Genomic DNA, 72,089 nt, shown 5'->3' with positions numbered 1-72,089 from the left:
GCAGGGTCAAACCTCTCCTTTTCATCTATTTTTCTGGTTTTAATACACTGGCCTGATAGCATTGGCTTTTGCTGCTTTTGATTATTCATAAAAGACACCGAATTTAAGGCAAAGAGAAAAGAGCCAGAAATCCCCGAGATGGCGGCAACTGTGGCAGTGTCTCCTCTGTGACCCTTGGAATTTCTTGAGTGTCTCCTATACATTTTGGTTAACCATATCCAGTATCAACTCTATAAAATTCTCATTGAGTACCTGTAGTATGTCTTCTTTTAAATTATTCTTGTGGGCTTCATTGGGTTCTTTGGCATAGTTTATCTTCATTTTGTTGGAGTCTGGATCTGAGTATCTATTTTCTTCATTTCCCTCTGGTTCCTTTACTAATTTTTTGCTGTGGGGAAACTTGTTTCCCTGTTTTTTCTGTCTTCCCATCATTGCCCTTAGTGTTGTTATTGTCCCTGTACTGTGTGCAATTAAGTATTTTCTGGCTTGTAATAATAGCACTAGTGACATTTAGAATGGAAGGGTGAGAGGGGATGGAAAGCAAAGAAGTTAAAGTAAAAGTGAAAAACAAATAATCCGGTAGAAAAAATAACAAAACAAAGAAACAAACAAAAAAAGTTTCAAAGATATAAACAGGGAGAGACAGTGTACTAATGAACCATAAGCTGAAAAGACATTAGAGAGACAGAGGGAGGATTGAAAATAAAAAATAAAAAGAGTAAAGATAAGAATAAACATAAAAAATAAGTAAATGAAAGAAAAATATATATATATATAAAATAAAACAAAATAAAAAATAAAAACCTCCAAGTTCAAATGCAATGAAATTTCAGTCTTAATAATTTTGGTGTTCATCCCTCAGGCTGCAATCCTAGAGATAGTGCCTCAGATGTTGTTCTGTAGTTGTCTCATCAAAGGGGATGCATAAAGTAGAACAAAACTGCACAAAAAGAAAAAAAAGCCCACAAACTGTCCCAAGGTCAAATGCAATACAGTTTCAGTAAGTTTTTCAGCATGCAGGTGAGTTCGGTTGTTTTCTCATCAAAGGGAGAGAGAGAGAAAAAAAAGGAGTCTGGAGACAGGTCTGTGAATGGCTATCTTGGCTGTGGCTTGCCTGCCTGCTGCTGTCAGCCTGCTGTTGCTGGCAGTGTTATTTATGCAGATCTCTGGGGTGAGCTTAACACTCCCCTGGCCCAGCAGGCTTTGTTTATTCAGAGTTCTCCTGTGCGCGAGCTGCTGCTACAAGCTTTCCCCTTTCCAAGCACACTGGAGGAGGTGACACTGTACCCACTTTCTCTGGCCTGCGTGTTTGTTTACAGCTCACGTGGGAAGTGGGTCTTCCCTCCTCTCCTGTGGAGTTTTCCTCCCTCCACAACTCTCACAAGATTTCCCACTCCTGGTTGCTGGGTGTGTGCCTCCGCTCCCCTGGAGCCTCTCCGGCCAGGCCCAGCTTGTTTATTTACAGTTGCAGGAGTGATTCCCTTCTCCCCCCTTCAGAGCTTAGGGTTCCCACCATCTTTCCTGCATGTCTTTTTTGTTCTTATTGCTTATTACTCAGTTTCTCTTTTTTCCCTGGGTGGGGGTCGGTCTGTCCAGGGGACTATGCTGATCTGGCCCAGGGTTGTCTGTGGAAGTACCATGTACCACTTAGCTCACCTTGTCCACGTCTTCCCAAGCTGTCTGGGCACAGGTGACTGGTGGCCCGGGGGCCCTCCTGGTTTCTCCCTGGCATATTCTTTCTAAGAAGCCAAATTTCAGACAAATAAATAAAATAATACAATTATGAATGAGGAAAATCTTAATACAACTGTGATTGATGAATACCTACTTGAGTGCCTCCCTTCTAAAATACATACCATTATCTTTAAATCACATATACTTTTAGGGTCCATACATGACAAAAACTATACTCAGAAATATTTGACATTTAAAAGGAGTCAGCCAAGATGGTAGACTGCTGACAGAGTTCAGATCAAGGAGCTCTCACAAACCTGAAAGATAACCCCTGTTTCATGACAGGAGAGGTAGGTGACCTGGTTACTTTCCTAAATAAGAGGTGACAGTATATAGACAGACCATATCTACAATGACCAAACTCTAAATAAGCCTTTTAGAGGACAGATCTTCCCAGGTGCTCAGGTTCCACCAGGAGCACACTGTGCCACTGGCATGTGTTCTTTCTTTCTGTTTGTGCCCCCCCCCAGACCAAAATAGTGTCCAGTCCATGAAGACCACCTGAAGTGTTAAAAATTTACACACAGAGCTACAAGCCTTCCAGGAGCCAGGGAAGTCCCAAACTGTTAAGTTATACCCCCAGGTCAGAAGACAGAAACCCCACAATAGCCTAGCCAATAGCCAGTCCTCAAAAAGCCAACAACCACACAAGAAAGGATCTGATGGATAGTAAAGGGGTGATACATCAGTCTCTGAGCTTAAAAAATGATAAGAATGATTAGGAGGTTAAAGAGGACATGAAAAAACAAGTCAATGAAATCTAAGAGATTATGGATAAACAGCTCAAGAAGATACAGAAACAACTAAATGAACTTGAAGAGAATACTAACAAACATCTCAATGAAATCAAGGAAGATACAAAAAAGAGATAAACTTCCACCTTACATCAAGTAAAAAAAAATACAGTTGAAAGCCACTCCAGTAGACTGGAACAAATGGAATACCAAATTTCAGGACTTGAAGATAAAGTAGATATAATGGAAAAAAACTAATGAATACATAGAAAAAAGAATGAAGAAATATGAAAGGAATATGCAGGAACTCTGTGACTCCATTAAAAGACTAAACCTATGAATCATTGGCATTAAAGAAGGAGAAGATGTGCAAGTCATAAGCATAGGAAACATAGTCAACAAAATAATAGCAGAAAACTTCCTAAACCTCAGGAAAGAGATTTCCATCCAGGTATAGGAGATATTGAGAAATGATCAAACAGAAATGATCAAAACAGAACCTCTCAATGGCATATTATAGTTAAAACATTAAGCACAGAGAACAAGGAAAGAATAATGATGACTGTAAGTAGAAATGTCAAATCACCCATTAAGGCAAACCCATCAGCATAACAGCAGATTTCTCAACAGAAACCTTAAAAGCAAAGAGGACATGGAATGAGTTATTTCAAGCATTGAAAGAAAACAACTTAAAACCTAGAATACTCTACCCAGCAAACCTATCATTCATAATCGAAGGAGAAATAAAAACCTTCCATGATAAACAGAAACTAAAACAATGTATGACCACTCCAGACCTTTGGAAGATACTCAAAGGAATCTTACAGATGATGAAGATAAATGTAGCTACAAAAGGATGGGAATAATTAAGTTCCAGGAGAAGAGCAGATAAGCAATTGTAGAGGAGCAAAGAATTAATTGTGCATACACACACACACACACACACACACACACACACACAAGCATGCCCCAAAAGCAACAAAATGGCAGAATTGTCACAAACTGCTCAATATTAACACTGAATATAATAGTCTCAATTACCCCATCAAAAGACATAAATTGGTGAGCTGGATTAAAAAGGAAGGCCCAGCAAGCTGTTGCTTACAAGAAACCCATCTTATCCACAGAAACAAAGATTGGCTTAGGGTGAAAGGGTAGAAAAAGATTTTCCAAGCAAATAGCTCCCCAAAACAGGAAGGATAGTTATATCTGATAACATAGACTTCAAACTTAAATTAGTCAGAAGAGACAAAGAAAGTCACTTCATACTAATAAAAGAAACAATATATCAAGAGGAAATAACAATTATTAACTTAAATGCACCCAATGTTGGCCCACCCAACTTCTTTAAACAAACACCACAGGACTTAAAAACACCCCTACACAACAACAGTAACTGTAAGGAAGAGTAATAGAGGGGGGATGGCTAATTGAAGTACAATACATTTACAGGTAAAACACCAAGGCAAAACCCCACTGAACAATAAACAGACACTAAAATAATGAAGGACAGGAATGTAAGACAAATCATATTAAGGAGAACATACCAGCAGGAGGGGGAAGGCAAATGGAGATGGTAAAGAAGTATAAATATAGTTGAGGTACTTTCTATTCATGTATGAACATAGAACATTAGAACCTGAAGAAGTCATTTTAAGAAGAGCTGTGGGGGAAGTGGGAGAACAATGAAGATGGTAAACCAAACCAGGATAAAATAAAAGCATGTGTGGAAATGATACAATGAAACTCCCTGTATAATTATCATATAGGAATAAATTGTTTAAAAAACAAAAAAATTGTGTGAAAGCATATTCCTAATTCATAGTATATAAGTAAATATATTCCTTTGAAGAAAAGAGGTTATTATTTATTGATCAGAAAACCAGAAGTACAAAGTATCTAGCTTATCTTATCCCCTGAACATCATATAAAAGTTTATATCTTTGATGAATGCAAACAGAGAAAGCAAATGTTGAACAAAATTATTCATTTTTGCAAAATCCTATGGTCTGAGTGTTGAAGAATTTTTCCCTAGAAGTCTCTATTCCCATATTTTCTGTATGTTTACATAAAGCTTATAAAGCTTATCACATTTTACTTCATAATATTACTTACTTAATTACAGCCTATTTATTTTTTTACCCCTATTTTTTCTTTTTCTTCTTTGGTTTTGTTTTCTGTTCTTTTTGTTTTGAAAATGGTCTCCTAATGTAGAACGCAATGACCTTGGACTGGCCATCCTCTTGCCTTTGCCTCTGGGATGATGGGATTACAGACCTGTGCCTCAGGCCTGGTTCCAATTCTTTCTTAATGTCTGTTTTAGAGTGGTAATTGTCCATGCATTAAATTTGCATCACCACAAAGCTTTACTGTAAGTCCCTTGTAGTCAAACTTCTCCCATCTCTCCAAACCCTGGTTACTACTGATCTCATTTCTGTCACTACAGAGTGATTTTTTAAAATATTGTACTAATGAAATCATAGATTATGTGGCCTTTGGCATGTTTCACTTAGCATAATGCTTTTGAGACTGGCAGTGTTTATTGGGTAGATTGATAGTTTGTTCCTTTTTATAGCCTTTTTGTTGGATTCCATTGTATGGATTTTGACATTTGTTTATTCATTCACCAGTGAAGCTGCCATGAGCATTTCATACAAGTATTTGTGCACACTTGTCGCCTGAATAAATACCCAGGAAGAGCTCAGTATGTCATATGGTAAATGTATCCTGAACTTGATAAGAGACTACCAAAATATCCTGCAAGGTAGACTGTACCATTTTACTTTCCCAGCAGCAATTTATGAAGATTTCAGTTTTCCATATTCTTGCTGAACCTTGGGATTGCCTACTTTTTAATTTTTTCCATTTTAATGAATGTGTGGAAATGTTTTAATTTTATTTTAAATTTGCATTTACCTAGTAGACAATGATACTGAAAGTGTTTGTGCATGCTTTCTTTTTTTTTTTTGCCATACATAAATCTTTTATAAAAGTCTCTGTAAAATATCTTACCATCTTTAAGATGGGATTTGGGACTTCATATTAATGAGTTGTAGAAGTTGTTTATATATTATGAACAAATCCATTTTTAAAATATATGTTCTGCAAATGTCTTCTCCCATGCTGTAGTTTGGCTTGTAATTTTCTTTATCATGTTTAAAGTCTTCTCCTCTAGTATCTTTCTCATTAATTAATCTAATTTAATCAGCAAATGTGTGTTGGAAAACTATCATGTACTTCAGCACAATAAATTCTTTTCAAACTCCTCATATAAGAAAGAGGATGGGGGTCTGGGGAAGGGGAGGTAGCAGAAGGGTGAATATGATCAAGGTATATGATAAGAATATATGAAACTATCACAATGAAATCCATTACTTTGCATAATTAATACATGCTAACAAAAAAGCTAGAAAAAAGGATTTGAATGTTTCACCACAAAGAAATGACAAATGTCTGAGAGATAAATATACTTAGCCTGAAATAAATATTATACAATGTATGCACAGAGTGAAATACCACGTGGCACCACCATATGCATGGGATATGTACCACTTCAAAACTCTTTCTTCAGTTAAGGTGTTCAATATGCTATCCTTAATGAGAAGTTTTAAAAGTGATAATTGTTATTAATGATATTAATATTTTTTTGTTTCTATTTATCTAATGCTTAGACTAATTATATTTAAGTTGATTTGACTATTATAATAAAGTAGATTCTCAATAAAAATAACTCTTCTTCCTTTCCGTCAGAGAATGACCTTGGGCTAAGTTTCTAACACTGTTTCCCCAGAAATGTTAAATGTTGGCTTTGTTACTAGTCCACACTGCTAGATCTTTGGCTTCCCTGAGGTACTGATCTTTTAACAGGTATGTTCATTCATTTATTTATGACTTTTAGAAGATAGTCTCATAGGATGATTACAACAAATATTATGGGGCATGAACCTTCTAAGCAAAGGAGGAACCTGCAGCAACCAATGTTGCCTATTTCCTGCCTGAGTTGTCCTTTGAATAACCAGAGAAGAGGATACTGGACTTCCATGGGACTCCTGCTGACTGCAGCCTCACACTACCCTCCTGTCACCTCCTACCTGCCTCATGCTTCCTTCCTGTCATCTCCCATGAGTCCTAAGAAGCTCAATGTTGCCACAGAGCTCTATGAGTATAAATGTTTAGCTGAACTCAAGATCAGCTGGTCATACCAAGCAAGTGACACATGGCATGTAGAAAGGTGAGTGACCAAAACCAAGACCCTACCATGGATGCATTCTAACAGGAATGTACTCACATTCTAACAGGAAGACACAGACCATAGATTTGAAATCTTCTCAGGTAGCAGTGCTGTGTTGAAAATAAAGTGTCATGTGGGAACAGAGGACAGTGGGGAGACATTGAAATTTTGCATAGAGTGTTCAGGGAGATCTTTGTGACAAAGTGACATATGAGCAGAGATGTCAAAGTGAGGCAGCAATTCATGTAGCTATCCAAAGAGAACTTTCCAGGTAAAAGAAATAGAAAATGCAATGGCTTCTAACAGAAATGTGTTCAGCATGTCCAGCAAACAGAAAGGAAGCTGTATGGAGGAGCAAAACCCACCAGAAATAAAGCCATAAAAAGCAGGTCTTTTAGAGCCTTGCAAACCACTGAAATGAAGAGCAGACCTTGGAAGTTCTGAGCAGGGGTTCTGACCTGGGCTGCTGTGGATGCTACTTCAATAACCCTAATGGAAGATGTAGGAGACCACACCTAGAATACAGCACTGCAACAAGTGAGACATAGTCACATGTGGGATTTAATGTGAAGACTGGATTGTTGGAAACAGAATCAAGAGTGATGCTAAGTCCTACAGTTAACGTACAGATGGATAGGCTGCCAAGAATTGAAATGGTGAAAATTGGAAAGGGAATTTGGAGGGGGCAGTGTTATTTTTGCACAGAGCTACTTAATTTTTTTTCCTTTACTGTTGTTCTGGGTGGGGGTACATTGTAGCACTTACAAAGGTTCTTACAATGTATCAAATATATCATACTTGAATTCATCCCCTCATGCTCTCCTTCACTGCCCCCTCCCTAAGTCCTAAAAAAGTTTCAGCAGGTCTCATTTTTCCATTCACATAAATGTGTATACATTATTTACATCATATTCACCCTTCTACCCTTTCCCTGCCACCTCTTCCCTCCCATCAGGGCCACCTCCTCCCACCCTGGCAGAACCTGTTCTGCCTTCCTATTCTCTGGTTTTGTAGAAAAAAACAATAAAAGATAAAAAGAAAAACATGATGTTTTTGCTAGTTTGAGATAAAGATGGCTGCACAAGGAGTTCCCTTGTTTCCATACATGTTTCCATGCATGCATGTATGTGCTATAACCCAAATTGGTTCATCTCTTCTAGTCCTCATCACTCCTGCCTAGTCTCCTGCCCATGGTGGCCCTGGCCAGTTTAAGATTTCTATATTCATTCCTGTACAGTGAGTACATCAATCACATTCAAGTATTTAGTTTCCTTCCCTTGCCCTATCCATCTTGTGTGTAGCCTCCCCTTAGTGTGACCTGTGTCCCATAATATTGCTATATTTGTTTTAGATCTATAATTCACATATGAGAAAGAACATGGACTTTTGGCCTTTTGAACCTGGCTAAATTCACTTAAGATGATGTTCTCCAGTTTCATCTATTTTCCTGAGAATGACAAAATTTTACTCTTTGTTTGTGGCTGAGTAAAATTCCATTGTGTATAAATACCTCATTTTCTTAATCCATTTGTCAGTAGTGGGGTATCTTGGTTGTTTCCACAGCTTAGCTACTGTGAATAGTGTTGCAATAGCATGGATGTGCAGGTGCTTTTGTTGTAAGCTGACCCACAATTCTTCAGGTATCCCTATGAGTGGAATTGCTGGATCATATGGGAGGTCTATTTTTTGTTTTTTAAGGACCCGCCATACTGTTTTCCGTAATTGTTGTAGTAGCTTCTATTCCCACCTGCAGCGTATGAGGGTTCCTTTATCCCTGCATCCTTGAAAACATTTGTTGTCATTTGTGTTCCTGTTGGTAACTATTCTAACAGGGGTGAGGTGGAATCTTAGTGTGGTTTTGATTTGCATTTCCTTTATGGCCAGGGATGCTGAGCATTTTTTCATGTGTTTTTGGCCATTTGGATTTCTTCCTTTGAAAAGGCTTTCTTCAGTTCATGTGCCCATTTCTTCATTGGGTCACTGATTTTGGTGGAGTTTAGTTTTTTGAGCTCCCTGTATATTCTGGTTATCGTTCCCTTGTCTGATGTATAGCTGGCAAAGATTTTCTCACCTTCTGTGGGTGGTCTCTTCAATTTAGAGACAATTTGTTTTGCTGTGCAAAGTTTTTTAATCTCATGTAGTCCCATTTGTCCATCCTTTTTCTTACTTGCTGAACAGTTTGTGTTCTACTGAGGTAGTCCTTGCCTATACCTACAGCCTCCAGGGTATTCCCTGCTCTTTTCTGTACTAGCTCCAAGGTTTCAGGTCTGATATTAAGGTCCACTTTGAGTCGATACTTGTACAGGGTGACAATCACGGATCTAGTTTCAGTTTTCTGCAGGCAGATATCCAGTTTTCCCAGCAACATTTGTTGAAGAGGTAACTGTCAAAAACTAGGTGAGCATAGATGCATGGATTCATATGCAGGTCCTGTATTCTGTTCCACCAGTCTTCATATCTGTTTTTGTGCCAGTACCGTGCTGGGCTTTTTTTTTTGCCATAGCTCTGTAATATAGTTTGAAGTTAGTCATACCTCCAGAATTGCTCTTTTTGCTGAGTATTGCCTTGGCTATTCGCAGTCTCCTGTGTTTCTGAATGAACTTTAGGGTAGATTTTTCAATATCTGTGATGAATGCCATTGAGATTTTGATGGGAATTGCATTAAACATGTAGATTGCTTTTGGTAGTATAGCCATTTTTACTACATTGATCCTGCCAATCTATGAGCATGGGAGATCTTTCCACCTTCTGTAGTCTTCCATCTCTTTCTTCAATAGTTTATAGTTTTCCTTGTAGAGGTCATTCATATCCTTTGTTAAGTTTATTCATAGGTATTTGATTTTTTTTGAGGCCACTGTAAATGAATTGTTTTCCTATATTCTTTCTCAATCTGTTCATTGTTGGTATATAGAAAAGCTACTGAGTTTTGTAAATTGATTTTGTATCCTGCCACCTTGCTGAAGCTGTTTATGGTGTTTAAGAGTCTTTTGGTGGAGTTTTTTGGGTTGTTTAGGTATAAAATCATGTCGTCTCTCAATAGGGATAGTTCAACTTCTTCCTTACCTATTTGTGTTTCTTTTATTTCTTCTTCCTGCCTTATTGCTCTGGCTATGAATTCCAGGACTAGGTTGAATAAGAGTGGGGGGAGTGGGCACCCTTGCCTTGTTCCCGACTTTAGAGGAAGTAGTTTCAGTTTTTCCCCATTAAGTATGATGTTGGCTATAGGTTTGTCATATATAGCCTTTATTATGTTAAGTATATTCCTTCTATTCTTAGTTTTGTCTGTGCTTTCATCATGAAAGGATGTTGAATTTTATCGAAGAGTTTTCTGCTTCTATTGAGATGACCAAGTGGATTTTGTCTTTGCTTCTGTTAACATGCTGTATTACATTTAATGATTTGCATAGAACATGGCTACTTTAAAATGCCAATTACACACCTCACTAGAGATATTGTAAAGATTTTTGGATACAAGAGAATAAAAGTATAAACTTCAGAGCCATTCATTACAATATAGATGAATTTGAAGACAAGGAAGAGTCTAGGGAGTAAGCCCAGAAATTCAGTAGGTTCTACTTATTTGAGCATAAAAATTTCAATGGGTTTATAAATCTTTCAGATTTAAGTTATTCTTAATGAAGTTTATGGATTGGCAGAGTGACTCAAATGTTGGAGCACTTGCCTAGCAAGAAAGAGGCCTTGAGTTCAAACCTCAGTGCCACCAAAACTCAAAAAAGGAAAGGAAAAAGAAGTTCATATCTTGCCGGGAAAGTAGTAGCACATGAGGGGCTCAGAAAAAAGGCATGTGTAGAAGACATTCACTGAGTTTGCTTTGCTTCTGGCCTTCTTAAAAAAAAGGTAACCAAAAATACAGTGTTGGACAGGATGTTAGGAAATGCTTTTTCTCAATTTATTTCAAAGGAAAAAAATCCTTCATTCTTGAATGCTTACATTCAACAGCAGGTTACAGTCCACATAAAAACGGACTGTTATGCAACACAAAATATTCTACCCAACTTAATTTTTACTGTCTCCATCACCTAGAGTGAAACATAAAGTGTGTTTAAGTGTCAGGTGCACAGGGTCACCATGACCAAAGGATTTTATTTATATTCTTTGCAAAAACAATCCAAGGGAAAACTGCATATACCCTATATATTTTGAGTCAATTTCCTAGGGTATGTGAAGAAAGAGCCTCCTCCATTTGCCTGAGCAGCAGAGAAATGATGGGCTAGGAATATGAGTCTTACTTTTCAATGCACATCCTTTGTACCCAATTGTGCATACCTTTTCTTTTGAAGGTAAAGCTATTTGGTAAAATATAAAAAATGTTCAATTAAATCAAACTAAAATTAAGTTCTTAATGGGACTGGAAATATTCAGACATCAGGTACTAAAGAGCCAAGGATCCCAGTGGTTTCAACCAACAACATTAACTTCACCATTTGGGTCTGAACTGTTTCCCAAAGACTCATGTGTTGATGGCTTGGTCCACAATGCAGCAGTGTTCCAAGGTAAGGCTTTGAGGATGCGAATGGACCAGGAGGGCCCTGATCTCTTCACTGCATTAATCCATTGATGGATTCACAATTTCATGGCTATTCTGAGCAGATAGAACCTAGTTGAAATGAGTGGCCCTCAGGGTGATATATCTTGTCTCAGTCCCTTTTCCTCTCTGCTCCCTTGCTCTTTGTTTCCTGGCTGCCATGAGGTGAGCAGCCTCCTCTGTCACACATTCCTGTGGTGATGCACTGCCTCACTTCAGGTCCAAAACAACGGGGAGGCAGTCAACCATGAACTGTAACCTCTGGAACTTTCCTCCTTTAAGTTGTTTTTCTCAAGTATTTTGGCACATCAATAGAAAGACGGATAATACACTGTTTTAGTTTCTGTCAACCATGTAAAGTTTTTCTTGATCTATTGCCCCTTTAAGACAACTTTAACTTCACGGCTTTAGGTTCAATTCTTCTTTCCACTTCCTCCTTCTATTAGCCCCTGCAGGACAGACTTCTATCTGGAAGATTAAGAACAATGGAGATGCAAAAATCAGTAACTTTTATATTCTGATAATGAACAGGCTGAAAGAAATCAGAAAAACCATCCCATTCACATAACCTCAAAAAATGTAAACCTATAATGAATCTAACCAAGGATGTAAAAGGCCTCTATAATAGATTGAAGAAAGAAGTTGAAAAAGACACCATAAGGTGAAAGGACTTCCCGTATTGTGGTTTAGCAGAATTAATACTGTGAAAGTGGCTATATTTTAAAGTGATGTATAGATTCAATGCAACCTCCATAATAATCATGAAGACATTCTTTACAGAACTAGAAAATAAATAATCCTAAAATTCATGTGGAAGTATGACCAACTCCAAATAGCCCAAGCAATCTGAGTAAAAAGAACAATGTCAGAGATATCACAACACCTGATGGAATTTTATTCTGCCATGAGCAACAACAAAATTATGTCATTTGCAGGAAAATGGATGGAACTCGAGATCATCATGGTAAGTGAAATAAGATAAGCCAGACTCAGAAAGACAAATATTGCATGTTTCTCTTATATTTGGAATCTAGATTGTTTTTTAAAAAAATATAAAAGTAAAAAGGGGACTTTTGGAGAGGGGAAGAGGACCAGTAGGAGGGAGAAGGAAGGACAAGAGAGGGTCATAGAGGGAGTAAGTATAATTAATGTACATTGTATACACCTACGAAAAAGTTATGATGAAATCCATTAAAATGTACAAAAAAAGAACACTGGAGAACATAAACATTTAATAGATTATGATTTCATACCACTTGCAGTTCAAAATTAAAATGACACTAAGCAAAGATAGATACATATAATTTTAAAGTATATATTTCATATATATAATTTTTAAATGAAACAAAATGTACATGTATAGAGAAATTTACATACTTTCTTTCTAGATTACTAGACTACTATTTTGTCTAGTCAATAGGTTGACTACTATAATAGTCAACCTATTATACAAGGTAATGCTGTTGTAATAAATGCAGTATAGAGTTTTAATCTGAGTGCTATCAATTTCTGTCTCTTCTGCATCTTTTCCTTTTGCCACCTTTCTAATATTATGTATATACTTTTCATGCATCTCACCTTAGATGATTATTTTTCAGAGGGCTAAGGAATGGTTCTTATCTTCCCTCCAAAGTGCAATAGCTGTCTGCAAGTCAAAAAGTGTGGCATGGGGTGTTAAAAGTGAGGGAAAGCATGCTATAGCAACAATGTCACTTATCTTCACAGTGAAGTTAAATGATTGAGTTATGATATATTTGTCTTCATTTAAGAATCTGATATTAACCACTCATTTATTGAAGTCATGGGCAGGCTTGGTTCCTCTCCTCTTGAGTAGACTGCCAAGCATCTTCACATTAGATTTCCTTCTAATATTTGACCCAATTATTTTAATTTCCCCACTGATATCCTATGCCTGGTTGTCTACAGAAAACTTTTGCTCCATTACATTAAAACTGGACAAGGTGGGGTCTACAGAACTGAGATGCACATAGAACATGTCTGTGAAACTAACTTCTGCTTTCTTCTTTTTTGAGAAGTATCCCCTGTTCTTCTGTTCCCAGCTAAGACAATCACTCTCTCTCTCTGAATTGGACTAGATCCTGGCCAGACTCCCCACAGCATGAAGTTTTCATGAGAAAAATAAAATTTTAGTCTTCCCATTAAACAGTCTGCATATTACTTTAAGTTATTATGCAGCGTGCAAAGAGAGTCATAGCTACACATTGACGGGTTTTGGTTGCCATAATAGAAAATGTTTTTTTAAATTCCATTTGCCATATTTGGGTGTGTTGAATACCCAAAATAAAAGCACCACCCAGGCCCATTTGCTTCTCTGAAATCACTTGTTATTCTCCAAAAAAAGGAAGGTTTTTTTCTGGGCAAAAACCATACACAAAGGTAAAGTCTTTTGAAACTAAAACTTGATATTTTCTTAATTAGATTTCCAGAAATCTAATTAAGAATATCTACCTAATATTTATACAAAGTGAGGGGGGAGTCTTCTTTAATAGGTTTTTTATTATACACAATGTATAACTGTAATTTACCAATTATAATTTGGGAAACAATCTATTCATTCATATTAAAGACAATTCTACTATTGTTTCTTGCATGTGTGTGTGCGTGTGCATGTGTTTTGGTAGTGCTGGGTTTGAACTCAGGGCTTTCCATCTGAGCCAGGCCTGCAGCATGTTTTGCTTTTTTTTTTTTTTTGCTTCAGTTATTATTTTTGAAATAGACTACCGCCCTCCTATTTAACTGGAGACTGACATGTGCCACCGTGCCCAGTTTTTTTCTGTTGATTGGGTCTCGCAAATGTTTTTGCCCCTGCAGGCTTAGAACTACAGAAGCACAATCCTCCCTGGTATGAGCCTCCTACACAGCTGGGATGACAGGTGGTGCCACTGCACCCAGTTGTTGGTTGAGATAGGGATCGTGTCAACTTTTCACCCTGGGATTGGTCTGAAAATACAACCCTCCTGAACTCTTCCACCTGAGTAGCAAGAGTGACAGACTGAGCCACTGGCACCTGGCTGTTTCTTGGTTTTAAACTGGATAAATAAAGGATTTTACAGTGTACAGTTGGGTATTTTTTTAACATGTATAAAAATGCCAGAAATCATCACCATGATTAACATAAAGAATGCGTCCATTGGGGTTGGAGTTATAGCTCAGTCGTACAACACCTGCTTAGCTTACACACAGCCCTGGGTTCCATTCACCCAAGCACCAAAAAAAAAAAAAAGAGATTATGTCATGACTACCAAAAGTTTCCTAGTGTCCCATTGCTAAACCTTCCCTCTTATTTCATCCCAATGGCCTTTCCTCCATCCTCTGGCAAGCAACCATCTGCTTTTAGTGATAGATTAGTTTGTATCTATTTACTTGAAGTTTGCTTAAACAGGAATCATACAATGTATTTTTTGTCTGCATTCTTTTCACTTAGAGTCATGACTTGTGACTTACCCATTTGCTTCTTTTTATTGCTGAGTATTACTCTATTACATGGATTTGCCTCAATATTTCTAATACATTAAGATTGATGAAAATGGGGGCTACTCTAGATTTTTGCTACTACAAATAAAGCTTTTATGAATATTCATGTTCAGATATTTGTATGGACATATGCTTTCCTCACTCTTGAGAAAATACTTAGGAATGGAAAGTCTGGATTATAAAGTGGATATATGTTTAACTTTTAAGAAATTCATCCTCTACTCCCACCAAGAGTCTATGAGCTCTCCAGTTGTTGCACACTGTGCCACACTTGATATGCATTTGGCCTTTTTATTCTAGCAATCCCAGTGGCAGTACGGTGATTTCTCAGTGTGGCTTCAATTAACATGACATTGAGCATCTTCTGTCATGCTTACTTTCCATTGATTAATCTTTGATGAAATGACTGTTAAATAATTTGTCTATTTTTACAGGAATGCTTGTAGGTTTAGGTTTTATACGTAGGTTTGATTTTTATATTGTGCAAGGTAGAGATAAAAGTTCAGTCATTACCCATAAAAATCCAGTTGTTCCAGCACCATTTTTTGAAAAGATTTTGCTTTCTCCACTGGGATTTCCTCCATACATTTGTCAGTTAACCATATATGTGTGAGGCTAATGCAGGCGTCTTTTCTGTGTTTCACAGATACATTTGTACATGTTTCACACTATTACCATAGAGTCTTGATTGGTATAGATCGCAGTCAGGCAACATTTGTCTTTCACCTTTATTATCCTTTTCCAGCATGGTTTGAACTATTTTAGGTCTTCTGCGTTTCATTATGAATTTTAGAATCAGATCATCAACTTTTACAAAACTGTCTACTAGGATTTTTATTGAAACTGCCTTGGGTCTGTAGATTAATTTGGAGAAAAATTACATCTAAATAATATTTAGTTCTGACCCATAAATACAGTACATTTCTCCATTTATGCGGGCCCTTGTTAATTTCCTCAGAAATGTTTTATGCTCCCAATGTCAGTGCTTTGAACCAACAGTAATTCTGTTATCATTTGTGTAACTAAACTGATATAAAACCAGCATAAAATAAACATTTGATTTTTAATAAAAGCATACAATGTGCAATAACCCTACTAAAATTATTCCAATTATTAATGCATATATGTGTGCATTTTATACTACTTCACACTGATTAGAAAACATCCACCTGGATAATCTTGGTTAGTTCTCAAATCAATTTTCTTTACTTTTGGCATCATTTCTAAATAGATTCGTATTTTTAATTTCCTTTTGCTTTTATTCCATTTCCCATCTTAGCTTCTCTTTTTCTGGAGAAGCTGGTGTGGAGTTGGCATTCCATCATATAAATCTCATTGCTAATTCCACTTTGGTGTGTTCTGACAACCGATATTCACATTCTCACTCACACTGTTTCCCATATCCATCAAAGCTCCCACTTCATGAATAACTCAGTGACTGTTCATTATCAGAGACACCATTCGTTTGACTCATGAAGCCAAACTTCAGTCATTAAGCTACAGTATTGCTTTCTATGTGCAAAGAGGAACTCAGAAAGCTTTTATATTAAATTTGTAACTTAGTACAAAACTCATAAGTTGTAAATTTTGAATTGAAGACCAAATAGAACAAAAAGAAACTACAGAGTGGGAGTGGCTGTTTGCCTCTCGTTATGTGCTGATGGGAAGGATTAAAGGATAGAGAGAGATCCGAACAGCAGATTATCTAAAATATTTAATTTCGTGTGCACTATATATTATAACCAATTATATGCTATGGTATATATAACCAATAAAAGCTATAGTCTTTTTAGTCCAAGGTTTTATACTACAATGCTGAAATAGAAAAGAAGATATTAAACAAATACTCAAGGCTTTCAAGCCTACTAAATGAAAATAGACCTAATTTTATAAAGAGTTTTATTTGATCTGCCTGTTCTTTCAGTTTTAAAGACTTTAACCTTCATTGTAATTGTTTTCCTTCAACTGAATGGCTGCTCTTTTGAAATTGAATCTTGGGTCAACAAAGTGGACACCATTCTGCTTCAGAGGAATTCACTCCCAGATAAGACTGTTATCCAGAGATGGTGATAAAACACTGTGAGAGTAAGAAGAGATTGTCAACAAATCTGTTTAAAGCTATTTGAGAGTACATACAGTTGACCCTAAAATGATGTCACTGATTACAATTTAAAGTGGCATCTAATTTCATATGGCAAATATTTTTCATTCGCTTATCAGTATCTATGGGATTCTAAAACCACCTCAGGGTCAAGGCTTAGTTATTGGCCTAGCAGTAGTCAAAATAGGTCTTCATAAACTAATAAACCAATTCAGGAATGAATTGAAGGTCATTTAATATTTTACTTACTGAGTAAAAGAAAGTAAATTATAGAATTACATATAGAAAAAAACACTATTTCTCAGTGTGCTCCATGTGCACCTTCATCACAATTAATTAAGGAAACCTTAGAGCCTGCATTTTACTAAGCTCTCAAGTTATTGTCATGCACATTTCAACCTGAAGACCGTTGTTCTGAAGTTTTTTCTCAAACTATTAGCAAATAAGAAAAGTACAAGATACCTCCTGTAGAATATATACAACTCACAATCAACAAGACGGGGTTTAAAGGAAGAAACATTTGTGCAGTGAAAGGAAGGTGTCAGTGAAAATACAGACCTTAAACTGAAATTGAAGACAAAAATGTTTTTAGATATCAGAAATAGAATGATAAAAATAAAGGGAAGAAGGTATAAGCCTGATCTGGGAAAGCATGGCCAGAATCTTCTTTAGGATATAGGTTGAGTAACAGTGGTGGTTAATATTGGATCAGCAAGCTAAAGTCACATCAATCATGGACATAACAAAGAAGAATACTGGTCTCCCGCAATTTGATGGCAATGTGATAAGAAGCAGTTTAAGGAATTTAACCATCAATGATATAGATAACAAATTACATATAATTATAATATTTATACATACTATAATTAAAATAATATACTACATTATATGCAATGTATTAATTAATTATGTGATATTATATAGTTACAATAATGTAAATTTATGTATATAAATATATATGTAAATAGTAATAGGGAAAACAGAGATAGGAAATTTGACCAAGTAAAAGCTTCAGCAATGATGCAGTGTGGGAAGAGAAAGATGGGCTCCATGTGTTACCAGTTGCTTTAGCGCCCTGCTTTGGAGATGGAATAAATGTGAGTCAAAAATCTTTTAACCATCTCTACTGCTTATTTCTTACACCAAAGATGATAACCAAGAATGTACTTTCTCCACTTCTTCCCCCATTTAAATGGAAAGGAACATAAAAACGGGATGAAATCTAAATAGTTACTATGTGTTATTACCCTTAATAAATGACTCAAAATATTTAGAGTCAAATTGTTTCACAAGGATTACTTTTCTATGAAACAACATCAAACTCCAGAAGTCTTTGCTGCATTGAGGTAGGGCTGCTTTAAGATGATGAATACACCACCTTTCTATTCACTGCTACATTATACTCTTTCCATAGCAATGCACTTTTTCATTCATTAAGTTGGCATAGAACACATACAATAAACATTAAGTCAATCTTTAGCAATCCAGACATTAAAAATATACACATTCTGGAAGATTTCATTTTACTTACTACATGCATGCCTAAGAGAGCTGTTGGCTTCATAAAATGGACTTTGATGCCAATCTTTTCTATTAAAAATTATTTGCTATTTAATAAAAATATACTATTTAATAGAAATTATTTTCTATTAAAAATTCACTCTATTGTCTTTGCAGTAATAATTATTGCTACTTTGCATTTTTAGAGCCTATTATTACATGTAAAACCTGTTCTCCTGAAGAGGAAACCAAAACACTTGGAAAGTACTGAGAAATACCTTAGGAAACCATGATCAGTGCTCAAAGCAAAGATGGCAAAAGAACCAACTAGTCTAACAGAATATCTATAGCCAATCATGGTGGCTTTTATCTGTAATCCCACTTACTCAGGAGGCAGAAATCAGGAGTTCAAGGCCAGCCTGGAAAAAAAGTTAGCAAGATCCCCATCTTAACCAATAAATCAGGTGTTGTGGTATGTGCCTGTCATCCCAGCTACATAGGAGGCCATACTCAGGAGGATCACAGTCTGAGATGGGACTGGGCAAAAACATGAGACCCAATATGAAAAATAACTGAACACAAAAATGGATAGGGGTGTGGTTCAAGTGTAAGGGTCTGAGTTCAAACCCAGTACTGCCAAAAAAAAATCTTATGCAGGGAAAATGGATGAAATGATTTCTAGTAATGTGTATGTGAACAAACTGCACTTGTCACTCATGTTTTTTTATCTTAGTTTTTGGTGTTTTCGTTTTGGGTTTTTTTTTTTTAGTGGTATTGAAATTTTGAACTCAGGGCCTTGTGCTTGCAAGTTCTCTGCCACTTCAGCCATGCTTCCAGCGCTTTTTTCTTATATTTTTCAGATAGTATCTCAAAGTTTTTGCCCAGGGCCAATCCTCCATCCTACCCTTCACCATCCCCAGCTCACTAAGGTACAAGGTTTAATGTGGTTGGTTGTTTACTCAATATTAGCATAGCCCATGCAGCAGGTGATGTTGGTAACTCTGAAACCATCTGAGGTGACCTCAGCTGAAACACAAAGTACCCAGCAAGCTAACATCCCACCTCTTCAATGCTTGAAGGTTGTTTTCCATCCTGCAGAAACATGGAAGTACTGTAGTGCAGAAAAGCAAAAACCACAGTTGATGGATAAATGTCTCAAACACCTTTCCGTCCAGGAGACCAGGTCTAGAAGAACTCCATGTGGTTTCTCAAAGTTTTCCTCAGAGGACTGAGCTCCAGTTGCACACAAGAATAACCCACTACTACAGTTTGGATATTAAATGCCCCCAAATACTCATGTGTTAAAGGCGTAGCGCCCATCCTATAGTTCTCTTGGGAGGTGATAAAACCTTTAAGAAGTGAGACCTGGTGGTAGGTCTTTTGGTCAATGGAAGTGTGTCTGCACAGGGGACTCTGGGATTCCCTTCCCCCTCCCCTCTTCTCTCTTTTTTGCTTCCTGACAATGAGGTAAGCAGCTTTGATTTGCTACATGTTCCCACAACAGGCATCACAAGAGGCAAAAAAAAATGGGGACAAGCAATCATCAACTGAAACCTACAAAGTCATGACATAAATAAACCTTTTCTCTTTAGAAAGTGATTTATCTAAGTATTTGTTGCAATAATGGAAGGCTAACACATTTTATTTATTTATTTATTCATTTTTGGCTTTTCTTCCTTCACTTTCTCTTTCTCATTTCATTAGTTTGAATTCCCCCCCAAAGGTAATTTTTTTAAAGCAAGGTACTAATACAAAATGGAGGATATTTACAGAAAGTATATCCAAGAAATCTTTCCACTACAAAGAATTAAATCATCACTCCAAGGTATTTGACATGGAAGCCACATTTATGTCAGTAGTTACTTATCACTCATAGGATATATTATAAGCCCAGGAATTAAAATCATTATGCTTATTGCTCATCTCCAGAAATTCATTAGTGGCCTTCATGCATAGGTCTTGCAAGTGCTATAGTAGTCAGGCAGGCCTGGGTGCCAGACCCTAAGAAAAATGGTCTAGAATGTGTTGTGGGGAGAAAATACCATCTTTGACCGCTGCAATATCCATGAAGAGATATGTCAATAATAGCATATTTTGGATAAAATTTAAAATCTTTCTGGATGAGGAGTCAGCTGATAGAGCAAATATGATTGGGGATAATTAAGGCTTAGAATGGAACAGTTAGAAAGAGGAAAGAAAATATAAAAAGACTGTCTTATTCATTTCTATAAGATTCTTTCTCGCCAATACAAAAGAATTCTGGGGATTTTTTTCCTTTTCTTTTTTTATTTCCTGTTCATTTTTTGTCCCCTGGCCTATTCTTTAAGTCACTTAAAAAAATTCAAAACAGGTATTAGAACTAGAAAAATGAATGGTCAAGATAATAGTAAGGGCAAAAAGGCACCAGGATATTAGATAGCCGTTTATTCAAAGAATCCTCTTTCCCCACACACATTCCTACCCCAAAGCCTCCACCTGAAAGCAACTTCCCAACTTTTAAAACAGGAAGTTGGTTTGGTACTATGGCAGCAGCATCTTACACAAGCAACATTGCTGAACACTTGCTGTATTTCAGAACTGATCATTCAAGTATTGTGTTCCCATGTTGAGAATATGATGGAAAATGTCTACCTAAAATGAACAACCATAATGTATAACAAATGTGCATTCTTTGTTTTAATGACTCATGTTAATTTTGAAGTATTATTGCTCAGGATCTCCAAATATCTGCCTAGCATGAGTTAAGAGAAATCTTTCGTAGCATTTCATCACCCGTAACTTCATTCCAAAGCTACTGCTTGTTTTTCTGCAGTAAAAACATACTCCCACCTAAATAACATGATGTACTATGTGACCTAAAAATATTTTAAATCAAAATAACAATGGATGCTAAATAGATAGTATAGCAGTCACCACAGTCCCTCGAAGGAATTTTCAGTCCCCACAAACAATAAGTAATGCGGTACCCAGGACAGTGAGGGATGATGGGAAACATTTCTACCTAGCAGCTGAAGTAGCACTGCCATATGTCAACAGTGCAAACACAGTTTACAAGTCACTCAAGAGGCCAGCCTTGAAGCTATGCTTTATTTTGACTTTTTATATGCTACAGATAACACAAATTTCTTATGTTTCATAAAGAAATGTTTCATTACCATATTATGTGATTGTCAATTGACATGATTCAAATTCCCATAAGATATAGTGGACATAAGGCATTTAGATTAACTGTTCAGAAAAATTCTAAATCACAAAATGTATTTTAGTTTGCAACAGCTCATGCACTGTAGCCTGGTCCCAGTGCAATGTTCAGAGATGGGGCTTTGGGGAAGCGATTAGATCCTGACGGCTCTGATTTCATCAGTGGTTCAAACCACTGACAGATCCATAACTTGATGGCATTAGTGAGGGAGGGTGTAGAAACTAGGAGGTAGGGCCTGATTGGAGGATGGAGGTCACTGTGAGGCTTGTCCTTGAAGAATATGCTTTGTGTCTCTCTGCTTCCTGGCTGCCATGATGTGAGGAGTTTTCCTCTTCCGTGCCCTTCTGCCACAAAGTTCTGTCTCAGCTGAGACCCAGACTCTAGCTGGTCATGGACTGAAATCTTTGAAACATGAGCCAAAATAAATCTCTCCTCCCTTAAGTCATTTGTGTCAGGTATTGTATTGCCACAGTAATGAAAAGTGTACCACAGTGGTAAATAGAAAGTTTCTAGTAACAAAATGACCTATAGCTTGTAGAATTCTTCTGAAAAGAAAGCAGAAAGTCTGACTGATTGTATTAACATCCTAAGAACAAGTAAGAAGCAAAATAAATTAGTGACAAGTGTTTTAAAAGACTTTTGGATACTGTGGAGATAGGGAGGAGTTAGCACTCTGCTCCTGCTGGCTTTGTCCATCATTTAAGATATTGAAACTCACATTTTTTTAAAACTAATAAATTAGGAAGTACAACTGCGGTTAATCTACTTTGAGCATTCTGACAATAAGTGTAATGAAATATAAAAATATGAGCTTATTTTTCTATAATCTTAGGCTTAACTAAGTAACAAAAGCTTTACTTATACTAAAATTTCCTCTAGTCGAGAACATTTAGGTGTATTTTAGGTGCAAACCACAATATTTTAACCAGAAAATAAATTCATTTTCACATTTAAGCCTAATCTTAGGCTTAACTAAGTAACAAAAGCTTTACTTATACTAAAATTTCCTCTAGTCGAGAACATTTAGGTGTATTTTAGGTGCAAACCACAATATTTTAACCAGAAAATAAATTCATTTTCACATTTCTTAGCCCAGTATGGCCTTCGAAATTCTGAAAATTTGGCAAAGATAAAAGTAAATTTGGCTGACTTTGTAGTTGCTATTTATTTTCTGAACAAAAAAAATCATGCAGTTTTGACTATAAAGAGGACGTATTTCTCTGTAATTATAGTCTCATGCTTGGCTGAGCAAGTGTGGAAAAGAAACTGCTCTGCTTGTATGAAGATAAACTAAGTGCACAGACTGATCAGAACATTCAGTGGGGGTAATAGAAAGCTGGATATGATAAATGACTCTCCACTTAGTTAAATATACCATGAAGTTCTAAACTGCGTAAAAGCCAGGGGGGGCTGACTTTGCAAGTATCTCTAGCCTTCAGCAACTAAAAAGCATCTTTTCCAGTGAAATGAGTCAACACTGCAATCTTTGAACTTTGGAGATTAACATCCAAATAAGGAACTCACCTCAATAACAAGTAAGAAAATAACCTCTTTTAAAAACAGCCAAGGACCAAAATAGCCATTTCTCAGAAGAGGACTCACAGATGGTCAACAGCATATAATATTTGCACTACCAGGGAAACGCAAATCAAAACTACAGTGAGACACCACCTCACTCCTGTTGAAATTGCAATCATTCAAAAGACAAAAAGTAACAAGCTCTGACGAAGATTTGGAGAAAAGGGAACCCCTTCCCCCTATTGGTGGGAATGTAAATCAGCACAGTCATTACGGAAAGAAGTATGCAGGTTCTTCAAAACATCAGAAGTATAAGTGCCACATGACATAGCAATCCCACACTGCACATATATCTGAAGAAACTGAGCTCAGCATGGCAAAGCAACCTCTGTACTCCCCTGTCCACTGCAGCACTAGTCACAGTAGTCAACATGTGGAATCAACCCAAAAGTCCATCCATGAATGAATGGACATAGAAAATGTGGTATGTACATACTATTCAGCTGTAAAAGGAATGGAATTCTGTCATTTGTCACATGGCATGCACAGTGGCACAACTCTATTCACCAAGGCCCTCAGATGTTCTTGACACAGAAACAGCTACATAGGAAAGAAGAAGACAAAAAAGGAAGCAGCAGGAAAAACCCATTAACTGTATGGCTTAGAATATGATTTGTAGTGGGATCAGCAGCCATGCATTTTATAGTCTTTCATAATGTGTGCTCCATGGTTGCTGGTAGATATCACGAATGCACACACGGAAATGAGTTCTGGAGTCATTACATTTGAGAAAGGCTAGTTTCAGCACAGAGCAGTTTCCTTTGAGGTCCTTGTGTCTTCACATGTAGTTTGGGGTCTGATCATGTCACCAGCTAGTTTCCCTCAAAAGAAGTAGCTAGAGCATCCCAGAATGGTGTTTGTCACCTATTTCCTACCTAACTGTGTCACCATTGGGGCACTGTAATTCTCCTATCTCTGCACATTTGGCACTGAAGTGAGATGACACAGTGCTTCCAAAAGCATGTGGTCTCTTCATCCTAGGTATAGATTCATTTGGACCCCAAGCCCATCTCTGGCTATGTTGCACCTGAGAGGTGCTTTCTCAAACAGGAGAAATGGAGAGGTCAGATGCCAAATATTTGTGCTCTAGCTGACAAGAGCCATACTGTCCAATACAGTTGACTCTAGGTGAATTATAATGGGTACTTAGAAGTTGCTTTCATGAAAAGCAGTGACTCCTCACTTGGGCTTGAAAATTAACTGAAAGCAGAAGAAACACCTGGCATCACAGCCTCCATTTTATATCTGTCTTTGCTCTAAGCAGCCACCTTGAAATCTAGGAAGGACAGGCTAACCCATAATTTTAGAACAAGAGCTGAAACTACCCCCAAGGAAAGGATCAGCAGAGTCTTAAGAAGCAGAACACTCCTCAAAATGAGGACAACTACCTATAATGATGAGGCTGCACCCTGGAGCAGGAGTAATCATCTCATGACAACCAGACTGTTCCCCTTGAGTGATGACAGAACTAACAACTTCTTCAGAACCCCTTGCAGAACCAGAACTGAGATCAGAACTGAGATAATGACCAGTCAGGACACACTACGACAAGGTCTAATTACACACACCTTCACTCTTTACCCCAGCTCTTCCTCTATTTAAACCTAAAGTTCACTGTCTGCACAGGGAAAATGGGCTGAGGTACTCACTTTGCCTCTTCTTCCAGCAGGCGTATGCCATGAAATACACCTCCGTTCTCTGCCCTTCACCACTACTCATGTTTTTATTTGTCTCACTGGGAAAGTGGCCTGACCTGACATATGAAACCCAAGTGTTGGGATTATGTCCTAAAACTCCAGTTTCAACTTGTGGATATTTAAAATCTAGTTCTTTACTCACTAGTCACATTCCAGGTATTCACTAGCCACATGTGGCCAGTAGCTGCTCCAGTGGACAGTGCAAATAAGAAAAATTTCCACCATGACAGGAAGCTTTATTGAGAGCTTTGTTGGACTGGTGTCAACCTCCCTACGCACTCCCTCTCACACACATATGCACACATGAAACCTCTTTTCTCCAAATATAAGAGTTTAGAGAAAGGCACTGTGACCTGAGCAGTGCAGCCTGAGTCATACTGGACACATGCCAGGGAGAAGATCTTTGATAATATTTGACTGTTACTTCAAATTTACTTCACAAGAAACTGAGAGAGCTCTCTTCTCCCCTCCCCTCCCCTGCCTAGCTGAGTATTGACTACAGCCTCATGTTCTGTACAGAGACAAGGGCTGTGATGGTGGATGCAGAAAGCTCCTTTGGTGGTGGCTCAGTGTCTGGGCCAGACATTTTCAAGCTACCAGCCCTTCATGCCTAGACACTGGCCTTCAGCCAGAACTGGCTTCTGAGAGCTTCTCCAGCTTATGAGTGAGGGCTTAAGGTTCTCCAGGAGCTACTGCTCAAAGCCTTCAAGGGACAGATTCTCTAGCAAATGACAATTGAGCCTGGGCGTGGTATGATACCAGAAAGAGACAGCCCACAGCCAGCCTGTCCAACCCTGGGCAATGGGACAGATTTCTGCATCATCCCACTGTAGCATGGGCCCTGTCACCTGTGCAGACCACTTGACTGATTTTACCCGTGGTGCAAGACTCTACATTGTAGAGCATACAGCTTGTGCCAACATGCTGAGTGTCGTCTATACTATGGGTACTACTGAGTATGACATCATATGAGTGAGGAGGAAGAACAGGTAACACAACTCATGGTCAAGGGCTTTTGGGAGGTTGCTGAGGAAGAAGGAACTGCAGTGACAGTTGGACAAACCACTGTTTAGCTGCAGCTGTGGTACATGGGCCGAATCAATTCATAAAGCCTGACAATGCAGTTATAGTGCTCTGGTTAACCAAATCCTTAGGAAACTAAGTTGTTGTCAATGCCCAACAATGGCTGGATAATCCCAAAAGATAAAATAAGATAAAGATGCTGGTCTCCAGAGAAGAAGTAGAGCTGGCCGGACAGGAAGCCGTGTTCAATATGGCTATCTTAAACACTGCTACTGAATTAAGGCACAGATTTATTCTTTGTAGTACTGGGGTTTGAACTCAGGGCCTCAAGCTTTCCAGGCAAGCACTCTACCACTTGAGCCATACCCCCAATATTTTTTTGCTATAGTTTTGTTTTTAGATAAGGTCTTGCACTTTTGCCTGTTCTGGCCTCCAACTGTGATCCTCCTATCTCTGCCCTCGTAGTAGCTGGGACTACAAAAGAGTACCACCACCCTGGCCCTAATGCACAAATTAAATGCCAATGTGGACACAGATATCACAGGTTTTTGAGACCCCTATGTCTCAGACTCCTATGTCTTACCCTGTTTAAAAATAAGTTTAAAGTGGATCAAAGATCTAAAGGTAAGACCTAAAACTTTGACACTACTATAGGCAAACAAAACAAAAAAAACCACTGGAAGATATAAGCATATATAATACCTTTCTGAATAAGACCCACATGCTCAAGAAATAAGAGCAAGAATTAACAAATGGGGTTGTATCCAGTTTAAAAATTCTGAGCAGCAAAGGGAACAATTACCAGAATTAAGAGACAACCTACAGAATGGGGGAAAATCTTTGCCAGACAGCCATTGGATAAATGATCAATAACCAGAATATATAAAGAGCTCCAAAACTTAAACACCAAAATAACAAATAATCCAATAAATGGGAAAATGAATTGAATAGCAAGTTCTCAATAGAAGTACAAATTGATTTTAAATACATGAAGAAATGTTCAATATTCTTAGACATAAAGGAAATGAAAATCCGAAAAGCACTGAAACTCCGTCTCATCCCAGTCAGAATGGCAATCATGAGGAAAACAAACAAATGCTGATGAGGATGCAGGGAGAAAGGAATCCTTATACACCGTTGATGGACATGTAAACTAGTGCAGCCACTTGGAAATCATTATGGAGGTTCCTTAAAAAACTAAAAACAGAACTACTGCATGATTCTGCTGTATCACTCCTACACATATAGCTGAAAAAATATGTCTGCATACAATAGAGTCACCTGCACACTCATCTTTATAGCAGCCAGGTGTCCATCCATTAACAGATGATTGAATAAAAACTGAGGCATATATGTAATTTATCAACCATAAAGAAGAATTAAGTTATGTCATATGCAGGAAAATAGATGGACCTGGAAGTCACAATGTCCATCTGAAATAAGTCTCACTGAGAAAAATAGATATCACATGTACTCTCTCATTTGTAGAATCTAGACCTTAAAAAATAAGATCATTGTTTTCTCTAGAGATGACCTTCTATAGGGTGTTGAATGTATATGTCTCTTTTAATAAGTTTACTATCACTTTTGCTACAAAAAAGGACATGAGCATAAAATGCTCATGTTTTGGGGTGGGAGATAGTGGGGGGAATAAGAGGGTGATGTGAGAGGGGGATGTTAATATGATCAAAGTTTTTCATATGCTTGTAGAAAATAGAACAACAAAACTCATTAAAAATTGCTTAAAACTGGGAGAGGAGGGATATAAAAGAGCAACAGAGGGAGTGAATTTGATCAAAATATATCATATGCGTGCATTAAAACATCACAATGGGAGCTCTGTGTGCAATTAATATACATTAATAAAACGAGGGGAAAGAATTTAGAAAATACATACATAAATAAATTTTGTGCTGAAAATTCTTGGTGATTTAATTAGTAAAGAGTGATTTCTCGAATCCAAAATGGTGACTAGAGGGAGGAAGCAGACAGCGTGAGCTCTGTAAATCAAACATTTTGCTGAGACACTGGAGCCACACTTGGCAGAAAAAAACCACAAGAAGAAGCAAAACTCCAACAAACTTAGCCCCCAGCCCATTCAAAGCTTCTCCACACCAGATTACACTGAGAAACCAGGAGGGCTCCCGTGCCGCCAAACACCAGCTCCAAACCTGCTTGGAGACATAGACCAACAGGTGAGCAAATAAGTAGCATGCAGTATTCCCACAGCTACCCCTGTGATAAACCAGCATAGCCCCTTGGACAGACTGACTCCTGCCCTGCAAAAAAAATTTTAAAAAACTGAATAATAAATAAGGAACTGAAAAGGAACGCACAGCAGAGGGGGCAGGGTACACTCAGTGCACCAGAGAAGGGTAACATTGTAAAGGCTATATATGACAGACCTACAGCCAACATCATATCTAATGGTGAAAAACTGAAACCATTTCCCCTAAAATCAGGAACGAAACAAGGGTGCCCACTATCCCCACTCCGATTCAACATAGGCCTGGAATTTCTAGCCAGAGCAATTAGGCAAGAAGAAGGAATAAAAGGAATGCAAATAAACTGTCAAAATATCCCTATTTGCAGATGATATGATCCTATACCTTAAAGACCCAAAAAACTCTACCCAAAAACTCCTAGACACCATAAACAGCTACAGCAAGGTGGCAGGATACAAAATCAACTTACAAAAATCATTAGCCTTTCTATACACCAACAACAAACTGAGGGCCTCCTATTACAGATGGAGGCACTTGGGGGGTCTTGAAAACAGGTGCTTTGTTTTCTGTAGTTTCAGCAGGCAATGGAGCTGCTCTCACTGTAGGGTGGGGCTGCTGAACTCTGGACCTTTTGCTGTGCATCCAACTTCATTAAAAAAAAGGAAAAAACACCACTGTACTTAAACGCATAGACTCCAACACAATGATAGTGGGAGACTTCAATACCTCAGTCTCACTAAATAGATTGCTTATCCAGATAAGAAAGCAACAAGGAAATCTCAGAATTCAACAATATAGACCAAATGGACTTAGCGATGAAGTCAGTATTACAGTCATTCCAAAACCAGATAAGGACACAACAGACAGGAAAAAAAGAGAGAAAGATATAGATCAATCTCTTTAATGAACATAGAGACAAAAATTCTCAATAAAATACTTATAAACTGAATTCAACAACAAATTAAAAAAGATCATACACCATGATCAAATTGGTTTCATTCCAGGGATACAGGATGGTTCAGCATGTAAATCAATAAATATAATCCAGCATATAAAGAGAAAGAAGGAAGAAAATAACATGATCATCTCAACAGCCATAGAAAAAGACTGTGACAAAATTTAACATTCTTCCATGACAAAATCTCTGAAGAAAATAGGAATAGAAAGAATGTACCTTAACATAATAAAGACTATGTATGAGAAATCTACAGCCAACATCATACCAAATGGGGAAAATTGAAATAATTTCCCGTAAGGTCAGGAACAAGACAAGGTTGTCCACTTTCCCCACTCTTATTCAACACACTACTGGAATCCCTAGTCAAAGCAACAGAATATGAAGAAGAAATGAAATGGATCCAAACAGGGAAGGAAGAAGTCAAATTATCCTTATTTGCAGATGGTAGGAGTCTATACTTAAAAGATTCTAAAGATTCCACCAAAAAAACTCCTAGATCTAGTAAACACACTGCCAGCATAGCAGGATATAAAATTAACATACAAAAATCAGTAGCTTGTTTATATACCAAAAGTGAACAGACTGAGAAAGAAATCAGGAAAATAATCTCATTCACAATATCACTTAAAAAATACCTAAGTATAAACTTAACCAAGAAGGTGAAAGACCTCTACAATGAAAACTATAAAACCTTGATGAAAGAAATCAAAGAAGATACCAGAAGATGGGAACACCTCCCATGTTCATAGACTGACAGAATTAATATTGTGAATCCTACCAAAAGCAGTCTATAGATTCAATTCAATGCCCATCAAAATCCCAGTGTGATTCTTTGCAAAAATAGAAAAAATAATCCTAAAATTCACATGGACCAATGAAAAGTAATCCTGAGGAAAAAAGAGCAATGCTGAAAGTATCCCAATACTGGACTTTAATTATACTTCAGAGCCATAATAACAAAAACAACATGGTACCAGCACAAAAACAGAAATGAAGACTAATGGAGCAGAATAGAAAGAAGACCCAGAAGTAAAGCCACACAACTACAACTATCTGATTTTTGACAAAGAAGACAAAAATATACGCTGGCAAAAAGACAGCTTCTTCAACAAATGGTGCTAGGAAAACTGGCTATCCACAGGCAGAAGACTGAAACTAAAATCCTAACTCTCACCATGTACACAACTCAACTTTAAGTGGATCAAAGATTTTAATGTAAGATCTGAAACTACTGCAGGAAAAAATTAGGATAACTCTGAAAGATATAGACATAAGTAATTATTTTCGCATTGAACCCCAATTGCCCAGAAAATAAGAGAAAGAATTGACAAATGGGACTCCATCAAATTAAAGTTTCTGCACATCAAAAGAGTTACCAAAATGAAGGGACAACCCACAAAATGTTAGAAAATCTTCACTAGCTATTCAACAGATAGGGGATTAACACCCAGAATATACAAAGTACTCAAAAAACTAAACAGGAAAAGAACAAATAATCCAATTAATAAATGGGCAAATGAATTGAACAGACAGTTCTCAGAAGAAATACAAACAGCTAATAAATACATGAAGAAATGTTCAACATCCTTATCCATAATGGAAATGCAAATCAAAAGTACACTAAGATTCCATCTCACCCCAGTCAAATTGGCAGTCATCAATAAAACTAACAATAAATGCTGGCAAGGATGAGAGGGTAAAAGGACCCTTATGCACTGCTGGTGCTAACACAAATTAGTGCACCCACTATGGAAATCAGTATGGAGGCTCCTCAAAAACTAAAAGCAGACTTATCTTATGCCCACACCTTACTACTCTTGGGCATATATCAAAGGGTGTAAGAGAGATACCTGCACACCCATGTTTATTGAAACGCTCTTTGCAATAACCAAACTATGGAAACAACTGAGGTGCCCAACAACTAATGAATAAACAAAGAAAATTATATATATATATATATATATATATATATATATTACTACTGAGCCATATAAAAGATGAATGATGTCATTTGCTAGGAAATGATGGAACTGGAGATCATCATGCTGAATGAGATAAGCCCAGCTCAAAAGGGCAAATGTTGCATGGTCTTGTTCACTTGTGGAACCTAAACCTAAAATGATGATGGTGATAATAATAATAATAATGGGATATGAATTTATATGGGAGACTGTGGAGGGGGATCAGTTGGAAGAGGATGGGAAAGGCAAGGATACTGAAGGGTGAAGAGGCTGGAAGCACACTCCCGTACCATAATGAGACCCACCAAACACTTTTTTAAAAAGGAAGGAGGAAGGGGAAGAACAGTAGTATAATGGAGGGGTGAACTTGTTCAAGGTACACTATACACATGTGTAGAATTATCACAATGAAATCCCCTTGTACTACTAATATATGCTAATTCAAAACTAAAATTAAAAAAACAATGAGGCTGGGACCCCAACACAAAAGGTGCTGATTAAATTGGTCTGAGGAATTAAGGCTATTTCATATCTCACCAAGTGATTTAACAGAATGAATATCTCATCCAAAATGTTTGAGACAAGAAGTGTCAGATTCATGTTTTGTTTTTCAAATTTTTGAATATTTGCATATATATAATGAGATATCTTCAGGATGGAACCCACATCTAAACACAAAATTTATTTATGTTCATAGATACACATAGCCTTAAAGATAATTTTACATAATATTTTTAATAATGCACACAAAACAGTTTTATAGTGTTACATTTTCTATTGTGGCACTGAAAAGTTGCAGATTTTGGAGGACTTCAGATTTTCAGATCCGGAATGCTTAACTTGTACAATGTTCAGGAACACTGTCTTAGACAAATACCTGGGTACCACCCTCTAGAGCAGGACTGAAAAATGAAAGCTCATGGGCCAAATCCAGCCCAGCACCAGGGACCTATTGGATTCCATCTCGTCTGTGGCTGCTTTCCCTGATACAACAGCAGAGGTGAGGAGTTGCAACAGAGACCGTATGACCCACAAAGTATGCAATATTCACTGTCTTGCCATTTGATGTGGTTTGAATGTTTGTGTCCCTCCATGATTCTTATGTTCAAACTTAATCTCAGCCCTCATGAATTGGATGATTGCCTTTTAAAAGAATTATGTTGTGAGGGTCGAGTGCTCATGAATGAGATGACCGCCCTTAAAAAAGAGGCCCAAAAGACCTTGTTTGTCCCTTCTGACACATGAGGGAGGACGCATGAAAAGTACCATCTTAGAAGCTCAGAGTGAACCCTCCCAGACACCCTGATTTTGAACTTCCCAGCCTCCTTAATTTTGAGCAATAAATTTCTGATGTTTATAAATTCCCCAGTCTAAGGTATTTTGATGTAGCAACCCAAATGAACTAAGACACCATTACAGAAAATGTTTGCTGCTCTTTTGTCCCAGAGCAGTGATTCTCAAAATGTGGCCAGCAACATCAATATCACCTGGGAACTTGTTAGAAATGTAAATTCCTAGGCCTACCCCAGATATGCTGAAGAAGAAACTCTGGAGGTAGGTGTGGATTTGCATTGTGCGGATCCCTCCAGGGGACTGTGATTGTACTAGAGCAGTGGTGTGGCTGTCAAACTTTATGTTTCAGAATCACTTGCCCAGCTTGTTAAACACCACGGCCATGACTTGCTCATCTCCATCTACAATTTCTGACTGGGAAAGGGAGGAACAAAATTCCATATTTTTAACAAATTCCCACACATTGAGAATCACTGCTCTAAAGATTCTGATTTTATTGATCTAGGATGAGAACCTAGATCACATTGAGAACCACTGCTCTAAAGATTCTGATTTTATTGATCTAGGATGAGAGTACGGAAACTACTCAGGACATTGGAGAATGCATAATGGTTAGCGTGCATGCTGGCCTGCAAGAGGCTCTGTGCAAAAACAAGCAGTGTGTTCTAGCAACAACTGACAGCCATTATTTTACAATTGACAATCTCTAAATTCAAAACAAAGTAGCAAAGTAAGGTAAATCAAGGATCCCACTACATGGACATGGTCCTGGCACTGGATTAAGTGCTGAGAAGACAATGGGTCTTCTTTAAAGGGATTATCAGATCTAAAAGGGGAGGAGAAAAGCAAAATATCATCAAATATGTATTTAAAAATTAAGCAATGACAGTCCACTTTTAAAAATACAAATGTAAAATAAAAATTAAAAACCGTGCTAAGGGTTTTGAAAGAATGCTTGATAGTCATTTTGAGAATGCATAACTAGGAGCCCTGACTCCATCTGAAAGGTCTAAGAGTATGTGTCTGAGCAAGTTGACAATGAAGCTGGGAAGCAAAGGGTGGTGAGTGGGAGGTAGCCAGTGGAGGTGGGAGGCTCCAGGCAGAAAGATTTCAGTGCATTGGAGGGATGGAAGGAAGGTGAGGCTAGAGAATTAGGGGAGGGCTGGATGACATGGAGCCCTGAAGACCATAATGAAGTGTGGAGGCATAGATTTTCTCCTACATGATTTCACTAAAAACAACAAGTAGATAAATTTGTTATTGGTATATTCTGGGGAAAAATCCCATAACCACCTGAGTGAAAGAAAAAAGAGGTTCATAAAAGACCCAGAAAACTCTACCAAAAACTTCTAAATGTCATAAACACCTTGAGCAAAGTAACAGGATACAAAATCAATTTACAGAAATTAGTAGCCTTTCTATACACCAACAATAAACAGGCTGAGAAAGAATCTAGAAAAACAATTTCATTTACAATAGCCTAAAAAACAAAAGTACCTAGGAATAAACTTAACAAAGGATGTGAATGACCTCTACATGGAAGACTACAAACTACTGAAGAAGAAATTGAAGAAGACTACAGAAGATGGAAAGATCCCCCATGCTCATGGACAGGCAGAATTAATATTGTGAAAATGGATATATTACCAAAAGCAATCTACATGTTCAATGCAATCCCCATCACCATTCCAATGACAGTCATCACAGAGATTAAAAATCAACACTAAAATTCATATGGAAACACAAAAGACCTCAAATGGCCAAGGCAATACTGAGCAAAAAGAGCAATGCTGGAGGTGTCACAATACCTGACTTCAAACTATACTACAGAGCCATAGCTATAAAAACAGCATGGTACTAGAACAGAGCAGACATAAACGCCAATGGAACAGAATAGAAGACCCAGAGATGAATCTATACAGCTCACCTGACTTTTGATAAAGACCCCCAAAATATATGATGAAGAAAAGACAGCCTCTTCAACAAATTTTGCCAGGAAGACTGGATATCTTCAGTTACAGGAAACTGAAACTAGATCCATGTCTTTCACCTTAATCAACTCAAAGGGAATTAAGAACTTTAATATAAGACCTGAAACTTTAAAGCTAGTTCAGGAAAGAGTAGGGGATATACTGGAACTTATAGGCATAGGCAATAACTTCCTAAATAGAATTCAAATGGTTCAGCAACTAAGAGAAAAGATTGACTACATAAAACTAAAAGGCTTTTGCACAACAAAAGAAATGGTCACCAGATTGATGAGGCAGCCCACAGAATGGGAGAAAATCTTTGCCAGCTATATATCTGACAAGGAATTAATAAACAGAATATACAGAGAGCTCAAAAAAAAAAAAAACTAAACTCTTAGAAAATCAATGACCCAGTGAGAAATGGGTAAATGAACTGAACAGAGTTTTTGTAAAGGAAGAAGCCCAAATGACCAAAAAACGCATGAAGAAATGCTCAATATCTCTGAACATAATGGAAATGCAAATCAAAACCATGTTAAGATTTCACCTCATTCCTGTTAGAATGGCTACCATAAAGAGCAAACACAACAAATGGGGGTGAGGATGTGTGAAAAAAGGAACCCTCGTACACTGCTGATAGGAATGTAAATTAGTAAAACCACTATGGAAAACAGTATGGAGCCTCCTCAAAAAAAAAAAAAAAAACTGAAAATAAGATTGTCATATGATCCAGCAATACTACTCCTACAGATATACCCAAAGGAAGGAAAGTCAGGTTACAATAAAGACATCTGCACACCCATGTTTATTGCAGCAAGATGCTCTACAACTGAAGAATGGATTAATAAAATGTGGTATATATGTACAATGGAGTTTTACTCAGTCTTAATGAAGAATGAAACTTTGTCATTTGCAGATAAGTGGATGGAACTGGAGAACATCATCTTAAGTGAAGTTAGCCAGGTTCAGGAAACCAAAGGCTGCATGTTTTCTCTCATATGTGGAAGACAGACACAATACAAATACAAGCAATATTTCTACACATAGAAATATATACAGAACATGTATCTAAAAGTGGGACTGGTAGAGGAGACCAAGGGTAGAAGAAAAGAAGAAAAGAAAGACACCAAATAAAAATGAAATACATCACATCTAGGAACAAGACATAGGAAGCATGATGAAAACTGTTAAACAATACAGGATAGCAGGAAAAGGGTGAGAAAATGCAGTGGTTACATTGACTTAAGCACAATGTATATATAGGTATAATACCAAGGCAAAAATCCTACTGAGCAACAAAGGACAAGAATGAAAAACAGTCACCCTAAGGGAAAGGCATCAACCAGAGAGAGAGGGTAAAAGAAGGTGAATAATGGTTGATGTACTTTCTATACAAGAACAAATATAGAAATCTTAAACCTGTTGAAATCATAAGAAGGGGACTAAGGTAGAAAAGGGAAAAATGGAGGGGATGAACCAACTAAGGATATAATACATATATCCATGGAAGTCATAGTGGAACTCCCTGTATAGATATCTTAAACAAACAAAAATGCTTTAAAAAAAAAAAAGCAGAGAACAGGAAGGTAAAACAGGTACTGTCTGGGAATTGGTTCCAGTGGGAGGGGGAGGATATAAGGAAAGGGTGAAGGAAGGTGAGTATAGTGGAAATATTATGTACTCATGTATGAAAGTGAAAAAGTGAGATCTACTGAAACTATTCTAAGAATGGGGGAGGAGAGATAAAGGAGAACGTGGAGGGGATGAATTTAAGATAGATTGTAAATGTCACAATGCACTCCCAGTACAACAATAATATGATAATTTAAAAAAGAAGTGCAAGAATTCTGATAAGCAGATTGGAATTGTATTTGATGTTGACTTTCATATTGAATTACTTGCAGTTTTATGTGAAAGAACAAAGTGTATGACTTTTCTATTTGTTTTCAGGGTCCTCTCCCTTGGATTTCTTATTTAAACATACTGGGACTGTGATAATTGACTTCCTAAGGTTTCAATCTCTTCTCCAAAATTTAATCAAAATTAAATCAAACCAATTCCCTAAATCAAAATTAAACAGTGTCCTAGAAGGAGAATTAATCTTCCAAAGATTTAATACACAAAGTTATTCTCAAGTAATTTGGTAAATTTATGTTCAAATGCTGCCAAATTATTGCCATCTTGGGGATTTTACCATTGGATGTAGGTGCTCTTAAGAATGTCTTTCTCTGCCTCTTATTGGAAATTTCTCATACTTTCATTACTGAATGGTTTTTAAAGCCATATCTGAAATCACCTCCTATGTAAGACACCTTGATAGAATCCAGTCACTTTCTTAATGAAATCTAAACTCTGAACAGACATTTGAAGCTCTCATGAGTTGCCCCTTGACTATCTCTGGCTGAGCTTCCTTTCTTCCCACCTCCCCCACATTCCAGTGTTGCTACACTACCTGCAGTTCCTTGAATATGACTTGCATTGTTAGTGCTATGGCCTTGTGCCTTAAACCTTGTGGAAGTACCACAAAAACATTTATTAATGGACCTTATCATTAACAATAAGCCAATAACTCACTCCTGTAATCCTACCTATTTGGGAGGCTGAGATCAGGAAGATCACAGTTTCAGGTGAGGCTAGTCAAAAGAAAGTTTTTGAGACCATATCTCAACAGAAAAAAAGCTTGGTGTGGTGGTCAGGCCTGTCATCCCAGTTACAACAAGAAACATAAAATAGGCAGATAGTGGTACCAGCCAGCCTGGGCAAAAAGGAAGACCTTAACTCCAAAATAATCAAAGCAAAAAGGGCTGGAGGCATGGCTCAAGCAGTAGAAAACCTGTCTAGCAAGTGCAAAGCCCTGAGTTCAAATCCCAGTACCACCAGGGAAAAAAGTGAGAAAATCTGTTCACAGTGGGAGAGCCCTGGGAAGTGGGGATTTAAGGAGAAGATGAATAGTTGAAATATGTGAGAACAGGAACTAGAAAGTAGAAAGTAGGTTTCCAGGAGTGCTGAGGGTCCAGCTTAGGTGAAAAGTAATGAATTAGTGCTGATAACTGTCTACAACAGTGTTCTGTCACCTAACCATCAGCTTAATAAGCCTGTTCCATCCTAAGACTTTAGTGCTGTTTCCTGTCCATATAATGTTCTCTGAAGACCTTTTCCTGGATGGCTCTTCATGGAATTCAGCTCAAAATGGCACTTTTTTTCAAGACCTTTTATGATCAACCTTAAATAGTCCCTGAGGTTACTCTCCATCACATCAACTGATCTGCTCTCTGCAGAATTTGTATCACTCTATTATTTTCCTGTTCATTATTTCATTATTCCTTATCATCTGCCTGCTTCCCACTGAAATGCAAGCTCCATGAGTACAGGAGCCTTATCAGTTTGTTTACACCCACTCATTACCAAGCACATAGTAAGCAATCCAAAAATTTATTTCATGTTGAATATTGTATGATTTATTTTTCTTCAGTAGGACAGAAGCCATGGCTATAAGGAAGAAAACATGAGGAAAAGAGTAACTAAATTAAACAAAGAAAATGTAAGTCCAGATAGGAGTTAATAGACTGCAGGAAAACAGAGTCATTAAGGTTCTGGAGGATTAAATGAGAGAAATGATAGGAAGATATTGGAGGTTTTTAGAAAACATTTTTATAGCAGAAAACTCCAAACGTGCAAAAATGGGAACCATAAAATCATGAGCTCTTCTATTCATCCACAGGTTGAACAATTATCAACTCGTTACCTCTCCTGTATTGTCTACATGCTACCCCACTTGGTCCTTTCCTCCATAAGGACTTGATTATTGCATTCAAATATTCCACTGTAAATACCTGACATAATATCTTTTAGCCATAAATATTTTAGTATATCATTATTGTAATCAAGAAATTAAAACCATTTCCCTAATTATCAGAACTTAGGGTTCAGAAGCATAGCAGTCCCAGCTGACAAGTTCAGGATGGAGTTATAGGCATTGGTGATGAAGAGATTGGAGATGGATTTCATGACATTGATGATGTCGTGAATTTGATGTCTGTGGCTGCAAAAGTTGACAATGGTATCTTCTGCGATAATGGCAATAACTGGGGTACACAGAGGAATCAGTTGCCCAGTAAATTGAAAGGAAAGTAGACAAAGAATCAGGTAATAAGACCTTACAGCTGAGCAGCTCAGAAAGGAATAAAACTTGGTTACTTTTAACTATATAATAGGACCCTCCCAATCGTCATTTCTTATGTGACACTCTAGCATCTGGTATGTTCTTTTGTAAGTGTTTGTAGTTCCTTCAAATGAGTATGAGAATTTTGGTCCTACTATCTAAGTTGCTAGTCACTCCTTATTGGGATAATTAACACTAAAAAAAGGGAGAGACAGGCTATTAGAGATTGTGGTTAGAAAACAGAAGAAAGAATTCAGCAAGTTAGAAATTAAAATTGTGCCATCAAGGGTGGGACAAAGAAAGGAAACTCAGGACACTAAGCCTGGATCAGGTAAGCACTCACCAGTCTGGGGGAGCAAGAGAAAACACGACCTCCAGCATAAGCTACAAAATCTCTGTGTGTTTCATCTGGGCTTGATAAATTACCATTGTGCAGTGTAAGTAAAAATTATTCAAAGCATCTCAAGTTCCAATTTATCTCTGGGATTATTTTGAAGCCTGAAATACAAGAAAAAAGAAGAAAAAAATTTGTTTCCTGAAATTATAATGGCATTGAACATTTGCAAGGAGGACTAAATATCACAATAATTTCTAAAAGTTCACATTATCAGAATAACAATTATTTAAATGAAGTTTATAACAATCTCATTGAAATAGAACATACAGATTGGACTTCGATCACATGATGAGGTGAGAGCACACAAGGGAGGTATGAGGATAGGCAAGAAACCCAACAAGAAAAGAAAACAAAATGAAACAAAAACCTAGATAGCATTTGATGTCCTCAATGCAGAGAAACTAATGCAGAAACTTTAAAGCAACAGAGGCCAATAGGAGAAGGGGACCAGGAACTAGAGAAAAGGTTAGATCAAAAAGAATTAACCTAGAAGGTAACACACATGCACAGGAAATCAATGTGAGTCAACTCCCTATATAGCTATCCTTATCTCAACCAGCAAAAACCCTTGTTCCTTCCTATTATTGCTTATACTCTCTCTTCAACAAAATTAGAGATAAGGGCAAAATAGTTTCTGCCTGGTAGCAAGGAGGTAGAGGGGGAGAGAGAGGTGGTGGGGGAAAAGGAGGGGGTGGGGGGAAGGGGAGAGAAATGACCCAAACATTGTATGCACATATGAGTAAAAGAAAAAGAAAGATCAATAGAACAAAATAGAGAACCCAGAAATAGACCCACAAAAGTACAATCAACTAATCCTTGACGAAGGAGCAGATGCATCCCAACAGAGTGAAGACAGTCCTCCCAACAGGTTGTCTGGGACAAGGGCACAGCCACTAGCAAAACAATGACTCTAGACATAGACCTTGGGCTTTTCACAAAAAAAGTAAATCAAGATGGATCACAGACCTAAATGTAAAATGCAATCCCCTCTGGAAGGTTCTAGAAGTTTATGAGGGTTTTATAGAACCATTAGAAGTTAAAAAAAAAAAGAAAAGAAATCGTAATGACTGTGTTGCTGATTTCTCTGTATAAGGCACATTGTGGCTTTTTTTAACTCATTCTTTTATCATTTCATTTTCATGAATTTAAAAATGCTAAGAAGTCTTCCCCAAGTGTAGCACCTTAACTTGCCTTCTTGTCCTTGTTCTTTTTTTTTTCAATTCTCAATATCAACTTTATTATAGTACATATTAGACTGTTACAGGACTTGGGTACTTTCTGACTCTGTACTATACAACACAATTATAGGTGTTCAGTCTCTCCTTTGAAAATCTCCTTTCCTTTAGGGTCTCTCAAATGACCAACTCTCCTTCTATGGATGAAAGCTAATCAGTTCTATTGCTCCAGGGCAAAACATCATTTTCAAAAGGCATTCGAGAAGCCTCAAAGCCTAGAAAATCCAAATAAATTAATCTATTGATGATCACTCAGTCACCTTGAAATCACTTAATAGCTTGATCTGTTTTTTAAAAAGCTCAGCTTGGTTCTAGTTCTAATCCTTTCCTAGCTCATGAACTTGAAGTCCTAAAAATGGCAAAATCTCTGAGCAAATGCACAGACCCTAGTCAATGTGAAATTATTACCAGCTGCTTAGAGAGCAGTTATCATCCCAGCACAAATAAAATCAGATGGAGGAGGCAAGGCTATAAATTGGGACCATAATAGGCTGACAACAAAAGAAAGAAGCAATGCAGATCCAGGACCAAGGAGTTAGAAGTGGTCAAAACTAGGCAAACGTGAATAATCACAGGGAATTCTGACAACTCAGCTTATATCTGGCTCAGACAGTAGGCCTGCTATATTCTTGCTCATGAGCTGAAGATTGGTTCTCCCAGTAATGCTGCCAGGGTGTGCAATGTAGTGATCTGTCAAACCTAGAAGTTTCTGAAATTTCAGCCTTAGCAAATAGCCTGCAGTCTTCTAGGAGGCTGCTCATCCAGTGAAGCGGAGCACCAGCTCGCAGGGTGGAGGATGGAGAAACAAATCCACAGGTACAGCTTGTCTCAGGACCAAGGCTCACCTAGAAGCTTCTTAGCAGAGGTTGGAGGACAGCACAGCTCAGTGAACTTCCTTGTGGTTTAACCATGGGGCTTGCAAGAAACAAAAACTAGCACGGGGATGACCCTGCAGTTTCACATGACTCACACCACCTGTGACACACTGGGTTCACCACAGCAACAATTAACTGCCCGGCTTTCTTTGACTTTAACAGCCGTGGCAAAATCTTTTCTGCTCTACCAGTGTGAAATTCACAGTTGGTGATACCACTGAAGGCTGCAGTCCCCCTGGCATCCTCTACCGTCTGTTCCACCAGTTAAATCCCAAGAACCTGAACGCATGCTGAGCCAGAGAAAGACCAATCACACCGGTTTCACAGCAGATGTCAAGGAGGATGGTATTAGAATTCACTCCACTCAGCAACCCAACTCAGCTCCAATAGAGCATCTCTGCGCCAGCAGTGTTAATCTGGAAAAGGGCATTTGGAAAGATACGGCCCTTCAAGCCCAGAAGTTCTTCAAAGACGTGGGGTTCCCCAAATAGGAGCTGGTAGAGGGATTGCTGATGGCTGCAAGGAGTCATGGTGCTTTCCTGGAAATAAAGTGTGGTCAAGTCACAGACTGCTCCTGGGCCTTTGATGAAAAACTCCTTTACTATCTGCTTCTGAACAGAGTTCCTCCTGCCCAGATGACAAAATATTTGGAGTCAAGTAAAGACTCATCTCTGACAAATTTTCTCTTCAAGCTCTACAGTAATCAGTCCTGACTTAATTGCTGGGGATAGAAAGTGATAGTAGCCATTGTGTGTCCTTGGCTATTGATGTTTGTGCTGTCAGCTTGTGCCAACATCCACCTTCAGGAAACACAAGGCAGAGTTCCATTGGAGACTGTTGAAGGAATATTTCAAAGTGCTGAACCACTTGATCATGTTCTCAAGGATGTTTTTCAGATGGTTAGACTACACACAATGTTCCCACCTCTTCACGTTTCCAAGTAGTACCCTACAGCTTTCTGATTGTCATATGGGCCTCGATTCACAGTAAAAGTAGACTTATTTCAGTAGCCATTGATGACAAGAGAGGGTATAATAAAATGGAGAAGACAACAGAGACCCTCTGATTGGGGTGCAGTTACTGTGCCACTTACTCAGTTGAGCAGTTGCAGGTAAGACTCTAGCCTTTCTAAAATTTCCTTCTGAGCTTCAAATTTCACCTTGAGATGTTCATAGCTCAGCCTCCAGCATGGCGTTACATCAGTCAGCCTTTCCTGCCAGGAACCATTTAATAACTCAACATAGTTTCGTTTCTTCTGATTTTTTGTCCTCTTGGATACTTCATGGCAATCATGTGGTTGAAATTTCCCTTACATGCTGTGCCCCAAAAGAGCTGTGACTGATCCAGTAGTTTTCTGGCACACCGGGAAGTCTAGCTTGGTGGCTTCAGCCAGGTTAACCATTCCTCTGATCTTCCTTTTTTCTCATCCCTCTTATGTTCCTTCCTAACCAAAAAGGCCCCTTACAAACCTGCCACAACAAACCAAAAGGTTTCTCCCAGCATGGACTTTCTCCGGCCACTCACTCCACTCTGAGACCATGCTTCCCCATGTTGCCAGGAGAGGCAGACTCTTCTTCTGAGACCTTCCCAAAAAGTCCTGGCCCAATAGCCTGCCAACTGCCTTCTCTCTGTTCTTGTTCTTACTATGTCATGTTTCATTCAACTCTTCCAGAAGGCTCTTCAGGGAATTAATCTAGGTACCATTACTGTACTTATTTCCATGGTGCCTGATTTATTTGAAGCCTGGCTTAGTTTTTTTCTGAGTCTGACCCTGGAAATGCACACAGATTTACATGGCCACATAGTCTATCTTCAGAGCCACAGATTTTCATCTGGTGACTTGGTGATGTTTTTAGGCTATGTAACATCTCGTAAATAAAAAAAATTAATTTATTTTCTCTCTTTTACCATTATTGAGTGGTACAAAAAATACCACTAATCATCATCTGATAGAAAAAGTCTACTAAAATAGAATTTATCCAAGAGCAAAAAGCCCCAGTCCCAAATGCTTCCCAGATAATGAAGAATGGCTGTCTTTTCCACTTCAATTATCAGAAAATGTAACCCATGTCCTTATTTTTCCTTGCAGATTCTTAGAAAGCAGTCACTAATGACTCCTTTTCTTTAGATCCAGACTCCTAATCTGTTTAGCAATTTTTTGTCAGAAGACAGGGTTTCAATAGCATGTAATTGTAATAATTACCAGACACCTTGAATATCCTATGTGTCACTTTTTCATTTCTTCTTGCTAAAAATAAAATATGCACATGCAAATGGCTCTGCATTACAAGAGGTATGAGCAATCATTTTTGAAATTGTCTAAAGGAGTTTGAGGTGAATTTTGCCCCTCATCTAATGGAATCTTTTTACACAATCAAATCTTTTCAAAAGGCACAGCACCTCCTCTTCTTATTTTCTACCTTTATTCTGTAGCACCTTCCTGAAACTTTTCTGTACCTTTAAAGTATCAACAACTTTATGGCAATCACATTTGCTTCCTTTCTGCAGGTGAGCAGTAACTGTAATTACAGTTAACCATAAAAAGTAGAACATCTTGTAGTATAGAATGTAAGGAAAATTAGACTTGATCGTCTGAAAATACCACACTCAAAGAAGAGACTTTTTAAAAAATCTTAGGTAACAGAGAAAGCAGAGCCTCGGAAAACTATTCAGAGAATTCAGAGATAGATGTACTGCTAGAAATTTTATTTTACTAAGGAGAAAAGTGAACACCCAAGAGTTAGTAACTTGTGTGAGTATGGATTAGTGGCAGTCAACTATTCCAACTATTCATATTTCAAAACTTGCTCATAGTATGAAATGAATCACTGAACTCTGTTCACTGCATAAAATTAAAGTGCCATTTTTAATTCACACCCATTGACTAGAGCCATCAACTCTGGGGTGGTCACAAGAGAGATACAGAGACCATGCCTAGTGAGAATTGGCACTAAGCCAACATATATATCCAAAAGATAGGCAAAGCCTGAGGGTGGGCATTTGGTCACCTGAGGTGCCTGCAGTGAGATCCCAAAGGAGCAGTTAGTATAAAGGGTCACTGACCAACTAATAATTAAATAGAATAATTGAATTTAGATGCTGGTAACAATAAAAGCTATATTTTCCTCTACAGACATCAGATATGAGCAAGCCAGAATAAGACCAAGTTGCTAGAGTTTTTATCCTCACAGCAGGGAAAACAGCACAGAGTTCACAATAAGAACCTCCTCTCTCCGTCACTCAAAGAAATCGCCATCATGATGAATCACCATTTGTGAAAAGCTAATAAATATCAACCCATTATCCTCAACAACCATCTTGCAGTGGTAAGACAAGTTCAAGCATGACTTATGTGTCCAAGGAACAGAAGGGAGGTAGGGGGGCACAATGCAGAGAGCCATCTGAGGGAGGCAAAGCATGGTAGAGGAGGAAATCAGAGCAGTAATGGGGCAGATCATCTAAGGTCTCATAGGTCATCGTGAGGATTGCCTCTCTGAGTGAAGTAGAAAGCCAGTAGAGAATTTTAAGGTGTGAAGAGAGATGATTGAATTACATTTTGAAAAAACCCACTCTGGTTGCTGTATTGAAAATGGACTGAAATTGAACAAAAGAAAAAGTAGGGAGCCCACTTAGGAGGCTACAGAAAAACTCTAAGGAAAAAATAATGACAGGGCAGACCAGGTAAAGAGTAGAGATGTGAAAAGTGACCAGAAAAGCACCCCCAAATAGTACCCTAACATACTGTTTGTAAGATATGAAAGAAACAATTGAAGATAATTTTTAACTTTGATCTGAATAACCAAAAGGAAAAGGAAAAGAGCAAGTCTGAAAATCCAGAGTTCAGTTTTTCTCATATGAGTTTGAAATGTCTATTAGACGCTCAAAGTGGGAGTTGAATACATGAGGCAAGTACTGGGAGGGAGGTGTGGGCCTACAGAGACAGTTATAGGCCATAAGAATGAACAAGAACACCAAAAGAAGCAGCATAGATGTGGAAAACAGGAGACCTTGGGCTAAACTCTAGTGCACTCTGCCATTAAGTTGTCAAAGAGAAGAGGGGCCAGGACAGAAGACTGACCCAGTAAATTAATGGTAAAACCAAAGGTGTGAGGTTTCCTATACCAAAGAAAAATAAGTAAATCAAAGGGGCAGGATTGCTCAGCTGGGTCAATAAGTTGAGATCTGAGAAGTGACCACCAAGCTTTGTCAATGAGGGGTTTGAGGTAACCTTGTTAATGTCCATTTGGATAGAGCAGTAGTGATGAAGACTTTGAGTGGGCAAAGAAAACAAGAGATAGGAATTGGGGTCAGTGGGTACAGGAATTCTTCTGGGAGGCCATTGCAAAGAAATGGAATGGTAGCTGTTGGATAGTGGGATCGAGAGTGAATTTTTTTTTTGTAAGATAGAAGTGTTAACAGAATCCTTATCTATTGATGGGATGATCCTTCAGCAAGGGAAAATTTGAGGGTCACTGAGAGAAGAATAATGCTAGGGAGTATCCTTGGTTATGCAATGGCAACTCAGGACAACAATACAAACAAATAATCATTACTGGCTCCATCTTGTCTTCTCAACCCTAGCTTTTTCCTCCTCCCCAGGGGTGCTGCATAAACATATCTACCACAACACATAAACATACACTCACAGAGAGAGCCATGTTCTGGGTGTCTAGAAGATAGAATGAGCTTTTTGGATGAGCATGTTCATTCAGCCCTGTAGATCTCTCACTGGAGAGGTCAACAGCCACATTGAACAAAAATAGGAATTCACAAGGTGAAATTCAGAAAAGGAGTCCCTGCATTAATAATAAAAAGAGAGTGGTTACAAATGAGTACATGTGGTGATGGGAGTCTATGGAAGTTCTCTTTCACTAATTGCTTCAACTTTCTAGATAAGAGGGAAACAAGGTAATCAGTGGAGTGTTTCTCTAATGAAAGAGATTCTGGTGGGATACAGGATTCTGATGAATGATGGAGAAGATGTAAAGTAGTCATTAATAATGAGGGAGTCAGTAGACTAGGCAACAGAAGTATGGGAATCACATACTCGAAGTTTGTGATCACAAATTTAAATTGAAAGCAGTTGTGACTTTTCTGATTTGGTGCTGAAGTTTCTTTGTCAAGAATGGACAAAAGTCAAGATAGTCACTCTCTAGAAGAGCTCCGGGAGTGGAGTTGGGGACGGGAGTTAGGCTCAGGTGTCACTTGAGTGAAGTGCAATGAGGGAGTGGAATCACAACATATGAAACAGAAGAAAGTTATCACTCACAGATCCCAGAAAAGAGCGAACCCACAGGAGTCAAAGGAAACCCTGAAGCTACTGGAGAGTTCAACTAGTAAGGGGAAGTGAAGATGACTTATAGTCAAAGACTTTCTTAGGGTCCAGGGAAGTACCAAGCACGTCTCCCTTAGGGAGTTCTAAATTAGTGAGTCTACAGCAGGCAGACAGTTTTCACCAAGCTATACTGTGATCAGAGGTGACCACTGTGGCATATCTGGATAGTTGAGTTTGGGTGAGGTAGGCAGGTTATATCTAGCTGTCCCCTGGGGAAGCAGTCACCAGGAGGCAGTTGTGCAAGGCAGATTTCTGGATGGACCACACTGAGGAACTGGCAAAATGCAGACAACTGGAAATAGCCTGAGCTTTGCTTCTTGGTGTAAGAAAGTCTAATTTACATTCCAAAGGGATACCAAGGCAACACAAGACAGTGAGAATTCACTGTACCAGTCAATCTGATTGTAGAGTTTTTCTCCAGCCTTATTTAGTGGCATGGACTCACAAACAGGGAAAATTTTCACTTAAATAAGGCTATGATTTCTTGTCAACCTAAGAAAGAGGCCAAGGGAGCTCAGCGTGTATGCAATATATTATTCTGATTGACTTGTTGCTTAAGATAGTAGTGGAGGAAATCACGGGGATGAGAGTATCACAGCAGTAAGATCAAACTTGCAGGGCCAGATGGGATAAAAGATTATTGGAACTGGGGTTCTGGAGGGATTGGAAGGAGAGGTAAAAGGCTATGGTCAGAAGGTGGATACATGAAACTGAGACTAATGAGGGGTTGCAGTTTTTAGTAATGACCAAGTTAGGGTCTGAGGTAGGTGGGGAGATAGAGGAATTCAAAGGATAGAGGATCAGGTATGGAGAGAATTGCTTGTGTATATATTGAAATTGCTAAGAATTAACTTAAAAATATTGTTCATTCATTGATAATTCTTGCCCAAATGAAATAGAGTGGAAAATACTGATTTTTAAATTCTGTTCTTCTTGCTATTTTCATTCACTTGTATCCTGTGAAGAAGGACTTTGGGTATTTGATGAATGCTAGGTAGGAAGATTGCTAAAGTTTTTCTCTTCAGTTACCAATTTTTAAGCTGAGCAATAAATGGTTACTTGAAGTGATGACAATGATCATTTTTTTGGAGGAGAGGGGTAGATTTGGGAAGAGATTTTTGTTAGTGCCATGCAAACATACAGAATTTCATCAATGCCTTTGGGTCAACTGTAGTCTTACTTTTATTGTTGTTCAAACTGCCCCATATTTGGTAAATAGAAGCCCCTTCATATTATTTTTTCTGCCTCTTATGGCACAACTCCACTAATCTGTCCTTAATTTATGAAACAAGCTGCCTCAGAATTATATCTTTCATGTCCGTGAGTAAGAATCATTTACTACTCCAAAATCCAGCTTCATTTCATAAAAAATGTTATTTACAGACACAATTAAGAATGGAGGACGCTTATGGCTGCAAGGTTATCCTTGCTTCTAGGATTTTTGTATAGTTATATTGGAAATAAGTGTGTATAATTCAGACTTAACATTACAAAAGTTTTCTATTAGGCTAATATCTCAGTTCCTTGCATTATTAACAAAAATACCATTTTACTTTGTCTCATAATGTATATATGATTGCTTTTAATATTTCTACCAATACTACTATTAACAATGAAGTTGAAGTCTTAATTTTTAAGATGTGCTTGTTCACTTTTTGCTTTGTGAATATGTATATCACTTACCCAATCCCAAAGTTGGAACATATTTGTATAACAAAATATGTTGAGAAGTCTTAATTCTATTCCTCTCCCATCTACCATGTTCCCTCCCTGTTCTATAGGCTCTTTTAGTGTTTAGTTTGTCCTTTCAATTTTTTCTTTGGCAAATATGAGCAAATATATGCACACTCATTTATGTTTCTCCCTCTTTCCTACACAAAAGGTGACTTATCACATGCATCCTTTACTCACCTAACAATGCTTCCTGATAATTATACGACATCAGCATATGGAGAAGTTTCCTCATTCCTTTTTATGCCCACAGAGTATTCCACTGGAAAATGTACCAAGTCATTTGGCTTGTGCCACTTGCTATATAAGTATATATAATTATATATATATATATAATTCCTCAGGATATTCTATATATTTTACATATATTATATACACAATTAATATTCTTCTGCTGAAATCATTTCTATTTATGTTACTGTCCTAGAAGTGACAATGTGGATCAAATAGTCAACAAACATGTAATTTGGAAAAATATTGCCAAATTTCTTTTTATATGGGTTGTAACAATTTTGCCTTCCCACCAGCACTGCATGGGAGTGTCTATTTCATGAAAGCCTTGCCAACAGAATGTGCTACTGAACATCTGGGTTGCTGCCAGTCTGGTAAGTGGGAAATAATATCACCACATAGTTTTAATTTGTGTTTTCCTACTGTAAGTGAATTTGAGCATCTTTAAGCAATTTTAAAGATCATTAAACTCAATTCTCATTTCTTCTTGTGAACTCCCTGTCATATCTTTTTGCCCATTTTTCTATCATTATCAGTCTTTCTCTGGAACACAGTTGAGTTACGGGAGTTTTGCACCCATGAGTGAATTAATGCTGTTTTGTATGTGTAGAATAGTTCTCTCAGGAGCAGATTGTCATAAACAGTAAGCCTGATTGCCACTGAAGCTCTTGCTTTCTTTCTCTCACATGTGCACATCTGTACAATCCTTTTCTGCTTCTCTGCCATGTCATGATGCAGCCAGCGACCCTCCCAAGGATGCCAGCACGGTGCTGTTTGGACCTTCCATCCATCTGAGGACTCAGTAGTTACAGCACTGAGCACCAAGCTCCAGAACCCAGAGACTTCTATAGCCCAAGCTCTGTGACTTACTCCGGAGGAAGAAGAGGACCTAGCAGCTGCTGAATCCTCCATACCATCATAGGAAGTTAAAGCAGAAGTCTAAGAATAATCAATAAAATAATTGTAAGCACACACCACTGAGAAATGTGTAAGTAAACACCAGAAGAAGTAGCTACAGGGCTGAAAATGGTTGTCTTGCATGCCTGGCCTGAAGGACAGGGAGGGCAGTCCAAGGGTCAATTTTTTTTCAAAATGAATTCTTAAACTATAAACCTTTGTTATAAAAAATGAACATGAATTCTTTTCAAAGAATACTTAAGGAATTAACAGAGAAAATGCCATTATTACCTAAAAAAAGAAAGCAATCCAAACTGTTTCATTTCAACTAGTAAAGAAAAGGTTTATTTTAAATAATGTGCTTTCACCTTACTTTTAAGAATCCAGTATGTTTTTAGTTTTGCATGGTTCCTTACTCACTAGCTGGAAATCCAAGGATCGGCATAACCCAGATTCATAATCAAACACAGAAGGCTAGCTGTAATGAAAGGTAAAATAATATTTTCAATATTTAGGGGTTATTACAAATAACAAAAGAGAAAAAGCGGGAAAACCTTTTCCTCAGAGTACCTGAAGATTAGGAGAAACACTGGATTTCAACATTTTAAAGTGGAAAATAACAAGCATGAACATAGAGGTAAGAAGTGTGTTTGTGTTAAGACCTACAAATATGGTGCAACCATTGTTCCTGCCTCTATTTCTGTTCGTGTCCATGTGCTGAAGTGGAGGGAGGGGGGATTGAGAAGAAAGGTATCCCATTAGAATGAAGAATAGGGGAGACAGGAAATAACATGAAAATAAGGGTGGCTGCACATGGCAACTTTGGGGAAGCACAGCTATGAAAGGGGAAAATTGATAGAAAATTCAAAATGCATGGAAAAATAAAAATTGGATAGATTAACCTCACGTAGGTATTTGTTCTGGGATATAAACCAGGAAAAAGAATATCAGCTCCAAGAAATCTCATAAATCTCAATTAAGTTTTATCTTTCTCTTCAGGAACCTCAGGAATGACTAAGACTCAGAATATACCCTGCATCTTTACACAGCAGTAGGCCCCAGTTTGAACCAAAGATAAAAATCAACAGGAAATTTAGAATTGTAATTGGTGTAGTAATACACATGAAATGATTTTGAATAGAAAGTGATACAACTTTATGAAACCTCTAGTTGGATATATTTAAGCTCCTTACTTCTGGGAAAATGCCTGATGGTTTGGAACTGGATCTTTTGTTTAGAATCTCTGTTGACCCTCTCAGCATCTCTATAGAACCTCCTATTGATGTCGATCATGGCTAGAAAAAAAAGCTCAGCTGTCGCTGTCCAGAAGTTCCTTTGTTTGTCATTTTTGTTTCTTTTCCTTTGTCACTTTAATATTGGTGTCTGCCTGGCTTTTGATCCGTTTTCTCTCTATGCAGCTGTCATGCCTATCTGGACTCCATCTTGTTGTCTCTCTAGCTCCACACAAGTAATCACTACTGAACTCTGACCCAATACTGGAGCACTGAGGAGACTTTAAAAAATATCAGTGCCCAAACCCCATCCCCAGCAAATTAATTGCAAATAACTGGGTGCAGGGTTTAGGCATTGGTACCTGTTAAAGCTATCTCTGATGATTCTATGGGCCAGCGGCTTGCTGAACATTACTTTACCGTGGACATTTGTTTCTGCTGTGACTCTGTGGTCTGGCAAGATGTCATTAGACAGAGAACCTGGGTGGAAAAATTGATGATTTTTGTCAAACACGATTCTTCCTCATACCTGTTTTCTTAAACATGTCTGCTCGCATAATGGAATCTATTTTCATGTTTCTTTTGTATTACCAAGGATTTTCTCCCTTTTTCGTGCCTTTATTTTCTTTCATGATATCCAATAGGTTTGGCTGAATCCAGTAAAGCAATTATAATATAAAGAAACATCTATGTACCTGAGAACAATAAAAATGTACACCTGATTCATGCAGATAATAGGAAATAATCTACTTAATTGAAACTCATGGGAAATGTCTCAGTGATATGGCAGCAGAGGAGGTGACTGGACCTTTATAATTGTCACATGATTTTATTTTAACTGGTGTCCACACTGTGGCAGTACTGGAATTTGAACTCAAGGTCCACACTTTCCTAGGCTTGCTAAGCAGACGCTCTACCACTGAGCCACTCCATCAGCCTTCATCTGAGATTTTTAAATAAATTCCCATTATGTTTGTCTTCTTAGAAACAGGAACTCTTGTACCAAAAGTACAATGACTTCAGTTTTATTTAAGAAATTTTCCTCTTAAGAGGAAATTTTATTGGATTTTAAGAAAAACGGATTTTTAAAAACCAAATTACATATGTGTACATGTGTATATATGTGTACAAATATATGGGAGCTATGCATACACAGACACACATGTATGCAAGTATGTGTGAATGTATATATATATACATATATAGACATACATTTATGTATATATACATATATAGTCCAGCTGTTTTTTCCATTTTTATTAGGATATATACATTGTACGGGGGGATTCATTGTGACACTTCTGAATAATCTTACATTGTACATTGGTTAGATCACTCCAACCATTTCTCCCCTCCATCCCTTCCCCACCCACTTAAAGTAATTGCAAGAGGTATCATCATTCTATTTTGTATATGTATATAAAGCCCATCAACCACATTTCCTCACTTTTATCTCCTGCATTCACCCACTCCCCCCCCACGATTATACCTGTATGTCCCCTACAGTGAACCTATTTTACAGTCCTGTCTTTTATTACTAGTTCCAAAGTCACTGCTCAAAGGGATTTCCCAAAATATCCCTGTTGTGAGTATACTTTACTTTGGTTAGCTCAACCCCTTCTGTTATTCTCCTTACCCCATCCCTGCCACCCCCCATTATTCAACAGCTTTCAATGCATATTGTTATATGCTCTACCTGCACACATGTAATATATTTCAATATTGTTGACTATCATTCTCTTTTCCTTCCCCTCCCCCAAGTTCCATAGAGTAGTTCCACTGTTACAAACATGTTCTATGTCTGAGTTTGTATATGATCATGCTTGTTAATGTGTATATGTTTATCTTGCTTGGCTGTTGTGAACAATGCTGCAATAAACATCAAAGTGCAAGTGTCTGTTGTATCCTGACTTACATTCCTTTGGGTAGATGCTCAGGAGTGGTGTCACTGGATCATATGGCAGTTCTTTTTTAACTTTTCAAGGAATCTCCATATTGCTTTTAATAATGGTTGTACTAATTTGCATTCCCATCAATAGTGTTTAAGGGTTCCTGTTTCACTGCATCCTCGCCAACATTTGTTCTTATTTGTGTTCTTGATAGCCATTCTAACTGGGGTGAGATGAAATCTAAGTGTTGTTTTGTTTTGCATCTCTTTTATACCCAGGGAAGTTGAATACTTCTTCATGTATTTTCCAGCCATTTGTACCTTTTTCTTTGAGAATTCTCTGTCTAATTCATGTGCCCATTTCTTCATTGGGATGTTGATTCTTTGGGGGATGAGGTTTTTGAGTTCCCTGTAGATTCTGGATATTAGCCCCTTATCAGATGAATAGCTGGCCAAATTTTTCTCCCATTCTACAGCATGTCTCTTAAGTCTACTGACTATTTCTTTTGCAATACAGAAGCTCTTTAGTTTCATGCAGTCCCATTTTTTCATGCCTTTTCTTATTTGCTGAGATTTCGGAGTTCTACTTAGGAAGTCTATGCCTATCTGTTCCAGTATATTTCCTACTATTTCCTCTTTAAAAAGTATTTAAAGACACTCTTTTTTGTGTAATGTTAGACTATTTTTACAAAAAACAAAATTTAAGGTAGATGTTTGCGTTTCACCTTTCTTTTTTTTCTTTATTCATTTATTCATATCTGCATAACATTGTTTGGGTCATTTCTCCCTCCTGCCCTCTGCCCCTTCCCTCTCCCACCCATTCCCCTCACTTCCAGGCAGAACCTGTTCTGCCCTCTTCTCCAATTTTGTTGAAGAGAAAACATAAGCAATAATAAGAAAGACATAGCATTTTTGCTAGTTGAGATAAGGACAGCTATACTGAGAGATTCCTAGCATTGCTTCCATGCACATATGTATTACAACCCGAACTGATTCATCCCTACCAGACCTCTTCACTACTTCCCGGTCACTTTTCCAAATTGACCTCTGCCATTTTTAGGTTACCATATTAGCTCCTGGGGTTTCCTACCTTTCCCTATTCCTCCTGTATGTGTCCTCCCCTTAGCGTGTGACCCAAGTCCAACAACATTACTGCATTTGCCCTAGATCTAAAGTCCACATATGAGGGAGAACATATGATTTTTGTCTTTCTGAGCCTGGCTAACTTTGCTTACAACGATGTTCTCTAGTTCCATCCATTTCCTTGCAAATGATAAGATTTCATTCTTCTTCATGACTAAAACTCCATTGTGTATAAATACCACATTTTCTTAATTCATTCATCAGTAGTGGGGCATCTTGGCTGTTTCCATAACTTGGCTATTGTGAATAGCACTGCAATAAACATGGCTGTGCAGGTGCTTCTGGAGTAACCTGAGTCACATTCCTTTGGGTATATCCTTAAGAGTGGAATTGCTGGATCATATGGCAGATCTATGTTACATTTTTTAAGAAGCCCCCATATTGTTTTCCAGAGTTGCTACACTAGCTTGCATTCTCACCAGCAGTGTATGAGGGTTCCTTTTTCCCCGCATCCTCACCAACATTTGTTATTGGCAGTGTTTTTGGTGATAGCTATTCTAACGGGGTGAGGTATAATCTTAGTGTGGTTTTGATTTGCATTTCCTTTATGGCCAGAGATGGTAAGCATTTTTTTATGTGTTTTTTGGCTATTTGAATTTCTTCCTTTGAAAAAGTTCTGTTTAGTTCAGTTGCCCATTTCTTTAACAGTTTTAGTGATTGTAACCATAATTATTTAATTATGACAGTTCACTGTCTACTTTTCAAGTTTAAAAACCAATATTAATGATAATGAGAAAGTAATATGTAATCCAAAGTAAATGTGAAAACTTTATTTTTCACAACTAATTTATCTCATCATGGGAAAAAATGTAATTTAGGAGAGCTGCAATGAGGAAACAGAATAGAATCATTTTTGTTTAATTCACTTTCTTTCCTTTGCCCATTTCCCATTGTATGTAACAATAAATGGCAAAATTATAAAATGAAGACTAATGATGTAGGAAAAAGCAAAGTGATACTGTGTGGTTCTTTTTGCATTGGAAATGGGTTTCTATTTCATGTCACATACAAAAATACTTATCAACATATGACAGACTTATAATAAGGCTATGACTGACATAATAATAGCAGATAAGAATGCTTCTCTATGAAGAATTGATCCATCTAGAAATGAAGTATATTCCTTATCTATACTCAGAAACTTAACCATGGTATTTTTCCAAAGAAAGTGATAAAATGAAAGATTACCTGTAAGTGTGGTTTGTCTGCCACTTTTGAAATTTAAAAGTACATTATAACAATCTATCAATATAAGTTGTAATGCTTAAAGAAGTATACATTTATATTTTTAAAAGATTATTTTAGCCTCCATAAGGAAAACTCAATAGAAATACACTAAACTATATTAGTAAAATTAAATATCAACAACTGAAGAAAGACCTTTGTTTTAATGTTGTTTTCCTTTTTACTGTCTGTGCACCCAGTCAGGCCTCCACTCTTATCTAAACAGTCAAATTCCTTTCAAGAAGAGGAGCTCAATAGAGATCAGTTTTGGGTGATGTCAGGTATTGTAAGCACAGGACACATTACAGAAAATGTGCGTCACAAAACTGATTTTGATATGTTTTTTTAAAATATCAGGTCGTTTCTTCAACAAATATGTTGCCCAGTTTCTATGAGGGAAAATAAAAATCATTTTCCCCTTAAAGGGTTTTATGTGCTATGCCAGGATTCTTAGGAACCTCAGTTCTTCCCTTCCTAAGCACTTTACCCCGGGGAGTCACTGCATTGGAAACAAAGCTGCCTGTCTAAACCTCTTATACACTTCAAGCCCCAGCTCAAGTCACACAACCTCTGAGGATTTCATTGTTAATTTCATCCACAGCGATTTCTACTAGGTGTATTAGAAAATGTGATGAAATAGTTGGGTTATGATTCCAAGAGTTGGGGTGGAGACAGTCAGGGATGCGTGGGGCTGGCCTATTGACTACATGGAGTAGAACCCAGAAACCTCTTCTAGATGGTAGCTGGGGGGTGGTGGGCTCAGCTGGTGCCCCGTTCAATGTCCACTCCCCCTTTTTTCTCTCTTAACTGGCACTGCAATCAACTATTCCAAGTTCTTATAGTAGATCCAGTAGTGTAGCCAAAGTTCACATGGCCTCTGCTCCAAATCTTATTGGTATAGGTGTGGATATGCATCAGCCCAATCAGAAAGGAAAGGACATATTTCATGATGTAGGGAAAAGCAAGAGTTTTCTCCTACTTCATGTGAACAATGAAGGTGGATGCCACATTTGCTGCTGGATGAATCTCAGAACCATGAAGGAAGCCAACTTGAGAGCTAGGCTGACAACAGAGAAGGGCAAAGCAGAGTTAGCTAACCATAGAAAAAATAAACCCTACCTTTCCTATGATCACTTTCCTATCCAAGAATGATAATAAATTTTGCTGTTGTGAAAACCCACAAGTTGTCATTCTTGTTGCCTATGCCAAAAGCGTTCTAAACTTACAAAGCCATAACCAAGGCAAAACTGACCGCCCAACTGAAGCAGCAATCTTAAGGACAGCGAGAGAAAGAGAGGGAGAAAGTTGGGGGTGGGGATCAAAAACTAAAGATGCCAAAGGGGAGAGACTAGTTTTAGAATGGAAAGCATGGAAACCAAGAGAGAATACAGAGCAGGCATTCCTAAACTCAGCACTACTGACGTGCAGGCCACACAACTGTCGTGTGCAATATGACCACCACCCACAGTGTCTCCAGACATTGCTAAACAGCCCCTGGGAGGCAAAGAGCCCTGTGAGCACCACTACTCTGGAGAGATTCTCCAGAGAGGCTCTGCACCAGAGCCTCTGCAAGATCTCTTAAGGTGGCAACAAAATCCTGATGCCATTGCTCACACAATCCCCATGGTGTCCAATAGCTCTAAATTTTTGCATCTCTCATGTTGGGCCCCTAACTTTTGTGATCTAGTATCAATTAAATAACTTCTCTGCACTCAGTTTTTCATAAAGAAAATGGGTGTGATAATTGCAATGAATAACAATTTGTAGAATTGTTAGAAGTATTAAATATGACAGTGTGTATGAAATGCCCCAGCATGACATACTGTGTTGCCCTAGACCCAAAGCGACTGGGCCAAAACCTCTGAAATCATGAGCCAAAATAAACCATTCCTCCTTATAAGGTGTTTGTCTCAGGTATTTAGTCATAGCAACGGAATGCTAAGACAGGGTGGAAAGGAAGTAAAGTCATGTGAACCTGGTAGACCATTGAAACAACACAGCATTTTATTCAAAGAGATAAGGTAAATTTCAAAAGATTGCCAGAGAAGTGATATAATTTCATCTTATATATGTAAAAGACCATTAATAGTCATGAATGGAATTATTAGCCAATGTTTATTGAAATTTAACTAAACGTTAGTGATTGTGCCAACTAAAAGCATCACCTCCTTGGGTGGACATCTAATGCAGGAAGCAGAGAGGTCACTGATTTCTCTCCTAAGTGATACAAAACTGGGAAAAATGTCAAAAAAATGTTAATTTAGGGTATTGGAAATTGCCCAAGGCAGACAATAAATTGAAAAGCATTTATACTTGGCAAACTGCTAGAGCAGAAAGAGTGTGTTAGCAGGAGCCTGTGGCGTGAGACAAACCTGGAGCAGCTCCCTCTGTCCCCAGGTACAGAGGGCAAGGTCAAAACCCAGACACTTGCTGCCTCGGGGGCAGACTCAATTTGGTGTAGAAAATGGAAGCCTATGTATGGGCAATCTAAAAATTGTGAAATTAGTGGAAATTGAGAAGGAAAAACTCACCACTTTGCAAACTCAAGGTTACACTTTGTTGTAGTTGTTGCAATGCCAGGAATGAAACCCAGTACCTCATGCATCTAGGCACATGCTCTGCCACTGAGCCATACTCCCAGCCCAGTTATACTTTTTCGTGGTAACCTAATGGAGAGATCCTGAAAATCAGGGCTCTCAGAAATGTGGCTAACGTAGCTGAGGAATGGAATTTATTATTGTACTGAGATTACATTTTAATAGCCACATACTACCACGTTGGAAATATGGACTTTTATAGACAGAATCCAGGATGAACACTGAGGAAGCTGAGGGCAGCTACCTCGATTATAAGTCACAATTCAATGCTCAGATTCCAAACCAAGGCCAATTTTCATGTCCAGAACTCAATGAGTGAGAGATTAACTTGCAGCAAGGAGCTGCAAGACCACAGCAAAGATCTACAGTAATGATTCTTCCAATCCATTCCCAAAGACTCCTATAGCCATTGCCCAGGCACTCTTACCAAGCCAGGCACTGAAGACTGTTTGATGCAGGGACTGAGTTAGCATTAAGGTCAGTACCGTTTTCTGAGACCATACCACGTGCTGTACATGGGAAATGAGGCCATAAGTCAGCCAAGGGCCTTGCATGGAAAGAGTTTACAGACTATTTATCATGGACAATACGCAGAAGTGTTTTACACACACACACACACACACACACATGCCAATTCATGCCCACTGGAGATATGTAGACTGAACTGAAAAGGAAAAAAGTAGAGATAATGTGATACATAGTTTTTTATATTACTATTACCCAGGGGTCTCTGATTTAGTCACTGAGGATAATCACAATTACTTAAAATATGGGAATGAATCTAACAAGCTCCTAATCGTAAGGAAGTAAAAATATTTGTGACATACACTAATAAAAATTAATCTTACAGCCATACTATTTTTGAACTTGCATTTCAAGTCCCTAAATCCTTCAATCCCAATGATAACCTTCTCTCCTTTGCAGAAAGTTATTCTTCCTTGCCTCCAGGTCCCCCAGAGCTTGGCCATTTCCACCTCCTTAGCCTACCTGGGCCTTGGTGGATTCACTTTCTTTCCTAGATTGGACATCACGATAAGCAATCTCAACTGTTCTCCCTTCCCCCAAATCATGGTCATTTCCTTCTCTTCCATTTTAGCATGCCTCAGCATGTTAAATTTAGTTCAGGGCGTCATCTTTCTGCTTTGGCATCCAGGGTGGAGAAACTAACAGAGCATCTGTACTGAATGACAAATGGGTAGGTTTCAAACACATCTGGGCTTCTCCAACAAAGTGTCCCATCTCTTTAAAGGCTATTATTTTCTCATCCACAAGCTCTCAAAGGCCTTTGCTACTCACTCCCGTATGTGCTTAAACGAAATGGAGAACATATATTTTCTTCAAATTTTCTGGAGATTACAGTGGAGGCTGTATTAATCAGGATGGATTTTAACTGCAGATAACAAAAGAATTTCTACAAATTGTCTTAAACAAAAAGGAAATATGTGATTTCACAGGAGAATTCTCCAGGCAGCCAGGCATGGTGATACATACCTGTAATCACAGCGCTCAGGAGGCAGAGGCTAGAGGATTGAAAGCTTGAGGCCAGCCTGGGCTACATAGAGAGACCCTGTCTTAAAACAATATTTTTAAGGGCTTGCCTGTGTCTCAGTGTTAGGGCACTTGCATACCATGTATAAGGCCCTGGGTTCAATTACCAGAACTTCAAAATAAATAAATAAGAATCCCCAGGTAAGTCCAGCCTATGCGGCTGTCAGATGGAGCAGCTCAATAAAGTCCTCAAAGACCCACGTGATTTCCATCTTTCTGCTGTCTGCATCGTGTTACCGTTGCCCTCAGGCTGGTCCCATGAGGCCCCAAAGTAAGTGTAGGAGCTCCAAGTGGGGCGTCTAGATGATAATGTTCAAAGAATGAGATGAACCACTGCTAACTATACCTCCTTCTTAAAAATGAGAAACCTTTTAGCCAAAACCACTAACTGACTTCCCTCATGTACTTTCAAGTCATCTAGGTCATATGCCTTTCCCTAAGCCAGTCTCTAGCAAAGGATTTCGTAACTCATTTGGATGTGCACTTGAGGGCATGAACCACAGAACTCACAGCAGAGGCTATTAAGAGCTGTGTCAAAGAGATGTCAATCAATCGTTATTTATATAGGGTTTCCTTAAAATTTGAACCAGTGATTTTTTTCCCATTAGCATAAAGAATAGCAAAAATATTAACAGAGTCAATTCAATAAACGTTCATTATACATGAACACAGTGAAAAACAAACTGCCATCAAAGGTGGACTTTGTCACATTGAGAGCAAATGCCACAAGAGATTCTTTCGGAGTGAGGGTTGTTCTGCAAGAAACCATTACACCTAGTTCTGTGATGGATGACTGCATACACTGAGAGAGTGATGGTCCCCACAGGGTTAAAGCGGGACATTTCTCCCCATCGTCACTTAAACACTGTGGTTTGTGAACGTTGCCTACACTTTGATCAGACACCAACCACAGGCCCAGCAATGTTTTATTCAGGGCAAACTGCACCTTTTAAGAGTTCCAAAGGATTGAATAAGGATTATCTATCATTTCCAGAAACTGACAAGACCTGTTTTTGAAAAGTGACTATGCTCTGAAAATTGAAGCTTCAGGTTTCAGTGCCAATGGTCAAATAAAGAAATAAAAGCAGAAAATTTATGACATCCTCATGATTTAGAAGAATCAAAAGGGGGCTAAGAACGTGGTTTAACTGATGGAACACTTGCTTAGAAAACTGTGAGGTCCTGAGTTCAAACCCCAGTACTGCCATAAAAAAAAAAAAAAGAAAAAGAATGAAAACTTCACTGGATAGGTTTGGGCACTTCCTGCTTTGTGTCTGGTCACCAACTTATATTTTTAGCACACTGTTACATTTTCTCCTCCCAAATACATAAATGGCTATATCTTAAAAGGATGTCTCCTACAGATATTAGTTGAATTGTTTTATGTTATACCTTCTCTCTGAAAGTCTCTTTGGAAAACCAATAAACACTGATAGTAAATTCCAATGGATCAAAGCCATAAAAGACAAAAAAAACCTTTATTTCCACCACTACTAAATCAAAGCCACTTTAGTAAGCAGGTGGTATCTAATCCTGTCATCTTATCAGCAGACACTACTCAGGAGTTCAATGCTGCCCAGAGGATTGCTAAGTGGAAGATCAAAGGAGGACTTGGGACTCCTCTGTAAATTGCCCTCCGGAGCTCTTCTCTGTCCCAAATTTCCTCTGACAGATTGGCAATAAGCTGTCTTCATAGTTCATGGTCCTCTACAATTTCAAACTCTTAAGTCAACAAAATCTTAAATTATTCACTGTTTTTAATGTTAAACCTGGTAGCTTGTATTATAGAGTAATGCTTACTTATTATAGAAATAGCAAAAACTACAAATAGGAAAACCAAAAACCATCTCAAATGCTTACAATTTCAGCAACTCAGAGGCAACTGCTATTACCCCTTGGTATACATGGTTCCAGAGGTTTCTGCACATCCGCAAAAGATCTGACATTCTACATAGTGTTTTGAATCAAAACATCTTAAACAAGCATAAAGTTCATTCTATAGCTGATGCTTCATTTACATGGCTATAGACATACATTCATTTAACAAGTTGTCATTTGTTTTCATGGCTATAGATGAGTATATTACATACATTTTCTTATTAACATAACATTAAGAATATATCTATTGCTAATTATTTGTGCTTCTCTTTACCTTTTAAGAAAATCTGTACTCGCCCACTCTACTTACCCATCTTCTTTCCTATTTGTGCAAAAAGAGAGAAAAAGTAAGATAAAAATCTTAAGTCATTTTGTATATTTGAATATAGCTATGTGTCATGAATATCTGCAGTTTTAAGTCACATATTTTCAAAAAGTCATTGAGATTGGTTACAAGCAAATTTATATACATGCATTTGGAAATGCATTAAGCCTAGAAAAGAGATAGAACCATAGGGAGAAAACCGAGAGTAATTGTGGATCAAAGCAGCCAGGAGTTAGTTTTAATAGCCTGACATTGCAGGCGAGATAATCCTCAATGTCTAACAAAAGGAAATATAGCAGTTCAGAAGTCAACATTTTCCCTCTGATACTCAGGTTACAGAAATGTACCCCACGTGTCTTTGTACACAGACACTGATCAATGAAATGTTTTCATCCAACCGTTTTTCTTTGTGAAGCCAAGGGAGTGATATGAAATATTATTTCAGGAAAAATCACTTGTTTAGAAAAAGCTAATGCAGTTCAAGTAAAAAGCTTTTGATCTAACTTGTTACAACTTACAACTTTGAGGAACTACTTATCAGACCATTCCGCATATGGTTTCCTTCCAACATTCCCCCATGTTTATCATATAATCATAGAAGACATAAATAGTTGGGGACTCCAGAAATGAGGGAAGGTCAACATCTACCCTGTCTTTGAGTTTGTTCAAAGGTTTACAGAGACACTAAGTTAACCCCATAGAGCAAGATGTAGATAATTGAGCCCAGATATTTTTGTCAATGAGCTTGTCATGAGCTACCTTGATTGACCATGTGGGAATCTCAGAATAGTTTGGAGTAAACGAAGGCTTCCATCTCAAAAGCCCTCAGTTGTCATGAAATGCGTAGCAGAGCAAGGTGTGAACAGTGGCAATTAACGATCCTTGCCTCTGAAGAACTCTCCCTTATCTCCTTCTGAAGTAGATCAGAACAACATCTCATCTGCCTTGACACTGGCAGAAGTACTATAAAGAATTCATATGCACTAGCAAGGCCCAGCTCCATCTTGGCTTTCCTAATTATTTTTTATTCCCTTGGTACTGGGAATCAAACCAAGGACCTCATGAATGCTAGGCAAGCCCTCCACCTCTGAGCTACACCCTAGACCCTCTTAACTATCTAATTTAGTCAGTTTGATTTAAATGTTCAAGCTGAATGACAGCAATATTGAGGAACAGAGTAAGTTTAAAGGAGAAGTAATGACTTTTAACCTTACCTTCAAGGTCAAGACAAATGTTTCTGGGAAAATGACCCATGGGGAAATTAACTTTGAGTAAAGATTTTCTATAGATGTTTTTTTTCAAAGTTGAATCCAAGGGTTTTATTTTTTTCAACACCCTTAAATTAACAAATTGGTTTTTAGATATTTGACTGATTTTTAAAACTAAACATTCTTTAAATTGCATTAAAATAAATCCCAGCCAACTTAGTATACATGGATGCTTCTATACCTCCCTTTAAAGAAACAACAAATAAATTCACAGAAAAATACCTATTGATATACAACTTTTCTTCAACTTCTCCTTTGCCACAAATTTCTTTTCAAATCTAGACCAGTCCTTTTCAATATCATTGCTACTAGATGAATAACACTGTTGAAATTAAAATTAAACTAAATTAAAAAGTTCAATGCCTTGTTTTTATTAGGTACCCTTCAAGTGTTCAGTGGCCACATATGGATTCTTGTGTTAGTCAGTGTTCTGTTACTGTAATGAAATACACAAGAGAATAAACTTATAAAGAGGAAAGGGTTATTTGAATCATAATTTTAAAGGTTTCAGTCCATGGTCAGTTGGCTCAGTTGTTCTGGGCCCATGTCAGCAAGTATATTAAGGGAGTACATGGTGGGGCTGCTCCCTTCATAGTGGCCAGCAAGGGCCAGATTCCCAATAACCCCTTCAAGAGCATACCCTATATAACTAGAAGACTTCTAGCTAGGTCTCTGAAAGGTTTCCACCACCTTCAAATAGCCCCACAGGCTGGGGACCAAGTTTTTCACACATGAACCTGTGGAGCACATTCCATATCCAAATTACAGCAATCCCGTATTGATCTGCACACATACAGAACATTTGCATCAGCATAGAAAGTTCTATTGAACAGCCATTGCCTAGATAACATAAAAAGTAATGGCAGTCTTGCCCATAAAGAAAACAACCTGGAAACCTGCTAGGGAAAACAATCTACTTATAAGCATGGCAGCTGGTTGAGAAGTCATGATTTGCTGGAGTTTAACTCCAAAATGTCTTTGTCTTCCAACTATATCCCCAGAAACACTGGAACTAATGTGCCCCTCCAGCTAGAAGATTGGCACTGTAATGAAGTCTTAGGATGATTCTACAGCCACTTTGTGACTAGAACAACTTGTTTTCCAATAGCTACAAGTCAATGAATGGTATCAAGTTTTGAAAGCTTAAGTGTCACAGTTGACAAAGGGCTCTTGTCCCGTCTTACTCCATCTGTCCACCCTACACTGCCTTTAGTGTTTAAAGTAGAGGTGTGTATCTGACAACCTTCTTTCTTTCCTTGTTACAGACATTTGCACTCTGGATTTTTGGACTAGAGGCAGCAATACTGTCTGTGTGTGATTATCTCTGTGATGGTCATTGGGAGACACCCCTGCTCTCCCCCTTGTTCAGGCTGACTTCCTCTGGTTGTGGTGGCTTCTTGTGATGGGCAGTTTCTATATATGTGGTGTGCATGAGAAATGTGCTTGCTGGATTCTGAAATAATCTCAGCCTCCAGGAGCCCCCCCCACATAACAATTTTTGTCTATCAACCTCTCCAAGAACATGTGTTCAAGCATCCAGAGCCACAATGTAATATCTCCCTCTTCTCCACAGTGAGGGAGGGCAATGGAAAAGAAAAGCATGTCATGCATTTAGCAGCAGAATAAATTTCCAGATTCTGCAGCTAAATAAATACTTATAGGGATGATAGACTGTGGGTTCCCCTTTTTCTAAGACACTCCCAGTCTGCATGAGGATTTTATTGATACTGAGTCACTTGTCTCCATGGATGGAAAATCACGACATTCTCCTCCAAGGGCCAGGGAAGGGAAGCTCTAGCCACAAACTGTGACTGTTCTCCTTCCTTCAAGTTGGGGTAAAACAGGGGTATGAGAGGTGACTAGTGGGGGCAGGAACATCTGCCACTCATAAGCCCTGGCAGCTGTTGATGGCTTAGGAAATCTTAGTGCCTTGTGATCTCAGCTTGGGTTTTAGCCACAATTCTGAAATGGCAGGAAAAAAAATCAAACTCCACATTCTCTTATGTATGCAGTAGATATTAAAATCAATCCTAATTTTAAATTTTCTATTATATCATAATAAAGAATATTTTTAGTTATTCAGAGGTATGTTCTAGAACAGTTTCCAAGTTAGAATAAGTAAAATCATTTGCCTTTTGATACCTGACATCCTTTTAAATGTGCTAGTTTCACCAAACCCCAGAGGTGAACAACTCTAATTCATCCAGACAGAGAAACAGCATAGCCAACCAGCTTCTCACAGTAAGAGAAAGCATGGCTGCTTCAACCAGGCTGTTTGGGATGGAGCCAGCCAGTGGCTAAGAATGACATGAGAGGAGGGTGGAATGCAGGTCAGCTTCTACCTAAGAATATGAGGATTGCCCTTAATAATGAATATTTATATCTGAGTGAACTGATTCTAATACAGTAGTAAAAAGCATGGGCTTCACAGTCAAAACCCTGAGCAGACAGTCCACCTTGCCCATATTAACTCTGAATGTCAACAAGTTACAGAACTCTCTGAACCTCTGTAATATCCCTAAAATGGTGTCTCATGGGTAGCTATGGAGGTAATAAAGGATCAAGCAAATGTAAGATTTACATTGCACTCAAACAGTGCCATTATTGATTTTCACATTATATTCTCATAGACTATGAATTATTTTAAAGGATTTAAAAGGTGGAGGAGAAAAAGAAAGGAGTGTTAGTCCACATTCTATTACTATAAAGGAATACCTGAAATGATTAACTTATAAAGTTCTGGAGGTTATGATCCATGATCAATTGGCCCAATTGCTTTGGGCCATGGTAAGCAAGCACATTATGGCAGGAGTGTGGGGAGGAAAAAAACCAACCAACCAAACAAACAAACAAAAGACCTCATCTCATAGCCAGGAAGGAAAAGAGGAGAGAAAGAAGCCAGGGTACCATAATCTCCTTCAGGACATAACCCCAATGACCAAAGCACTTCCCATTTGGCCCCACTTCTTAGAAGTTCTTCTACTCCCCAGTGACCTTCTCCTGGGGATCAAGCCTTTAACACGTTTCCCATGAATGTCACATAGAAGACATTCAACATCCAAACTATAGAAGGAACAAGAGAAGGGGAAGGAAATATGTGACAAACAAATTTGTGATCAGTAATTTTACATTTACTGCACACATTGCTGTGCACACTCTGGTGCCACTGATCTCCAACACTACATTGTGCTTCCCAGGGTGCTTGGGTTGGATTATGAGATGTCTCCCCTAGGCTCATGTTTCCAGTGCTTGGTCTCCAGCTGGTGACAGTGTGTTGGGAGGCTCTGGAAGCTTTAGAAGGTGGGGTCTACTTGGAAGGATTAAGTCACAGGGTGTGTGCCTTTGAAGGTTATACTTGTCTCCCACTTCCTTCCTCACTCTCTGTTTCCTGTCCACCATGAGGTGAAGAGCTTCCTCCCCCACACACTCTTGTCATCATGATGTTCTGCCTCACCATGGTCCCAGAATCAACAGAGCCAAGGGTTATGGACTAAAATCTCTAAAACAGTGAACTAAAATAAATCTTTCCTCCCTTAAGTTATTTCTGTCAGGCATTTTGTCAGCAATGAGAAAAGTAACTAATGCACAATGGGAATTTTTTTCCAGAACTCTTGTGGTCTGGATCTGGAATGTCACTCAAAGGCCCATATGTTAAAGGCTTGGTCACCAGCTTGTGGCACTACTGAAAGGTGGTGGAACCTTTAGGAGGTGAGGCCTAATGGAAGAAGGTTAGGTCATTAGTGACATGCCCTTGAAGAGTATATCAGGACCCCTTCCTTTCTCACTTTTCTCTGCTTCCTTGTTACCATGAGTTGAGCATCTTACCTATACCACATAGTCAAGTTGTCCTGCCTCACTCAAAAACAACAGAGCCACTGACCATACACTTACTCTGAACCTATAAGCCAAAAATAAATCTTATCTCCTAGTAAGTTAGTATTTTGTACAGAAATAAAAATTAACTAATACAAGTATCTGCCCCCTTAATTTGTAAAAATTCTACATTTTTAAAGTTATATTACCAAGTGATTTTTCAAAATTGCTTTCTCCAAAGGAATCATTGAGAACAATTTCTTTTTCAAAAAATGTATCCTTTTTATGATGACAAATGAGAAAGTCACAAAGATTCAGACCACGAACAAAAATTTAATACTATGATTGGCTACCTAATTTATCAAAACTTGTCAAATTTTAAAAAAACAAATATTGGCCACTTATATCTCAGTGTTTTTATCTTTAACTCATTGTTTGCAAGACACTAAAATAAAGGGAAATATTACCTCTGAAATAAAAATTGAAAAATAGAATAATCTTTCAAAAATAAGTAAAAAGAAATTTAATTTTTCAAAATCTTGTTAAAATAACTAATGGTCATATGACATGGGAAGTTTTCTGTAGCAAATACTTATTCAACCACAATTATGAATGATGGTTTAAAGAAATTTTTGAATGTTTGAAGCTCATATGTGATAAGTTTTGTCAGAATACAGAAATAACTGAAAAATACATATTTTTATTTTTATACAAATTTTATAAAATTATGTAAATCTTCCCAATAATCATACATTAGTGTCCACTACAGATTTAAAATAATTTTACAAATTTAACTTAAGTTGCATATGTAAAAACTATTGATTATATTCCACTAATTTAAATAAGCTTTGATTTTTACATTAAAGTGTTTGATTGTTCTGTCAAGATACCATGTTATGTTCCAACTGCTTTGTTTTTTTATTCAACATGAGAGTTTATGTCTTTTAATTTACACCATTTCAGGATTGCTCCAAGTCCACCTTTTGTATGGTTTTTCCTCCTTGGCCTCAGGTAGTTTCCTCACACAAGCACTGGTCCATATTCAGATGGGAACTGGGCACCTCTGCAGACTGCTCAAGTTCTGAGGCACTCTCCTCTCCTGTCCTCTGTCCTGTATGCTTTGCCACCCTAGCCTCCCTGATTCTCCTACACATCTCAATTCAGAGGCACTGCTAACCTCCACCTGGATGCTCCCTGCCTCCCTGTGGCCTGGACACTTTCTCCAGGCAGTGAACTGTGCCACTGCAGAGAACCCTCACTGACTTCTCCTCTCAGGGACCCTTGTCCTTTGTCACCTGTTTTTCCCTACCTTAGCAAACCATTGTTGCATGTATTTTGCTCAGGCAGGAGAGTAAATCCAGCTCCTTGATTTCTGACAGGATAAAGGAGTGCCACCCTAAGAAAACCATCCATTTGTAATGGGACAAGTGTGAGGGGAGATAAAATGGCAGAAATGTCGCTAGGAACAAATGGAAGAAATAACCCTGGGGATATAACGCGATGGATGGGGCAGAAGTAATTTTGTTTTAGATAAAGGAAATAGGAAGGCACACTTAAGAGCAAAACATTTAGGGAAACAGAAAACAGCTTAGTACACAGGCACTGAGGACAAGTAGTTTCTCTTTCCAGATAAGGAAAACAAGATAAAACATTCCTAAGGACAGACATCTAAAGGGATGAGATATAGACCCCTAAAGGAGAGTAACATAGCAAACTTTCCCAAGATAAACAAAAAAGGGTCTCACCTAAATGAGTGGTAGTCATAAATATTGGTGGTAAGCCTCAAAGACAGGATGGACCCTCTTAGAATGTTAAGCCTGATAAGGATGGGAGGGTGGAAATTAAATGGTCGGACTTGACCAAAAGTCAATTAGGCAGTCAATTACAGTCACAGTGCCTAAGGTAGAGTGGGGAGAGGCCTAAATTGGCCTCTATATAATCTCATGAACTTTAGTTATCCTATGGTTTAGCTCTTTCACTAAGTCCCACCCATCTGGGTGCTTTGCTATCCTTTCAATAAACTTTGTTCTTGCTTTACTCTTAACTCCTGGTCTGTGGTATGAACTTGCTTTAACTCTTAACTGCTTGTCTGGTGCCTTCAATCATCAACTACACCAAGACATGAACTCGTGGAACAACAATCCAGTCCAGTATCTCATTCTCTCCATTTGAGGCACATGGACTCTTGGTTGCCTTCAGCTAATTCTGTGATGCCTCCCTGTACCACCAAGGGCCATTTCACCTCTGTCCAACTGAACGGTACATTCAGGAATGGCCCCTAGCAAGCCTTCTGCTCTTCCTCACTCCAGCTAAGAGCAGGTGGACAGGCAGACACAATGCAATGATTCATTTAAGTGAGTTTTGCTTCTAGGGTGTCTAAGGGAGGGGTCTCTAAGGCACAGGTAGCAGGAGCACAGGAGAAAGAAGGAGACACCAGTACAAATCCAGTGCCCGAAATTTAAAGAGTCCTTGCCCTTGACAATTTCTCATCTTCTCCCTATACTTTTCTTTAACCTTAACGCTATTTATTCCCTTTACATATTGTATTTAAATTGTCTTAGAGAAAAACCACACGCACTTTAGTTTGTCATGTCTACCTTCCGCATCCAAGGCCCTACATCATTATTTAGCCCAGGAAGAGCACAAACTGAAGCCTGAGGTACAGACAGCCTCCAGCCACTATCCCTAGACCTTTCTGCCCACAGCAGAGCCCTCATGGCACATCTGTGAAGTCACTCCATAGTCATAGGCTATGGGAACACCCCCAAACAGTGCCCCTGGGCCCTGCAGCTACAGGATGAACTAGAGTTGTTAGATTTTGAATAATCTACCTGGAGAAGATGCCTTGGGATCCCAAAGCAGTACAGTGCACTTGCCCAGGGAATTCCATGATCCTGCAGAGGGGAACAGTAGTGGAGGACGGAGGAGGACGGAAGCTCCTTGTGTGCAGGTGTCCAGCCCAGAAATGAGCAGGAGTAGGAGACCACTCAAAGGCAAGGTGCCCAGGACAGGGCCTCCAGCTACCAGCCCAAGAGATGGTGCTACTTCAGTATAAAACTTATTAAGGAACCATTGAAGTATTTTTTTAACAGTTTGAATAATTCTTGTGAGAAACACTATTCTCTGTGTACAGTGTAAACTGCTTGGAAAACTCATTAGTGACAAATGATTTTTATCTAAAAATTACCAAGACTGCAGCAGAAAAGTCTTCCCTTCAATGGTCAAGTGTCTTCCTGGCTGAGAGTGAGCTAAAATCACCAAGAAGCCTCTGGGGAACAGAAAGAAAGAAAACTCACTTCTCCACGTGGCTCAGGTGCTTTTCTAAGCAGCATGCGTTTATAAGAGAACAGTCCCCTTGTCTACAGTGCATTCCAAGAAGCCTGATTTCCATGTTTGGGCTTGGATACCCATTGGATGTCCTCACATACCTGTGATCCCTTACACAATCTAAGATGCCCTGGTGAAGGTAAAGCAAGGCTATCTTCCTTCCAAGGGTTTCCTTGAACTCATTTCACCTCAAGCACTTGACCCAAATTCACCACATTAGCACTCCTGTGGAAATGAAAGGAAATTTCCAGATAGAATCCTGACCTCACCCTGCCAAGGTAACCACCCATTAGGTTTGCACTAACTAATGAATAAAAGGCAGGTTGTGATGTCTTTGGGGATCCACACTTATTATTTTGGAGAAATAACCATAAAAAAATGTTATAAGTTAGCAAGATCTGTTGCCTTGAGTATGTAACAAAATTAAGAGATGTGTTTAAAACTTTCTCATTACATTCTTACTAAACTCACAAACCAAACAAGAAGCAGCTACAGAAAAAAAATGTCAGATCTGAGCAACTAGGAAAACTTAAGAAATGCAATATAATTGTGTATGCATTACAGTGGAGTAAAAGAAAGTAGGTTTGATTTAAAAATCACACTGCAGCCCCACAAACTGCTACTTTACACAGAAAACTGACTTCCTATCTTCAGAGGATTACATAGAGAAAAGGCAGAAATTTGCAAAGTAAAAAATGACCAGAAATTATCTTTAAGCTCCAGCTGGACTTGCATATTGCTCATTTCTTATATGAGTTCTTGCTGAAATTTAATTGAATTTTGCCAGAAAATAGGGACCTCAGAATAAAGTACTTAAAATATTCTGTGCTGGAATTGTCCAGGAATCTGGGCTTATTCTGAGATTCAAAACAATATCAGCTGAAAAAATACTAAGACGTAGTGACCTGGTGTGCTTGCACAGAGATAAGGCTATTTGAGACAGTCATGAACAGCAGGATTACTTTAACTGGGGCAGAGAAGTGTCAGGTATGAGGAAGAAAGGGAACCCTGTACATGCTGGTGGGACTATATGGTAGTTTGTCCATTATGGAAAATCATGTGGAGATTCCACAAAGCTAAAAATAGAACTACCAGCTGCCCCAGCAATTCCATTACTGGTATTTACCCCAAAGACTGGACATGACTGTGTTGAAGAGACATCAGCACATTCATGTTCATCACAGCCCTATTCACGGAGCCACAGTACGGAAGCAACCTAGGTATCCATCAACAGGGGGATGGATGAAGTCACTGAAGGCACTGTGTTGTGGCACAATGGAGTCATTAGAAGGAGGGAAACCATTTGCCACAACATAGATGGCACTGGAAAGCATTATGCTAAGTGAAATAACCCAGGCGCAGAGAGACAGATACTGTGTGATCCCACTTGCACGTGGAATCAGAAACAATGAAGCTCGAAGAACAGAACGGTGGTTACAGAGGCTGGGGCAATGGGAGGAACAGGGAGATGACAGTCAAAAGGCACACTCTCAGGAGGAATAAGGACTTTTTTCCTTTGTTAAGATCTATTGCACAGCATGGTGGATATGGGTATTAATAGTGTATTGTGTGTCAAAACTGCTGAGAGTAAATTTCAAATGTTCCCACCACAAAAATGATATGTTAATTATCTTGATTTAATGATTCCTTATTGTATTTGTAAATCATATTGACCTCCACAAATATATGCAATTTTGTATTTTTTTTTTTGCAGTACTAAGCATTAAGCTCAGGGTCTTATACTTGCTAAGCAAGTGCTCTACCTCTTGTGCCACATCCCCACTCCAATATTTGCAATTATAATTTGTCAATTTACAATTAAAATAAATAAAATACACATACATGATTTTTAAAAATCCAATTATATGATTGAAAGAGAGAGAGAGAGGAGTCAGGTGTATGGCTTTAAGAGGCAAGATTTGTTTAACAGGACTGAAGTGTCAGTGGGAATGCTGAAATGACACAAAATTGTGCAACAATCTTAAACCTGAGTAACAGAACTCAGTGGTGGCCTTATAATGTCACCCTATCCCCATATCCTGACACTCTAAGATATTTTCCTTTCACAAGTAGAGCAAAGCTCAGCCCCAGGAAGTCACCCAAGCAGCCTTGAAAGAAGTTGCAACATGGAGAACTTCTGTCTCTAGCTAAATAATAGTATTCTGTATATTTTTCCTCTTGAAAAGCAATATAACCTTTTAGTTCTGGTCCAGATAGGATAACAAAGACCAAAGACTGACCCTCCTGCCTGAAACAATCAGGAAAACCAAACAAAATATTTGAATGTGGCTGTAAAGATACTAGACACCAGACAACAAAGGACAATGATCTCTACAGGACAGGAAGCAGATGATCCTGTGATCACCCAACTGACTGTTCTGAGAGTCTCCAGGCCTCGCAGCAAGAGAGGAGATGTAGCAAACCCAGACATCCTTGCCTGAGCTAAGGAAATGGATCCAAGACTGGGGAGACTAAGAGGTGGCATAGAAAACTGGAGAAGAGGTGCCCAGCAGAGAAAACTGGGGACCTGCAGAGGGTCCTCCTCAAGTGCTCAGCAAAGGAGTGATCAGTGCATGAACAGGAAGAAATCACCAAGTCCAGAGAAGCAACCATGGGAAAGGATTAAAGGGAACCTAATCCGACACTTCCAGGGCCAGAACAGAGCCTGCACCCAACAACCAAAGTGAGAAAGTTCCCCATTCCTGGGGCAGTGGGTAAAGAAAGCAGGTGGGATT

At 38.3% G+C, this 72,089-nt stretch overlaps 2 pseudogenes; both read right to left on the bottom strand.

Moving 5' to 3' along the window:
- Positions 1-92, bottom strand: part of LOC109676322 (eIF5-mimic protein 2 pseudogene) — a 1,675-nt pseudogene extending 1,583 nt beyond the window's left edge.
- A 40,707-nt stretch (positions 93-40,799) lies between these two features.
- On the bottom strand, positions 40,800-42,467 carry LOC109676320 (tRNA (uracil-5-)-methyltransferase homolog B-like; annotated as a pseudogene).
- Positions 42,468-72,089: the final 29,622 nt, after the last annotated feature.

Source organism: Castor canadensis, chromosome 9 (genome assembly GCF_047511655.1).
Source record: "Castor canadensis chromosome 9, mCasCan1.hap1v2, whole genome shotgun sequence".
Lineage (NCBI taxonomy): Eukaryota > Metazoa > Chordata > Mammalia > Rodentia > Castoridae > Castor > Castor canadensis.
This window is presented reverse-complemented; position numbering and strand designations above follow the sequence as displayed.